Consider the following 72,089-nt stretch of genomic DNA (forward strand, 5'->3'; position numbering starts at 1 on the left):
TGAACAGTTGATGTTGAGATGTGTCTGTTACTTGAACTCCGTGAAGAATTTATTTGGGCTGCAATTTCTGAGGCTGGTAACTTTAATGAACTTATCCTCTGCAGCAGAGGTAACTCTGGGTCTTCCTTTCCTGTGGCGATCCTCATGAGAGCCAGTTTCATCGTAGCGCTTGATGGTTTCTGTAACTGTACTTGTCTTAAAGTAATGATGGACTGTCATTTCTCTTTGCTTATTTGAGCGGTTCTTGCCATAATATGGACTTGGTCTTTTACCAAATAAGGCTATCTTCTGTGTACCCCCCTTCCTTGTCACAACACAACTGATTGGTTGAAACGCATTAAGAAGGATAGAAATTCCACAAATAAACTTTTAAGAAGAAACACCTGTTATTTGAAATGCATTCCAGGTGACCACATCATGAAGCTGGTTGACAGAATGCCAAGAGTTTGCAAAGCTGTCATCAAAGCAAAAGGTTTGAAGAATCTCAAATATAAAATATATTTTAATTTGTTTAACACTTTTTTGGTTACTACATCATTTCATATGTGTTATTTCATAGTTGTGATATCTTCACTATCATTCTACATTGTAGAAAATATTAAAAATAAAGAAAAACCCTTAAATGAGTAGGTGTTCTAAATTTCAGAATTTCAAATACCTTAGAAAATGATTTTGAAAATGATTTTCAAATACCTTAGAAATGCTATTACTTCAATTTCTCAAACATATGACTATTTTACAGCTATTTAAAGACAAGACTCTCGTTAATCTAACGACACTGTCCGATTTCAAAAAGGCTTTACAACGAAAGCAAAACATTAGATTACATTATGTCAGCAGAGTACCCAGCCAGAAATAATCGGACACCCATTTTTCAAGCTAGCATATAATGTCACAAAAACCCAGAAGACAGCTAAATGCAGCACTAACCTTTGATGATCTTCATCAGATGACACACCTAGGACATTATGTTATACAATACATGCATGTTTTGTTCAATCAAGTTCATATTTATATCAAAAACCAGCTTTTTACATTAGCATGTGACGTTCAGAACTAGCATACCCCCCGCAAACTTCCGATGAATTTACTAACAATTTACTAAATTCCTCACGATAAACGTTCACAAAAGCATAACAATTATTTTAAGAATTATAGATACAGAACTCCTCTATGCACTCGATATGTCCGATTTTAAAATAGCTTTTCGGTGAAAGCACATTTTGCAATATTCTAAGTAGATTGCCCGGCATCACAGGGCTAGCTATTTAGACACCCACCAAGTTTAGCCTTCACCAAAGTCAGATTTTCTATTAGAAAAGTTTGATTACCTTTCCTGTTCTTCGTCAGAATGCACTCCCAGGACTTCTACTTCAATAACAAATGTAGGTTTGGTCCAAAATAATCCATAGTTATGTTCCAACAGCAACGTTTTGTTCGTGCGTTCAAGACACTATCCCAATGGTAAATAACGGTCACGCGCACGGCGCATTTCGTGACAAAAGATTTCTAAATATTTCATTACCGTACTTCGAAGCATGTCAACTGCTGTTTAAAATCAATTTTTATGCCATTTTTCTCGTAAAAAAACGATAATATTCTGACCGGGAATCTGCAATTAGGTAAACAGCCGAAAGAAAATACAGCACGGGGTCGAATCGGGCACGCGCCTAATCCTTTGTCCTCTTATCGGCCACTTGGCAAAGGCGATTATGTGTTTCAGCCAGAGGCTTCCTCGTCATCGTTCAACTTTTACCCGGGCTCTGAGAGCCTATGGAAGCCGTAGGAAGTGTCACGTTACAGCTAAGATCCCCACTCTTCAATAAACAGAGACAAGAAGAACGACTCCTTGTCAGACAGGCCACTTCCTGCATGAAACCTTCTCAGGTTTTTGCCTGCCATATGAGTTCTGTTATACTCACAGACGCCATTCAAACAGTTTTAGAAACTTTAGGGTGTTTTCTATCCAAAGCCAATAATTATATGCATATTCTAGTTACTGGGCAGGAGTAGTAACCAGATTAAATCGGGTACGTTTTTTATCCGGCCGTGTAAATACTGCCCCCTACCCCCAACAGGATATCTATTCCTACTTCTGCGTTTTAACCCAACTACATGCTCTAAGTCTGCGTGCTTTACATATAAAATTCAATGCAACCTCCAAAGCAAATGTGGACATTTGCCATAACTGCAGGCGACAGAGATGGAGTGTCTTGCCTTTTTAATTATGGAGTGTGGTGCTGTCTATGGTGATGTAATTTCCGGTCACAACTTGCAGACTTGTTTACGTGCTGCTGTGCGTTTTGTTGCTAACCTTACTTTGCTACCTGACAACTTTACCGTTTTTACTTTTTTAATTACAGTTTATATTTTTAGTTTTTCCCTCACTCAACTTTCTTTTCATTCAACTTTTTCACTCTGGACGCTTTATCTGGACATGGTTCGACAAGACCTCCAACAGCCGAAGCTAAGTAGTAACATTAACATGATGCCTTCTAACTGCAGTCGCTGTACTCATAATATACAGGAGAATGATCTCCTTACGACGAGGATAGCTGTGCTGCAAGCCCAGCTTCAGACGCAATCGTTAGGCAAGGGTAATTTAAGTGTAGGAAAGGATGAAACAGCGTCTGTGCCACCAGTAATTACAGATAGTAGTATAAATCCCCTCGCACGGTTCCCGGAGCCGGACAACTTTCTCATGGCTTCTGGAGGGAAATGTTGTAGGAATGCTCAACCGGTGTCGCTCATTCAACCGACAGAAACTTTCAACCAGTTCTCCCCATTAAGCAGCGAGTCGGAGTCTGAGGCCGAGCCTTCTCTGGACTCTACTCCTCCCGTTATGGGGTCTGAGACGCCGAAGGCTCCCACCATTAACTCTGACAAATTGAAAACGCTAGTCAATGGCGACTCCATTACCCACAGTATTAGACTTAAAACGAATCATCCAGCTATCATACACTGTTTACCAGTGGGCAGGGCTACCGACGTTAAGGCTAATCTGAAGATGGTGCTGGCAAAAGCTAAAACTGGCGAGTGTAGAGAGTATAGGGATATTGTTATCCACGTCGGCACCAACGATGTTAGGATGAAACAGTCAGAGGTCACCAAGCGCAACATAGCTTCAGCGTGTAAATCAGCTAGAAAGATGTGTCGGCATCGAGTAATTGTCTTTGGCCCCATCCCAGTTAGGGGGAGTAATGAGCTCTACAGCAGAGTCTCACAAATCAATCGCTGGTTGAAAACTGTTTTCTGCCCCTCCCAAAAGATAGAATTTGTAGATAATTGGCCCTCTTTCTGGGACTCACCCACAAACAGGACCAAGCCTGGCCTGTTGAGGAGTGATGGACTCCATCCTAGCTGGAGGGGTGCTCTCATCTTATCTACGAACATAGACAGGGCTCTAACTCCCTTAGCTCCACAATGAAATAGGGTGCAGGCCAGGCAGTAGGTTGTTAGCCAGCCTGCCAGCTTAGTAGAGTCTGCCACTAGCACAGTCAGTGTAGTCAGCTCAACTATTCGCATTGAGACCGTGTATGTGCCTCGACCTAGGTTGGGCAAAACTAAACATGGCGGTGTTCGCCTTAGCAATCTCACAAGAATAAAGACCTTCTCCATTCCTGCCATTATTGAAGAGATCGTGATACCTCACATCTCAAAATAGGGCTAATTAATGTTAGATCCCTCACTTCCAAGGCAGTTATAGTCAATGAACTAATCACTGATCATAATCTTGATGTGATTGGCCTGACTGAAACATGGCTCAAGCCTGATGAATGTACTGTGTTAAATGAGGCCTCACCTCCTGGTTACACTAGTGACCATATCCCCTGCGCATCCCGCAAAGGCGGAGGTGTTGCTAACATTTACGATAGCAAATTTCAATTTACAAAAAAAACTGACGTTTTCGTCATTTGAGCTTCTAGTCATGAAATCTATGCAGCCTACTCAATCACCTTTTATAGCTACTGTTTACAGACCTCCTGGGCCATATACAGCGTTCCTCACTGAGTTCCCTGAATTCCTATTGGACCTTGTAGTCATAGCAGATAATATTCTAATTTTTGGTGACTTTAATATTCACATGGAAAAGTCCACAGACCCACTCCAAAAGGATTTCGGAGCCATCATCGACTCAGTGGGTTTTGTCCAACATGTCTCCGGACCTACTCACTGCCACAGTCATACTCTGGACCTAGTTTTGTACTGTTGAATAAATGTTGTGGATCTTAATGTTTTTCCTCATAGACCACCATTTTATTACGTTTGCAATCGCAACAAATAATCTGCTCAGACCCCAACCAAGGAGCATCAAAAGTCGTGCTATAAATTCTCGGACAACCCAAAGATTCCTAGATGTCCTTCCAGACTCCCTCTGCCTACCCAAGGATGTCAGAGGACAAAAGTCAGTTAACCACCTAACTGAGGAACTCAATTTAACCTTGCACAATACCCTAGATGCAGTTGCACCCCTAAAAACTAAAAACATTTGTCATAAGAAACTAGCTCCCTGGTATACAGAAAATACCTGAGATCTGAAGCAAGCTTCCAGAAAATTGGAACGGAAATGGCGCCACACCAAACTGGAAGTCTTCCGACTAGCTTGGAAAGACAGTACCGTGCGGTATCGAAGAGCCCTCACTGCTGCTCGATCATCCTATTTTTCCAACCTAATTGAGGAAAATAAGAACAATCCGAAATGTATTTTGATGCTGTCGCAAAGCTAACTAAAAAGCAGCATTCCCCAAGAGAGGATGGCTTTCACTTCAGCAGTAATAAATTCATGAACTTCTTTGAGGAAAAGATCATGATCATTAGAAAGCAAATTATGGACTCTTTAAATCTGCCTATTCCTCCAAAGCTCAGTTGTCCTGAGTCTGCACAACTCTGCCAGGACCTAGGATCAAGGGAGACACTCAAGTGTTTTAGTACTATATCTCTTGACACAATGATGAAAATAATCATGGCCTCTAAACCTTCGAGCTGCATACTGGACCCTATTCCAACTAAACTACTGAAAGAGCTGCTTTCTGTGCTTGGCCCTCCTATGTTTAACATAATAAATGGCTCTCTATCCACCGGATGTGTACCAAACTCACTAAAAGTGGCAGTAATAAAGCCTCTCTTGAAAAAACCAAACCTTGACCCAGAAAATATGAAAAACTATCGGCCTATATCGAATCTCCCATTCCTCTCAAAATGTTTTGAAAAAGCTGTTGCGCAGCAACTCGCTGCCTTCCTGAAGACAAACAATGTATACGAAATGCTTCAGTCTGGTTTTAGACCCCATCATAGCACTGAGACTGCACTTGTGAAGGTGGTAAATGACCTTTTAATGGCGTCAGACCGAGGTCCTCGTGCTCCTAGACCTTAGTGCTGCTTTTGATACCATCGATCACCACATTCTTTTGGTGAGATTGGAAACCCAAATTGGTCTACACGGACAAGTTCTGGCCTGGTTTTGATCTTATCTGTCGGAAAGATATCAGTTTGTCTCTGTGAATGGTTTGTCCTCTGACAAATCAACTGTACATTTTGGTGTTCCTCAAGGTTCCGTTTTAGGACCACTATTGTTTTCACTATATATTTTACCCCTTGGGGATGTCATTCGAAAACATAATGTTACATTTCACTGCTATGCGGATGACACACAGCTGTACATTTCAATGAAACATGGTGAAGCCCCAGAATTGCCCTCGCTGGAAGCCTGTGTTTCAGACATAAGGAAGTGGATGGCTGCAAACTTTCTACTCTTAAACTCGGACAAAACAGAGTTGCTTGTTCTAGGTCCCAAGAAACAAAGACATCTTCTGTTGAATCTGACAATTAATCTTGATGGTTGTACAGTCATCTCAAATAAAACTGTGAAGGACCTCGGCGTTACTCTGGACCCTGATCTCTCTTTTGACAAACATATCAAGATTGTTTCAAGGACAGCTTTTTTCCATCTTAGTAACATTGCAAAAATCGGACATTTTCTGTACAAAATTGATGCAGAAAAATTAATCCATCCTTTTGTTACTTCTATGTTAGACTACTGCAATGCTCTACTTTCTGGCTACCCGGATAAAGCACTAAATAACTTCAGTTAGTGCTAAATACGGCTGCCAGTATCCTGACTAGAACCAAAAAAATGTATCATATTACTCCAGTGCTAGCCTCCCTACACTGGCTTCCTGTTAAGGCAAGGGCTGATTTCAAGGTTTTACTGCTAACCTACAAAGCAATACATGGGCTTGCTCCTACCTGTCTTTCCGATTTGGTCCTGCCGTACATACCTACACGTACGCTACGGTCACAAGACTCAGGCCTCCTAATTGTCCCTAGAATTTCTAAGCAAACAACTGGAGGCAGGGCTTTCTCCTATAGAGCTCAATTTTTATGGAATGGTCTGCCTACCTATGTGAGAGACGCAGACTCGGTCTCAACCTTTATGACTTTATTGAAGACTCATCTCTTCAGTAGGTCCTATGATTGAGTGTAGTCTGGCCCAGGAGTGTGAAGGTGAATGGAAAGGCACTGGAGCAACGAACTGCCCTTGCTGTCTCTGCCTAGCTGGTTCCCCTCTCTCCACTGGGATTCTCTGCTTCTAACCCTATACTCGGCCTTGTCTCAAGGCTATACTCGGCCTTGTCTCAGGATGGTAAGTTGGTATTTGAAGTTATCCCTCTAGGGCTGTGGGGGCTGTGCTTTGGCAAAGTGGGTGGGTTATATCCTGCCTGTTTGGCCCTGTCCGGGGGTATCATCAAATGGGGCCACAGTGTCTCCTGACCCCTCCTGTCTCAGCCTCCAGTATTTATGCTGCAGTAGTTTATGTGTCGGGGGGCTAGGGTCAGTCTGTTATATCTGGAGTTTTTCTCCTGTCTTATCCGGAGTCATGTGTGAATTTAAGTATTCTCTCTCTCTCTCTCTCTCTCTCTCTCTCTCTCTCTCTCAGGACCTGAGCCCTAGGACCATGCCTCAGGACTACCTGGCATGATGACTCCTGCTCCAGTTTCAACTGTTCTGCCTGCAGCTATGGAACCCTGACCTGTTCACTGTGATTATTATTATTTGACCATGCTGGTCATTTATGAACATTTGAACATCTTGGCCATGTTCTGTTATAATCTCCACCTGGCACAGCCAGAAGAGGACTGGCCACCCCTCATAGCCTGGTTCCTCTCTAGGTTTCTTCCTTGGTTTTGGCCTTTCTAGTGAGTTTTTCCTAGCCACCGTGCTTCTACACCTGCATTGCTTGCTGTTTGGGGTGTTAGGCTGGGTTTCTGTACAGCACTTTGATATATCAGCTGATGTAAGAAGGGCTTTATAAATACATTTGATTTGATGTCTGTAGATTATGGAGTGTGTTGCTGTTTTAATTATGGCGTGTTTCAGTCAAATTGTGCAAAAGTGAAACCAAAACCATAGCTCGAGGTTTAATAATCCCATCCTCAATCCCATCCCCAATGCCCTACTACAGTAGATGGTAGCAGGTACTGTGTTGCCCATAGTGAACTGTTGGAAATTGCTGTGGAAATAAAATGCCACGCCATGCGTTTTATATGGCTGGACAGCACATAATCCACTGGAGTTTGGGCTGAGAAAATTGTGGCAACAGTCCAAAAACATAGACAACAAAAACAACCCCTAGAAGTGGGAGGTATTATTACTGACACAGTACTGTGCTGTAGGCCCCTTGTTACATCTCACAACCCCTTGACAGAAACATTAATTGGCATTTCTAAGCCTCTGTTGCCATTGACATGAACTGTCATGAAGTGACATAAAGTGTCATCCGGGGTGCAGCACGTTGTTCACCAGTGACAGCGACATTACAGCTGACGTCAGTCAGGACTCCACTGTCTATCTGTGTGTAAGTCAGGGTGTGTGTCAGAGATGGTATATTTGGTAGCGACATGGAGAAAAGGAGCAATCCCCTTTGGAGCGATCCATCAATACAATTAGTCTCAAACACTGAGACCTCCCCCCTGTGTGTGGGTGTGTGTGTGTGTGCATGTGTGCATACATACACACATATGTGTGTGTAATTGTGTGTATGTGCATGCTTGTGTGTGCGTGTATGGACCCAGTAGTTGACTATGTAAAGCTGGTACTGTCTCTGTGTACCAGCTGTTCTATCTCATCATCTTAGTCTACTCCATTCTGTAATTAGAACAGTCATGAGAAATGCAGCTCCATAAAATAAGAATGTAATGACATTGTGTTGTATCTGTTGTAGGCAACAAGTGCATTAACCTTTAATGGATTCATTTGCAAAGCGGAATAATTAATTCATTCTCAAATTTCAGATCTCAGATTGGAGTCAGTGATGCAAAATGACCCACACATTATTAAATGTAATATCTCAGAGCCCAAAACGTCCAACTTCCTGCGCCGAGAGGAAGTCTGGGGTAGAGTTCATTACACACTTTCTGTGGCTAGGTGAATATTCACAGCTCAGCCAAAGCAGGGTGTGTGTGTTTATTTGCATGCTTTTTTGAGTGTGTGTCTGTGCATGCAAGTGTATGTGTATCAGATGCTACAGTTTGAGCTGGTCCAATCCGGGCCACACAAACAGTCTGAAGTACAAGTATCTAATTCCATGGGCCTCAATTCATCCAATTAAATATTAAAGCAAATCTGAGTGTAATAAGGCTGATGGAGATTAACTGACGGATCCCAGATCTCAGGAAGCCTGGAGCAGGACAGAAACAATAACACTAGTAATTAAAGAGAGATGGACGGAATGAGGGAGAGAGATGGCGTGAGGGAGAGAAAGACAGACAGATGGAGAGAGAGAGAGAGACAGAGACAGAGAGAGCAGATGGGGGTGGAGATGGAGGGGCAGAGTTGTGTTGTTATCATTTGGCCTGTGTTTGTGTTACCTTCAATTACAGTTTAAGTACACAGCCTCGACTCGACACCAACCTAATCACAAAGAAAAATCTAATATCAATCAATGAGCAAAGTTTCCCCATTAAAACCTGAACAAACAACAGAGAATAACCACAGGGATGTGCAGAGATACATAAGGAACGTAAAGAGAAGACTCAGTGTGTCAGAGGAGTCTATTATAAAAGGACAGTGCCTTCCCGTCAGTCCAGATACACCCCAAATTTCTTTGATGGGAATTTATCAGGAATTACAGTGTTCTTATTATTATGTCGGACAGTGACTGTGTCCAAGATGCAGTGCACCTTCCAGGACAGGGCTTTGTACCCAATGCTAACATCCAAATCAGCTCCCAACCTTGCCATCCCTCTATAGGCCATGCCAATATTAACTGAATTCCCCACCCACTCTGCCTCCCAGTAGCAGCGCCCTGACAGACCCTCTTTACACAATACCTGTTATCATTCGGTGAACCTAGGATGACATTGAGGAGTTTTCCACATCAGTCAACGGCTTCATTAATAAGTGCATCGAAGATGTCGTCCCCAGAGTGACCGTGTGCACATATCCCAACCAGAAGCCATGGATTACAGGCAACACCCACACTGAGCTAAAGGCTAAAGTGGCCGATTTCAAGGAGTGGGACTCTAATCCGGAAACTTGTAAAAAATCACAATAAGACCTCCAACGAGCCATCACACAGGCAAAGCGGCAATACAGGACTAAGTTCGACTCCTACTACGCTGGCTCTGATGCTCAATGGATGTGGCAGGGCTTGCAAACTATCACAGATAGTAGTATTCAGGGAAACCCAGCCGCAAGCTGCCCAGAGACGCAAGCCTACCACACGAGCTAAATGCCTTCTATCCTTGCTTCGAGGCAAGCAACACTGAACCATGCAGGAGAGCACCAGCTGTTCTGGAGGACTGTGTGATCTCGCTCTCTGTAGCCGATGTGAATCAGACCTTGAAACAGATTAACATTCACAAGGCCACTGGGCCAGATGGCCTCCCGAGTGGCATAGCGATCTAAGGCACTGCATCTCAGTGCTAGAGGTGTCACTACAGACACCTTGGTTCGAATCCAGGAACAATTGGCCCAGCATCGCCTCGGTTTGGCCGATGTAGGCTGTCATTGTAAATAAGAATTTGTTCTTAACTGACTTGCCTAGTTAAATGAAGGTTACATTTTTTTAAATGTTTAAATATGAGATTGCTTGGATACTTATGAGAAACAAGAAGGCCTTCATAGATTCGGAGATTGTCAAAGAAGGTTTTTTGGCCTCAGCCAAAATATTGTTTGCTGATTTCCCCAACAAGGAAGTTATTTTAAAGCAAATTAAGGGACTGCAACTCTCAGACTCGACCATAATAAGACGCATAGAAGACAACTAATTACTGACATATCCGTGGTGCTGTGTTTTAGTATTGTGCTTGACGGAAGCACTGATGTAAGTGACATTGCCCAATTATGTGTGTAGTCCGCTTCCCTCAAAACGAGTCGTACAGAGATGAACATTTATGTTTACTGCCCCTTCAGGGACAAACACGAGGAGAAGATATTCTGAAAGCCCGTGTTACATGTTTTGCTGATAACAATATTGACTGGACAAATCCGGCATCTATGTGCACTGACAGCACCCGAAACATGCGAGGGAAGGAGAAGGGACTCAACAATGAAGATTATGAAACAAAAACAGAGAAACAGACTGACCAATGCACACCTGGATTGCCTCACAAGGATAGCAACAACAGACAATACATTTAGAATGAATTCAGTCAAGGAGCAGAAGGGACATTTTCGCTCATCCAACTACTGAGGTAACCCTTAATATGGGCGTTATACATGTGATGTAGCCTATTTGATGTGTGTATGTATATATTTGTGATGTGCTGTACATCAAATCAATTGCATGTGCTGTATTGCTCTGAATTTGCTCTCAATTGATGATTGATAATATTGGAAGAAAAAGTACAACAAATTAAAGATCTGTGCGGCCCTCTGAATGATTGTCTCAACCCAAAGTAGCCCCCTTACAAAAAATAGTAAGTAACACTGGTTTAGAGAGAGGTCTTAAATATCACTTTCATTTGTATCCCCTGTTGTGACTGTAGCTTTAGAATCTCGGCAAAGTTGGTTCCTGTTTCAGTCACGTCTTTGGTCACGTTTGCGTGGGTCAACCAAAAACACCCTAATGACTGGTTGTCAAATAGAGCCTCCCACTAGCCAAGCGTTGGGTGCATGGTGCAGTTGGTGAGAAGTTTTGACTGCAGTTGCTCTTCACCAATTTCATCCTGCAGCCAAGGCCTCCATTTTGGGAGGCTCTACTGTCAACCAACCATTAAGTGTTTTTTTGTTTGACCCACACGAACGTGATCAAGACATGACTGAAACAGGAACCAACTTTGCTGCAATTTGTGTGTACAGTGGATATTTAAAAATGAATGTGATATTTAAGTCTCTCTCTCTATATATATATATGATTGTACAATGTACACAAATTTCAACTTGTGAGTGTGTAACATGTTGGTTGGAGACCGAGAGAAATAAAAACTTATATTAACAATGTCAACACTGCCCTATTGATCTGACCCTTGGTGTTGGAAAACCACATTAGTGTCCGACTTTCTGCTGTTCCAGTTGCACCTATGGATGTTACCTATACTGTATTATCTCCACACCGGCGGTCACGAGTCATAGCGGCAGCCAAATTCCACGTGACCATTTAGTCACGGTAATTAGTCTTCTCCCAGCTTTGATGCTGCTGATGGTCATTAGTAGCCTACCAGACTTGCTAATTGCCTGGTACACAGCACGCTACTGTCCCTCTAATCACGCTGATATCAATGCAAATGTGATCGAAAATCAAATCAAACACTTCATGAGAGCCCATGTGCAACATTTGTATAGGCTATGCAATTGCGTGAGAAAACAGAGTTTTGATGGACTCTGTTACTGTTAGGGTATAGGGGGCAGTATTTTCACGGCTGGATAAAAAAATGTACCCGATTTAATCTGGTTACTAATCCTACCCAGTAACTACAATATGCATATACTTATTATATATGGATAGAAAACACCCTAAAGTTTCAAAAACTGTTTGAATGGTGTCTGTGAGTATAACAGAACTCATTTGGCAGGCAAAACCCTGAGACAGATTCTGACAGGAAGTGGATACCTGATGTGTTGAATTGACTTTAAGCCTATACCATTGAAAAACAAAGGGGGTGAGGAATGTTTTGGCACTTCCAATTGCTTCAACAAGATGTCCCCAGCCTTTACAAAGTGTTTTGAGTCTTCTACAGTGAGATCTGACCGAATAAGAGCCTTGGAACTGTGATGGCCCATTAGACACCTTGCGCGTGAGTTGATGGTGGGTACTCTCATTCCGAAACGTTTTAAAAGAGAACCCAATGGTCCGCCTTGAATTTTATTCATGTTCTGGTTAAAAAAGGCCCTAATGATTTATGCGATACAACGTTTGACATGTTTGAACGAACGTAAATATATTTTTTCCGTTCGTGAAGTGAAGTGAAGTCCGGCTGGCTTAGATCATGTGCTAACAACACGGTTGTTTTTGGACATAAATGATGAGCTTTTTTGAACAAAACTACATTCGTTATGGACCTGGGATTCTTTGGAAGTGACATCTGATGAAGAGAATCAAAGGTAATGGATTATTTAGATAGTATTTTCGATTTTAGATCTCTCCAACATGGCGGTTAGTCTGTATCGCAATGCGTATTTTTCTGGGCGCAGTGCTCAGATTATTGCAAAGTGTGATTGCCCAGTAAGGTTAATTTTAAATCTGGCAAGTCCATTGCGTTCAAGAGATGTAAATCTATAATTCTTTGAATGACAATATAATATTTTACCAATGTTTTCTAATATTAATTAATTATTTTGTTGTCATGACTTGACTGCCGGTATTGGAGGGAAACGATTTCCTGAACATCAACGCCATAGTAAAACGCTGTTTTTAGATATAAATATGAACTTGATAGAACTAAAAATGCATGCATTGTCTAACATAATGTCCTAGGAGTGTCATCTGATGGAGATTGTAAAAGGTTAGTGCATAATTTTAGCTGATTTTATGGTTTTGGTGACGCCTGTCTTTGAATCGACAATACATTACACACAGCTATTGTCAATGTACTCTCCTAACATAACCTAACTTTATGCTTTCCCCGTAAAACCTTTTTGAAATCGGACAACGTGGTTAGATTAAGGAGATGTTTATCTTTCAAAGGCTGTAAGTTAGTTATATGTTTGAGAAATTTGAATTTTGACATTTATTTGGTTTCAAATTTGCCGCTCTTGAAATGCACCTGCTGTTGATAGGGTGCGCCACGGGTGGCACGCTAACGTCCCACATAGCCCCAAGAAGTTAAAAGAGGAAGATCCCATCAGCTTTGACGCAATTTGTGTATACAGTGGATATATACAAATGAATGTGATATTTAAGTCTCTCTCTCTCTCTCTATATATATATATATATATATATATATATATATATATATATATATATATATATTTATATGATTGTACAATGTACACAAATTTCAGCTTGTGAGTGTGTAATATGTTGGTTGGAGACCGAGAGAAAGAAAAACATACATTAACAATGCCCTATTGATGTGACCCTTGGGCCTACTATTTATTAACTTTTCTAATATTAAGCAGATTGCTTTGCAACAGGAGTAACCTATCTGGCTGAATTTTACCTTTATTTAACTAGGCAAGTCAGTTAAGAACAAATTCTTATTTTCAATAACAGCCTAGGAACAGTGGGTTAACTGCCTTGTTCAGGGACAGAATGACAGATTTGTACCTTGTCAGCTTAGGGATTTGAATTTGCAACCTTTCAGTTACTAGTCCAACACTAACCACTAGGCTACCCTGCCAATTCATAGGTGACACATATTTTTCCCCCCATGCCCTTGTTCTGAGACAGCTGTAAGAAAATGGTCCATTCTAAACTAATTTCACACATACAGTATATTATTTAGTGTATATATACTGGTCAAAAAATAAAGGGAACACTAAAATAACACATCCTAGATCCATGGAGGTCTGGATTTGGAGTCACACTCAAAATTAAAGTGGAAAACCACACTACAGGCTGATCCAACTTTGATGTAATGTCCTTAAAACAAGTCAAAATGAGGCTCAGTAGTGTGTGTGGCCTCCACGTGCCTGTATGACCTCCCTACAACGCCTGGGCATGCTCCTGATGAGGTGGCGGATGGTCTCCTGAGGGATCTCCTCCCAGACCTGGACTAAAGCATCCACCAACTCCTGGACAGTCTGTGGTGCAATGTGGCGTTGGTGGATGGAGCGAGACATGATGTCCCAGATGTGCTCAATTGGATTCAGGTCTGGGGAACGGGCGCACCAGTCCATAGCATCAATGCCTTCCTCTTGCAGGAACTGCTGACACACTCCAGCCACATGAGGTCTAGCATTGTCTTGCATTAGGAGGAACCCAGGGCCAACCGCACCAGCATATGGTCTCACAAGGGGTCTGAGGATCTCATATCGGTACCTAATGGCAGTCAGGCTACCACTGGCGAGCACATGGAGGGCTGTGCGGCCCCCCAAAGAAATGCCACCCCACACCATGACTGACCCACCGCCAAACCGGTCATGCTGGAGGATGTTGCAGGCAGCAGAACGTTCTCCACGGCGTCTCCAGACTCTGTCACGTCTGTCACATGTGCTCAGTGTGAACCTGCTTTCATCTGTGAAGAGCACAGGGCGCCAGTGGCGAATTTGCCAATCTTGGTGTTCTCTGGCAAATGCCAAACGTCCTGCACGGTGTTGGGCTGTAAGCCCAACCCCCACCTGTGGACGTCGTGCCTTCATACCACCCTCATGGAGTCTGTTTCTGACCGTTTGAGCAGACACATGCACATATGTGGCCTGCTGGAGGTCATTTTGCAGGGCTCTGGCACTGCTCCTCCTGCTCCTCCTTGCACAAAGGCGGAAGTAGCGGTCCTGCTGCTGGATTGTTGCCCTCCTACGGCCTCCTCCACGTCTCCTGATGTACTGGCCTGTCTCCTGGTAGCGCCTCCATACTCTGGACACTACGCTGACAGACACAGCAAACCTTCTTGCCACAGCTCGCATTGATGTGCCATCCTGGATGAGCTGCACTACCTGAGCCACTTGTGTCGGTTGTAGACTCCGTCTCATGCTACCACTAGCGTGAAAGCACCGCCAGCATTCAAAAGTGACCAAAACATCAGCCAGGGTGCATAGGAACTGAGAAGTTGTCTGTGGTCACCACCTGCTGAACCACTCCTTTATTGGGGGTGTCTTGCTAATTGCCTATATTTTCCACCTGTCGTCTATTCCATTTGCACAACAGCATGTGAAATTTATTGTCAATCAGTGTTGCTTCCTAAGTGGACAGTTTGATTTCACAGAAGTGTGATTGACTTGGAGTTACATTGTGTTGTTTAAGCGTTCCCTTTATTTTTTTGAGCAGTGTAGTATGCCAGGGAGATATGTATGCTGTAGCTAAGAAATTAATACTAAGTGTAAAGTATGTTGTGTAGTAAGCTGTTAGTAGCCCATGTGCCTCACCCTAATAACCCTTAAATTCATCTGCTGTTCTGACACGGGGGTGCACATGTAGCGTATATAACCTGTTTTTGAGAAATGTAATCATAGAATATTGTAAGATCACTCATTGTCTGCCCCCTTTATTTATCCTATGGTTCTGACTCGGTGTACAGGGAGAACACTGTAAGAACGGCCCATCTTCTGAATTTTGTTGCTGTTCATTTCAAAAGTGCTGAACAAATAGTTATATTGACTACGTCCGTCCTGGCTCACTCATTAATGTCTAAATCAAATAAAAAAAATGTCATGACAGACTTTCTGATATTGAAATGGTTGTTTAGCTCGTGTAAAAAATATTTGTTTGTTTTAAACAACTTAATCCTTTCCTCAAGAGGAGTTAAGTAGTTGTCTTTTTTTCACCTTTATTTAACTAGGCAAGTCAGTTAATAAGAACAAATTCTTATTTACAATGACGGCCTACCCCGGCCAAATGATGCAGTGTCTTAGACCACTGAGCCACTCTGGAGCCCTAAAAAAAACAACTTCTTATTTAGAAAACAGTTATTCTACTGTCAAAATTGACTACAAAGTCTAAAAACATAAAGTCAGTCTCGTCCAAAACAGACTTTTGTGAGACGTGGTCGTGACCGCATCACAGCGTAAATTAAGTTTGGGTTTGTATGAATCCTGCCCACATGTCCGCAACTGGCAGTACACAAGTAATCAGCAATTCGTGACCAAATCGTAATGCATTTTCTAAATTTGGCTTGACTTAGGATATCCCTATGGGGATAGTTAGGGATTTGATTTTAATTTGGCTAGTTAGGGAACATTGGTAAATTACACAATATCTTAATATTCCAATAGCTCAAAATGTCAATGACTTAAACACCTCAATCAAACTATACATAGTATAAATTAATGTACAAATATTAAAAAGCATTTAACGAGAAAACTGAAAGGTGTGCAACATTAAAATTGTCTCATTTACCATGTGTAATTTATTGACGGTGTCACGTCCTGGCCAGTATAAGGTTAATTGGTATTGTAGTTTGGTCAGGACGTGGCAGAGGGTATTCGTTTTATGTGGTTCGGGGTGGTGTGTTTGTTGAAGGGGCATTTGATTTAAGTATTCCGGGGTTTTTGGGCACTGTTTGGTTTTCATGTATTCTATGGTTAGTCTAGTGTGTGTGTTTCTATGTTGAGTTAATTGGGGTTGGACTTCCAATTGAAGGCAGCTGTTTGGTGTTGCTTTTGATTGGAAGTCCTATAGTAGTTGGGTGTGTTTGGCTTGTGTTTTGTGGGAGATTGTTCTGTGTTGAGCCTTATGCTTTGCCAGACTGTTTGTTGTTGTTGTTGTTGTTGTTGTTGTTGTTGTTGTTGTTCGTTCGTTTGTTCTCGTGGTTTTGTTATTTTTATTCATTTTGAAAGTAAATAAACATCAAGATGAGCATACACAAACCTGCTGCGTTTTGGTCCTCCTTCACCGACGACAACCGTGACAGACGGGCCCTAAAAACCTAACCTTAACACCAAAACTAACCCTAGCCTGTAACCCTAAAACTAACCCTAGCACCTAACCCTAAACCTAATTCTAACCCTAACCCTAATTATAACCTTAACCCTAAACAACCTAGAAATAGCATTTTATCTTGTGGGGACACACAAAATGTCCCCAGTTGGTCTAATTTTTGTTTGTTTACTATTCTTGTGGGGACTTCTGGTCTAAGTATAGTTAAACACGTCCCCCCCCCCCACACACACACACACGCACGCACACACACGCACACACAAAATACAACCCCTGCATATCAGTGTATGTATGCAGTCATACTCGTCAGAAATGCAGCTCATCACATGTGCTGTGTCCGCCATCTAGTGGAGCACAGTGAGAGATGTCTGCTGAGTCAGTAAATAACACAAACAAATAATGGTACACATCTTCATATAGGAAGCATTGTGAACAAGCTGACTCTATGCTTCAACACTGTTACCATTTCTCAGTACATTTTGATATTATTGTTTGGTCACTTCACCAGACCTCCATTTTGGTTAAAAACTGTTGGGGTATAGGGGGCAGTATTTTCACGGCTGGATAAAAAAATGTACCCGATTTAATCTGGTTACTAATCCTACCCAGTAACTAGAATATGCATATACTTATTATATATGGATAGAAAACACCCTAAAGTTTCTAAAACTGTTTGAATGGTGTCTGTGAGTATAACAGAACTCATTTGGCAGGCAAAACCCTGAGACAGATTCTGACAGGAAGTGGATACCTGATGTGTTGAATTGACTTTAAGCCTATGCCATTGAAAAACAAAGGGGCTGAGGAATGTTTTGGCACTTCCTATGGCTTCCACTAGATGTCACCAGCCTTTACAAAGTGTTTTGAGTCTTATACTGTGAGATCTGACCGAATAAGAGACTTGGAACGGTGATGGCCGATTAGACCCCCTAATTTTAGCTGATTTTATGGTTTTGGTGACGCCTGTCTTTGAATCGACAATACATTACACACAGCTATTGTCAATGTACTCTCCTAACATAACCTAACTTTATGCTTTCCCCGTAAAACCTTTTTGAAATCGGACAACGTGGTTCGATTAAGGAGATGTTTATCTTTCAAAGGGTGTAAGTTAGTTGTATGTTTGAGAAATTTGAATTTTGACATTTATTTGGTTTCAAATTTGCCGCTCTTGAAATGCACCTGCTGTTGATAGGGTGCGCCACGGGTGGCACGCTAACGTCCCACATAGCCCCAATACGTTTTTTTAAGTGTGTTACCTGTTTAATCTATCTATTCTAAACAAAATTATTTCTGACTAAATCATTATTAAATATAAATTACAAAAGACATTAAGAAGTAAATCAAATAAAATGGTTTAATAATTTTGCTAGTCTAAAGCAATACTTACAAATATTTGTCTGTCATCAGATTGCTATATACTATGATGTGGTTGGCCAATATATTTTATTACCTATTCAGAAGTTGTAAGATCTGGCATTTGCTGCAATGTAGACGGGCAGGAACTAGACCTCGATTACTAATTGGGGAGTTCCTGCCTGACTAAATTGCAGATGCCTGCTAGATCTTACAATGCCTGGATCTGTTTTTAACATATCAGCTATAACCCCATAATATGATAAAGCAATCTGCTCGACTGCTGCCCAGTTGATGCTAGAACGCCTGCAATATAGTTGGGAGTTTTTAACTTGAAGATGGACCTTCTGGAGAGTGGACTCTGGCCAATCATCATTCAGAGACTAGAGTAATGAGCATCACTTGTTGAACCACAAGAGGGCAAGCTTGTTCCTCCTAGAAAATAGGACAGAAATTAAATTCACTCTTGAGAGAGCAAAAGAGATATGCGACAGAAAAACAGTATGCGTCAGAATTTTATAGACAGGATAAATATGATCTAGGCAGGGGAATTTAAGAATCAAGGTAAGGAAAGACACAATCCTACAAGGGATTTCAGAAATGCCACAGCCTAAGCATGTATACATTATTTTTTTATGTAGAATTAAAGGATGTAGTTAATTGTCAAACTGACAATACTGCCTGTGTAGACAGAGTTCTGTACAGAATGTAACAAAAAGGGCTTGGTTCATCACTGATTCAGATGCCTGTGGCTATGATGTGCTTCCTATCATACTCTCTCCCATTGGCATAAGAAGAGTGTGTGTAGAAACTGAGTGGAACATAGGTTGGGAGAAGCATGATTTTGAAACCCTCTGTCAGCTTGATAAAAAAATGTATGACCATGAAGTGTCATATATTGTCAGTTTGACTACAGGGATTGGGTTAATGTGTGTGTGTGCGTGTGTGCGCGAGTGTGTGTGTGAGAGAGTGAGAGTGAGAGAGGTCGGCAGGTCACAAGGGGTCTTCTCCTCCTCTTCCCTCCTCTCCAGCCAGCCAGTCAGTCTGTCTCTAAGTGGGTAGCTTTTGAAGAGCTGAGGAGAGGTGGGGGAGATATGGGGGTTACACGGCTGCTACTATAGAGAAATCAGTTCAATCTTCAATCCATTTGCTTAACCACTCACACTCTGTCGGGAGTCAGGACCTTTCATCAGTATGAAGGGCCTTTCTCTCCCTCCCTCACCATATCTCCCTGCCTGTCTCTCCCTCCCTGTCACTCAATCCCTCTCCTTACACGTCCCTCCCTCCCTCCCTCCCTCCCTCCCTCCCTCCCTCCCTCCCTCCCTCCCTGTGCCACTGTGTAGAGCATGACAACTGCTAATCAGGATGCTACAGCGTAATCAAGATCTAGGTAGAGTAGAAGTTGCCAAGACCAGGCACAGATCTAGGTAGAGTAGAAGTTGCCTTGACCAGGGACAGATCTAGGTAAAGTAGAAGTTGCATTGACCAGGCACAGATCTAGGTAGAGTAGAAGTTGCCTTGACCAGGCACAGATCTAGATAAAGTAGAAGTTGCCTAGACCAGGCACAGATCTAGGTAGAGTAGAAGATGCCTAGACCAGGGACAGATCTAGGTAACAACTTACCATCCACAAATCTTAACCTGTTATGGAAACCAGTAATGATAGAGACTGGCACAACATGATGCATGGGAGGAAGACAGCTGCCCTGCCACCCGCCTGTCGTCTCAGTAAACAGTACGCACACTCGCACACACACACACGCACACACACGAACACACATGCACAAACGCACACATTAGCATTCCAATCAGCAGTGGTCCAGATTGCTTAATCCTCAGAAACAAATTGGGAATAGCTTTTGAAAAAAGAGTTGAATACCCTCCCTTGGAGCTCACAGACAAAATAACCTTTTCATACACACACAATAAATTACTTTATACTAGGCATGTCATGGTATTACTAGGACTGTCATACACCTACGTAGTACGTACGCCATGTAAACAAGCACATGAACAGGCTATTTGTGAGATATTGTAAGGCAACATATCAACAGACTACATACAGCACCAAGCCCTGCCACAGCTACTGACTATACCCCCTCCAAGACAGATTGGTAGCCCTATTTAAAAATGTAATATCCCTGTCTAAGCTGGGGGGGGTTCTACTAAGCCATATGGAATTGTTTTAAAAGGCTATTTTCTAACATACTGTGCCTGTCTGACATGACCAGGCCTATTCCCTGCAGTCCTTGGACTGTACATAAGAGTGGCATGCTCTTGAGACAATGTCTAAAGCATTCTTTCTGCCTGCCAGACACTGCTATCAACCTGACTGTTGTTGTACAGATTCACATCTACAGGGTCTGCAGAATCATCTCCACAATGGAGGTGGATGGCAGCCAGAAAGACCTGCTTTCCTCCCTCCCTCCTGGAGAAATAGGGATAGAGAGAAAAAGAGAGGGGTAGTTATTCATCATGCCTCTTTTTCACAGCTCTGTCAATCTCCCCTGTGAGCCTCTCCGAACCAAGCCTCGGGCTGACACACACACACGCAGGCACGGGCCCGCACACCCACTGACAGATGAAGTTCGATCCACAGATAACTCCGTCATTTACTGTGTGTGCTTGGGTGGAGTCCGATTTTTTGGAGCAAGGTGCACCTTTTGGCAACATAATACCCTCGCCGGTCCATGTTTCTTAGACTCTTGAATAGCAACATTTACAAGGGGGAGATAGCAGAGATTTTCTTGTGGTTCGCTTCCCATTTGTCGTAAAAGCAAACAATAATCACGTTGAAAACATTATCACTGCTGTTAGCTAATTTCAAAGATACCAACAACATATTTGAATAATAGCTGCATGTACATTACCTCATTTTGTACCTGCCAGTTGGCTTTAGGCTACTCCGCTAGGAGCTTCCTAGCTAGCTGGCTAAAAACAGCAAGCAAGCTGGTCTTTTAGCTTCCCACATCTCCCCCATGTGAAATAATCAGATGTATAATTAAATATTATGCCCTGGCAAATATTCATATACAGTACTTGTGTAACTAAAATGATCCCTGTTTGATATGCTGCTTGAATCTATTCGCTCTCATATCAGCTAAAAATAGAATGTCAAAATGCTTGCTCAGGAAGAAAAAGCACATGGCTAGCAGCTGTTTTTACCATTTCAAAATAGACTAGATCACATAGTTATTACTTCTAAACAAAATACATGTTTGGGGGGACTCTAATAAGGCTCCAATGTTGTTTGGTTTATTGTTTGAACAGTTGTTGAGATTATATTTGGTTATCAATGCAAAATAGGCTGAGTATTTGATGCATAGCGTTATGATCAAGAGCAGCATTTATACTTTGATCTCTTTTGATTTAACAGATTTATAGCGACATTGGTGCTTATTTTTTAGAGCAGTATAAATTGATAGATGTAGTTAATTATCTTGTGAAACGACTTTGTGCCAAAATAGAAAGAGAAACTCACACCCAGATCTGTTTCACCTGTCTTGTGTTTGTCTCCACCCCCCTCCAGGTGTCACCCATTTCCCCCTTTGCATTTATACCTGTGTTTTCTGATTGTTTGTTGCCAGTTCGTCTTGTCTTGTCAAGCGTACCAGCGGTTTTTCCCGTAGTATCTGTTTTCTAATTCTCCCGGTTTTTGACCATGTTACCTGCCCTGAGCCTGCCTGCTGTTCTATACCTTTTGACACTGCCCTGGATTACTGACCCCTGCCTGCCCTGAGCCTGCCTACCATTCTGTACTTTACGGACTCTGACCTGGATGACTGACCTCTAGCTGTCGTTTGTCTGCCCCCTGTTTTGTAAATAAACCTTTGTTATTTCGAACTGTCTGCATCTGGGTCTTATCCTGAGGTCTGATAGGAACAAAATAAATGTTTCGGGTTCCATTTCAACCAAGCAAATTTGGTGGTAAAATATAGCTTCATTGTCTCTACACAACACTGCCCCCCACCATAGAGCAAGGAATAATCTGCTCTGTTACAACATTTTTTTGTGGAACAAAACTGTGTAAAATGGGAGGCACTGTAGGTTGGCCTAATTCTAGGAGCCGCCCATTTTGATAAAAACAAAATTCACGTACTGCGTTGCACTCTGAATCGCTGCATTGCGTAAGGTCGGGATTCTCCTTAAGAGTCAATAGGACATGCTATTGAGGCTAAACCCTTTATCGGCGTCCGTCTATGATTATAATTCTGACACCGTAAGACATACAAACAATCTTTCCTCTCTACAATGAAACACATAATTAAATTTCAGCAGGCCTAAAGTCTGTCCATGTTTCACATATTAAACATTGCTTCATTGATTACAGGTAAGAGAGGTGAGAGACAGACAAGAAAAGTCAATGACTCGAGCCCACCACATCACAGAACACTCTCTTTATAATAATTAGGAATACATGAGGTTGTATGCAACCTTGGCCCCAAGTCTCCCCAGTCTCTATGTACTCTCTTTCTCTCAGCTCCATTAGCTTTGATGGAGTGACACTGGCAGTGTCTCCCCGCTTCATCCATCACATCAACATCAATGCTATTCAGTTTCAGATTCCGTGCTAGTAAATAATGTACCATACGCAATGTACTTTCCATTTGTGAAGAAATCAGGGGATTCAGAAAAGGTCCTGATGCATGAGAGTGATAGATTGGCAGATGAGGTGATTATGGCAGACAGACATCATCATGGTAACCATTAAGTTAGGTAACATTGCTGTTGTCCTTCTGTATTTTTAACTTCGTTAATTTGACTCTTTCGAAAATACACAGAGCCAGTCAAAAGTTTGGACACACCTACTCATTCCAGGCTTTTTCTTTATTTTTACTGTTTTCCACATTGTAGAATAATGGTGAAGACATCAAAACTATGAAATAACACATATGGAATCATGTAGTAACCAAAAAAGTGTTAAACAAATCAACCCTTTGCCTTGATGACAGCTTTGCGCACTCTTGGCATTCTCTTAACCAGCTTCATGAAGTTGTCACCTGGAATGCATTTCAATTAACAGGTGTACCTTGTTAAAAGTTCATTTGTGGAATTTATTTTCTTCTTAATGTGTTTGAGCCAATCAATTGTGTTGTGACAAGGTAGGGGTGGTATATAGAAGATAACCCTATTTGGTAAAAGACCAAGTCCAAATTATGGCAAGAACAGTTCAAATAAGCAAAGGGAAACGACAGACCATTCCTTTTAAAATGAAGGTAAGTCAACGCAGAACATTTCAAGAACTTTGAACGTTTCTTCAAGTGCAGTTGCAAAAACCATCAAGAGCTTTGATGAAACTGGTTCTCATGAGGACCGCCACAGGAAAGGAAGAACCAGAGTTACCTCTGCTGTAGAGGATAAGTTCATTAGAGTTACCAGCAGCCCAAATAAATGCTTCACAGAGTTCAAGTAACGGACACATCTCAACATCAACTGTTCAGAGGAGACTAAGTGACTCAGGCCTTCATAGTTGAATTGCTGCAAAGAAACCACTACAAAAGGTACACCAATAATAAGAAGAGACTTGCTTGGGCCAAGAAACACAAGCAATGGACATTAGACTTGTGGAAATCAGTCCTGTGGTCTGATGAGTCAAAAATGTTGATTTTTGGTTCCAACCTATGTGTTTTTGTGAGACGCAGAGTAGCTGAACAAATGATATCCACATGTGTGGTTCCACCTGTGAAGCTTGGAGGAGGAGGTGTGATGGTGTGGGGTGCTTTGCTGGTGACACTGTCTGTGATTTATTTAGAATTCAAGGCACACTTAACCAGCATGGCTACCACAGCATTCTGCAGCAATACGCCATGCCATCTTGTTTGCGCTTAGTGGGACTATTATTTGTTTTTCAACAGGACAATGACCTAACACACCTACAGGCTGTGTAAGGGCTATTTGACTAAGAAGGAGACTGATGGAGTGTTGCATCAGATGACCTGGCCTCCACAATCACCCGACCTAGATGGTTTGGGATGATTTGGACCGCAGAGTGAAGGAAAAGCATCCAACAAGTGCTCAGCATATGTGGGAATTCCTTCAAAACTGTTGGGAAATCTTTGTGAGATGCAAAGTAGGATGAACTGATGATCTCCACATGTGTGGTTCCCACCATGAAGCATGGAGAATGAGGTGTGACGGTGTGGAGGTGCTTTGCTGGTGTCACTGTTTGTGTCTCAGCCGCCAGTATTTATGCTGCAGTAGTTTATGTGTTGGGGGGCTAGGGTCAGTCTGTTATATATGGAGTATTTCTCCAGTATCCTGTGTGAATTTAAGTATGCTCTCTCTAATTCTCTCTTTCTTTCTCTCTTTCTTTCTTTCTCGGGGGACCTGAGCCCTATGACCATGCCTCAGGACTACCTGGCATGATGACTCCTTGCTGTCCCCAGTCCACCTGGCTGTGCTGCTGCTCCAGTTTCAACTGTTCTGCCTGCAGCTATGGAACCCTGGCCTGTTCACCGGACGTGCTACCTGTCCCAGACCTGCTGTTTTCAACTCTCTAGAGACAGCAGGAGTGGTAGAGATACTCTCAATGATCAGCTATGAAAAGCCAACTGACATTTACTCCTGAGGTGCTGACCTGTTGCACCCTCAACAACTACTGTGATTATTATTATTTGACCATGTTGGTTATTTATGAACATTTGAACATCTTGGCCATGTGCTGTTATAATCTCCACCCGGCACAGCCAGAAGAGGACTGGCCACACCTCCTAGCCTGGTTCCGCTCTAGGTTACTTCCTAGGTTTTGGCCTTTCTAGGGAGTTTTTCCTAGCCACTGTGCTTCTACACCTGCATTCCTTGCTGTTTGGGGTTTTAGGCTGGGTTTCTGTACAGCACTTCGATTTAGAATTCAAGGCACACTTAACCAGCATGAGATACATTTGGGATGAGTTGGACTTCAGAGTGATGGAAAAGCAGCTATCAAGTGCTCTGCATATGTGGGAACTCCTTCAAGACTGTTGGAAAAGCATTCCAGGTGAAGCTGGTTGAGAGAAGCCAAGAGCGTGCAAAGCTGTCAATAAGGCAAAGGGTGGCTACTTTGCAAAATCTAAAATATACAATATAATTTGATTTAATACTTTTTTTGGTTACTACATGATTCCATATGTGTTATTTCATAGTTTTGATAACTTCACTATTTTCTATAATGTAGAAAATAGTAAAAATAAAGAAAAACTCTTGAATTTGTAGCTGTTCAAACCTCTGACTAGTACTGTATATTATAAGGAAAACAACTCTACATTTCCCAAAGAAATTACAGTCCATTTGCCTCTAAGAATTTAGTCCAGTGACAATGTTACGGAAGAAAGTTTCGACAGTGTTTAAAAGTGCTGACCACTTTGTGCCGTGTGACTGGATGACGGACGTGCTCTGAAAGATTGCCAAGCATTGTGATCTTGAACTCAACCCTAACATGATTGATGGAAAACACGCCTTGTTGTTACCCCATCTAAACTTTAACCCGCCTGAACTCGGTAATGCCCATGCCCAGTGGGCAGAATTTGGCATGGGATATCATTATGACACCTTTTTTTGATACAAATGGTATTCTGGTTGAACAGATCAAGTAACCAGATTACAACCACAATGTAGCCCATTACATATGACATGTTTACAATGTTATTTAACCTTACACTCAACACAGGGCAGATGACATATACAATAGATTTACACAACAATGCTACTTAGAGCCTAAAGAAAACTAAAGCATGCAGTCAATTTTGACATTCTAACATCGCCTGCCGTGGAGAAATTTCACCCTCCAATTGACTTAATACCCGTGACTCAATACACTGCTGTAATATGAAGAGCTTGACCTGCGTTCTTTGGGCTCTCATTACTGTGAATGGCTTAGTTCATCACCCATAAAGGCCCTCTTAACTCCGGGGGAACGGCAAATTGGCGGGAATGCCGGTAAGTGCTTTCAGACCAGAAGCGTTTGATTAGTGATGGTAATTAGTAGCCTCTCATTTTGGGGCAGCCGTAGCGACAATAATGGGACAGTGAGTATGTGTGTGTGTGTGTGTGTGTGTGTGTGTGTGTGTGTGTGTTTGTGCACAGTTACAGTATGATGCATATTAACTGCTGGTGAGTCCCGCTGTGCAGAATCCTGCCCAGAGATATAACAGGGATCTGGAGACAGCGAAGCAGCATTGCACATATTAACGTAATATGCACAACAAATGAAGCTACTACAGCATACGTCCTAAAGCTGGCAGCTTCAACACACATCACATGAGACTTGGCACCATGCTGGAAAAGACAGGAAGGAAACCACAAACACTGCAGCTATAAACAGTTATGCATCAGGGTGTGTGGAAAGAAACTGATTTGTAACAGAGGAGGTACTACAGGTACCTAAACTTGTTTTTCGCCTGTTTGTGCCCACAGAATGTCATCGAGCAAAATAAAACAAGCAGAAACGTCTCAAGGCTCTATATCTCCGAAGAGGAGAGAACAATGTCCCACGTGACGGATGCCGAGCTGAGAGAGAGGGCAAATGAGAAGCTCTGTTTGTGGATCCGTCTTCTGAGACGACGGTAGTGGTGACAAATCTCAATGTCTGCTGGATCTTGTGTGTCAAAGGTCAATTAGGGTGTGCTTATATTTGTCCTATTTCACACAAGTGTATAATCTGTGTGCTGTGAAATAAAAATGTGCATATCCCACTCCTCTTGAGACACCCTCGGAGAGTTGGATCACGGCCAGGGATCAGCCATTATTGACGGCGACCCTGGAGCAAATAGGGTTAAGAGCCTCAAGGGCGGATTGATAGATTTTTCACCTAGTTGGCCTGGGAATTCAAACTAGAAACCTTTCAGTTAATGCCCCAATGCTCTAACTGCTAGGCTACCTGCCGCCCCTAACTGTGTGTGCCTGTGTGCGTGCCTGCGTTCGTGTGTTGAAATGTACTTCTCCCGACAGAAATCTCTTATTTTCCCCACACAGGCTCATTTAGATTTCATGCGTGTCCTCTGTCAGTTGGCATAGTAATCAGGTTAATGTGTTTGTCCTGAGGCAAAGCTGGCAGAGAGGGAAACGTCAATAGATCATTGTCACATATACCACAAGATGAACCTGAGCATGGAGAGACGTCTTTTACTGTAATTGACTTTTTTGGTCACAAAAAGGACGTAAGTGTAACTCTCGATACAGATGGTGTCTGTATTTGTGTGTGTGCGTGTGTGTGCGTGCTTGTACTTTCAGCTTAAATTTCCATCTACCCAAGGACCCAGCAGGTATAAAAATACAAGACCGAAACAGAAAAGAACTAAACAAAACCCAAAAAGCTCACTCACTCAATATCTCATTGACTGCCCTTTTTGTTGAACATTGATCGCTCACCCAGACCCTCCAGACAACCATAATTTATGTGACGTAGACAAATTAGCCTTCAGCTTTCAGAGGGGCTCCCCTGACTGCGTGCCCCAGTAAAGGTTACAGCAGGCAGGCGGGCAGGAAGGCAGGCAGACCAACGCTCTAGGATGGCATTGTGCTGCCACAGAGGCTCCTCTACACCAAATGCTTTCAACATTTCACTCAGAGTCCTGGGAGGTAGAAGAAAAGGAAATTAAAGAAAGACAAATAGTCATGCCCCCCTCTCTCTGTAGACCTTTGGTTTTACCAATAAACATTTGCAGAGAAAATGTAGAATGTCAACATTTCCATACTCCGATCCCCAGCCACATCTCTGTACAACCCCTGAAGAGGGAACATGAACAACAACATCAAATACCTTTGTTGTAATGTCTCAGCTTGGTGGGAGAGACTCCAGGCGATCTCTCTCTAGTCAAAAGTTTTACTTTCTCTTGCTGTCCCCACCTGTAAGATGACCACAACAGAAATAAGCCTTAGCCTTTTTTTCTCTTCATGATTGCTTGATGAGAGGAAAGCCCTTAAGGGGAAATTGATATATTTCTGAAATAGAATGCTGAAATAGAACCATGAAATATGATGAATAAATAGAACCAATTACTGACTAAACAGAAGAAAAGAGTCCTGCCCTCCCCCAAGTCCAGGAGTGGATCCCCACTCCCCCTGAGTTCACCACCTCAGAAGACATCTACTCTTTCAGAGTCACAGACATTCTCCTCAGTGTTGCAATATTGATCTCTTTTGCCTGACTTTGACATGAGGTGATCCTTTGTAGGTTAATTGGTAGAGTATGTTGCTTGTTATGCCAGGGTAGTGGGTTCAATTCCTGGGACCACCAATGCATAAAATATATATGCGTGACAGTTTCTTTTAAGCATCTGCTAAATGGCATGTATTATTATACACTGCTCAAAAAAATAAAGGGAACACTTAAACAACACAATGTAACTCCAAGTCAATCACACTTCTGTGAAATCAAACTGTCCACTTAGGAAGCAACACTGATTGACAATAAATTTCACATGCTGTTGTGCAAATGGAATAGACAACAGGTGGAAATTATAGGCAATTAGCAAGACACCCCCAATAAAGGAGTGGTTCGGCAGGTGGTGACCACAGACCACTTCTCAGTTCCTATGCTTCCTGGCTGATGTTTTGGTCACTTTTGAATGCTGGCGGTGCTTTCACGCTAGTGGTAGCATGAGACGGAGTCTACAACCCACACAAGTGGCTCAGGTAGTGCAGCTCATCCAGGATGGCACATCAATGCGAGCTGTGGCAAGGAGGTTTGCTGTGTCTGTCAGCGTAGTGTCCAGAGCATGGAGGCGCTACCAGGAGACAGGCCAGTACATCAGGAGACGTGGAGGAGGCCGTAGGAGGGCAGCAATCCAGCAGCAGGACCGCTACCTCCACCTTTGTGCAAGGAGGAGCAGGAGGACCAGTGCCAGAGCCCTGCAAAATGACCTCCAGCAGGCCACAAATGTGCATGTGTCTGCTCAAATGGTCAGAAACAGACTCCATGAGGGTGGTATGAGGGCCCGACGTCCACAGGTGGGGGTTGTGCTTACAGCCCAACACCGTGCAGGACGCCAGAGAACTGTGCTCTTCACAGATGAAGCAGGTTCACACTGAGCACATGTGACAGACGTGACAGAGTCTGGAGACGCCGTGGAGAACGTTCTGCTGCCTGCAACATCCTCCAGCATGACCGGTTTGGCGGTGGGTCAGTCATGGTGTGGGGTGGCATTTCTTTGGGGGGCCGCACAGCCCTCCATGTGCTCGCCAGAGGTAGCCTGACTGCCATTAGGTACCGAGATGAGATCCTCAGAACCCTTGTGAGACCATATGCTGGTGCGGTTGGCCCTGGGTTCCTCCTAATGCAAGACAATGCTAGACCTTATGTGGCTGGAGTGTCTCAGCAGTTCCTGCAAGAGGAAGGCATTGATGCTATGGACTGGCCCGCCCGTTCCCCAGACCTGAATCCAATTGAGCACATCTGGGACATCATGTCTCGCTCCATCCACCAACGCCACATTGCACCACAGACTGTCCAGGAGTTGGATGCAGGTCTGGGAGGAGATCCCTCAGGAGACCATCTGCCACCTCATCAGGAGCATGCCCAGGCGTTGTAGGAAGGTCATACAGGCACGTGGAGGCCACACACACTACTGAGCCTCATTTTGACTTGTTTTAAGGACATTACATCAAAGTTGGATAAGCCTATAGTGTGGTTTTCCACTTTAATTTTGAGTGTGACTCCAAATCCAGACCTCCATGGGTTGATAAATTGGATTTCCATTGATTACTTTTGTGTGATTTTGTTGTCAGCACATTCAACTATGTAAAGATAAAAGTATATAATAAGATTATTTCATTCATTCAGATCTAGGATGTGTTATTTTAGTGTTCCCTTTATTTTTTTGAGCAGTATATATTATAAACTGGGTGGTTCGAGCCCTGAATGCTGATTGGCATGACAAAACCTATATTTTTACTGCTCTATTTACTTTGATAACCAGTTTATAATAACAATAAGGCACTTAGGGAGTTTGTGCTATATGGCCAATATACGGGCTGTATCCAGGCACTCTGTTTTGCGTCGTGGAAAAATACAAATCTTTAGCCGTGGTATATTGGACAGATTACACACCCCCATGGGCCTTATTGATTAATTCTACAGTACCAGTCAAAAGTTTGGACACACCTACTCATTCTAGGGTTTTGCTATTTTCTACAGTGTAGAATAGTAGTGAAAACATCAAAACTATGAAATAACACATATGGAATCATGTAGTAAACAAATAAGTGTTAAACAAATCAAAATATATTTAGATTTTAGATTCTTCAAAATAGCCACCATTCTCCTTGATGACAGCTATGCACGCTCTTGGCATTCTCTCAACCAGCTTCACCTGGAATGCTTTTCCAGCAGTCTTGAAGGAGTTCCCACATATGCAGAGCACTTGTTGGTTGCTTTTCCGTCACTCTGCAGTCCAACTCATCCTAAACCATCTCAATTGGGTTGAGGTTGGGTGATTGTGGAGGCAAGGTCATTTGATGCAGCACTTACACAGACTGGAGGTGTGTTGGGTCATTGTCCTGTTGAAAAACAAATGATAGTCCCACTAAGCGCAAACGTGATGGGATGGCGTCTCGCACAGACATGGCGGTTGGAACCAAAAATCTCAAATTTGGACTCATCAGACCACAGGACGGATTTCCACCAGTCTAATTTCCTTTGCTTGTGTTTCTTGGCCCAAGCAAGTCTCTTCTTATTATTGGTGTCTTTTAGCGGTGGTTCCTTTGCAGCAATTTGACCATGAATGCCTGATTCACTGCAGTCTCCTCTGAAAAGTTGATGTTGAGATGTGTCTGTTACATGAACTCTGTGAAGCATTTATTTGGGCTGCAAATTCTGAAGCTGGTAACTCTAATGAACTTATCCTCGGCAGCAGACGTGACTCTGGTTCTTCCTTTCTTGTGTCTGTTTGAGAGCCAGTTTCATCATAGCGCTTTTTGTGACTGCAATTTTCCAGATTGACTGACCATCATGTCTTAAAGCAGGGGTGGGCAATTCCAGTCCTCGAGGGCCTGATTGGTGTCACAGTTTTGCCCCAGCCCCAGCTAACACACCTGACTCCAATAATCACCTAATCATGATCTTCAATTTAGAATGCAATTTGATTAATCAGCTGTGTTTGCTAGGGATGGAGAAAAAGTGTGACACCAATCAGGCCCTCGAGGACTGGAGTTGCCCTCCCCTGTCTTAAAGTAATGATGGACTGTTATTTCTCTTTGCTTATTTGAGCTGTTCTTGCCATAATGTGGACTTGGTATTTTACCAAATAGGACTATCTTCTATGTACCACCCCTATCTTGTCACAACGCAACTGATTGGCTCAAACGCATTATGAAGGAAAGAAATTCCACAAATGTACTTTTAGCAAGGCACACCTGTTACTTGAAATGCATTCCAGGTGACTTCCTCATGAAGCTGGTTGAGAGAATGCCAAGAGTGTGCAAAGCTGTCATAAAGGCAAAGGGTGGCTACTTTTGAAAAATCTCAAGTATTAAATATATTATGATTTATTTTACACTTTTTTGTTTACTACACGATTCCATATGTGTTGTTTCATAGTTTTGATGTCTTCAGAGTTATTGCACATGTATAAAATTGTAAAAATAAAGAAAAACCCTGGAATGAGTACTGTAGGTGTCCAAACTTTTGACTGGTACGTTATAATACTTTGCCTTGCAACATCCCTAATGAGCCCTATTTCTATTGTGGGAAGCCAAGGCTTTGGTCTAAAGGCCCGAGGGCCCCCACTGGGCATTGGTGTAATGTCCCGCGGGCCCCCACTGGGCATTCCCAGTCCAGTCATATCTACTTTACTGAAGTTGAAACACAATTGCCATGGCCAGTCCACTACAATGTGTTTTACTGTCGGACAGACCCATGGGGTAGTTATATATTAACCATCACCGTCTCCCTGACCTTAGCAGTTAAAGAAGCATTAAATGTGATTAGTTTGATTTTATTCTGCTTAGTTGGCTGAATGTTTGTGCTTGTGCTTATCACAATGTCAGTATTGCCAGAATTACCTAAATTATGAATAATGAATACATGCCTTCATGAAAGGGAGCTTTTGTCTGAGGTGGTTATCATATTTTTACAAAATGTCAATACAACTTCTGATTTATTCTGAATAGGAACAATGTTGATATTTTCTCACTCTCACACTCTCACTATAATTCTAACTATCCCTCTCACTCTCTCATAAAGGCAGGTGGGCGGGCAGACGGAGAGATGCCGAAAGACAGACTGATGCAGGCAGACAGACAGATAGACAGACTGACACAAAGACAGACAGACAGGCAGGCAGGCAGGCAGGCAGGCAGGCAGGCAGGCAGGCAGGCAGGCAGGCAGGCAGGCAGGCAGGCAGGCAGGCAGGCAGGCAGGCAGGCAGGCAGGCAGGCAGAAACATGCAGGCAAACAGACACAAAGGCAGACAGAAGGACAGACAGACAGTTTCGAGTTTCAAGTCTAAAAACATCTAAAAACATTGAGACAAATATCCTCTTCTGAATTAATGAATTAAGTCTTACCTTCTTAAACTGCAAGACCACTGTGTCCAGTGGAGTACAAAAATGCTTTTGGGTCAATTGACTTCAAATTTCATATGTCCGGTCATGACCCCAGGTCCCCCGGTCACAAATATCAAATCAAATTGTATTTGTCACATACACATGGCTATCAGATGTTAACGCTAGTGTAGCGAAATGCTTATGCTTCTAGTTCCGACAGTGCAGTAATATCTAACAAATAATCTAACAATTCCCCAACAACTACCTAATACACACAAATTTAAAGGGGTGAATGAGAATTTGTACATGTAAGTATACGAATGAGCGATGGCCGAGCTGCATAGGCAAGGTGCAACAGATGTGATATGACTAATGTAAGATATGTAAACATTATTAAAGTGGCATTATTAAGAGTGCATTGTATAAAGTGACTAGTGATACATTTATTAAAGGGGCCAGTGATTGTGTCTCAATGTAGGCAGCAGCCTCTCTGAGTTAGTGATTGCTGTTTAACAGTCTAATGTCCTGAGATAGAAGGTCCCAGCTTTGATGCACCTGTACTGACCTCGCCTTCTGGATGGTAACGGTGTGAACAGGTAGTGGCTCGGGTGGTTGACGTCCTTGATTATCTTTTTGGCCTTCCTGTGACATCGGGTGCTGTAGGTGTCATGGAGGGCAGGTAGTATGCCCCTGGTGATGCGTTGTGCAGACTGCACCACCCTCTGGAGAGCCTTGCGGTTGAGGGCAGTGCAGTATATGCCGAGGAACTTTCCACCTTCTCCACTACTGTCCCTTCGATGTGGATAGGGGGGTGCTCCCTCTGCTGTTTCCTGAAGTCCACGATCATCTCCTTTGTTTTGTTGACGTTGAGTGAGAGGTTGTTTTTCTGACACCTCACTCCGAGTGCCCTCACCTCCTCCCTGTAGGCTGTCTCGTCGTTGATGGCAATCAAGCCCACTACTGTTGTGTCATCTGCAAACTTGATGATTGAGTTGAAAGTGCGCAAGGCCACACAGTCGTGGGTGAACAGGGAGTACAGGAGGGGTGCTGAGCATGCAACCTTGTGGGGCCCCAGTGTTGAGGGTCAGCGAAGTGGAGATGTTGTTTCCTACATTTACCACCTGGGGGCAGCCCGTCAGAAAGTCCAGGACCCAATTGCACAGGGTGGGGTTGAGACCCAGGGCCTCCAGCTTGATGATGAGCTTGGAGGGCACTATGGTGTTGAATGCTGAACTGTAGTCAATGAACACCATTCTTACATAGATATTCCTCTTGTTCAGATGGGATAGGGCAGTGTGCAGTGAGATGGCGATTGTATCGTCGGTGGACCTGTTGGGGCGGTATGCAAACTGAAGTTGGTCAAGGGTGGCAGGTAAGGTGGAGGTGATATGATCCTTGACTAGTCTCTCAAAGCACTTCATGATGACAGAAGTGAGTGCTACGGGGCGGTAGTCATTTAGTTCAGTTATCATTGCCTTCTTGGGTACAGTAACAATAGTAGCCAACTTGAAGCATGTGGGGACAACAGACTGTGATTGGGAGTGATTGAATATGTCCATAAACACACCAGCCAGCTGGTCTGCACATGCTTTGAGAACACGGCTAGAGATGCTGTCTGGGCCAGCAGCCTTGCGAGGGTTAACTTCTTTGGGATAGGGGGCGGTATTTTGACGTCCGGATGAGAAGCGTGCCCAATGTAAACTGCCTGCTACTCAGGCCCAGAAGCTTGGATATGTATATAATTGGTAGATTTGGATAGAAAACACTCTAAAGTTTCTAAAACTGTTAAAATAATATTTGTGAGTATAACAGAACTGAAATGGCAGGCAAAACCCCAAGGACAAACCATCAACAACAAAAAAAGAATTCAGCATAACACTGATTTCATTGGCTGGCACTTTTATAATAGGGCGAAATCGTCCCCGATTGCAGTTCCTAGGGCTTCCACTAGATGTCAACAGTCTTTAGAAAGAGTTTCAGGCTGGTTTTTGTAAAAATGACGGAGAAGTTGTACTTTTTCTAAGTGGCTCCCATTTTGGCTGTAGGGTTTCCAAGCGCATGGCCGAGAGAGCGCGTTCTTTTTGTTTATCTCCGGTAAAGACAATAATGATTCTCCGTCTTCAATTTTATCGTTATTTGCGTATTAGGGTACCTAAGGCTTGATTATAAATGTTGATTGACTTGTTTGGATTTGTTTATTGGTAACGTTTGGGATTCATTTTGTATGCATTTTGAAGGAGGGATATATATTTGTATGGATATACAGAAGGACTTTATCGAACAAAAGGACCATTTGTAATGTAACTGGGACCTTTTGGAGTGACAACAGAAGAAGATCTTCAAAGGTAAGGCATATATTATTTCGCTATTTCTGACTTTCGTGTCGCAACTCCCTGGTTGAAAATGATTTGTTTTGCATTTGTGTGCTAGGCGCTGTCATCAGAAAATCGCATGGTTTGCTTTCGCCATAAAGCCTTTTTGAAATCTGACACGGCGGCTGGTTTAACAAAAAGTTAAGCTTTATTTTTATGTATTGCACTTGTGATTTCATGACAGTTCAATATTTATAGTAATTTCATTTGAATTTTGCGCTCTGCAATTTCACCGGATGTTGGCCAGATGGGACGCTAGCGTCCCAATGATCTGCAAGAAGTTAACACGTTTAAATGTTTTACTCATGTCAGCCACGGAGGAGAGGGATGCAATCCTTGTTAGTGGGCCATGACGGTGGCACTGTAATTATCATCAAAGCAGGCAAAGAAGGTGTTTAGTTTGTCTGGAAGTGTGACGTCGGTGTCCGTGGCGTGGCTGGATTTCGTTTTGTAGTCCATGATTTCTTGTAGACCCTGCCATATACGTCTCTTGTCTGAGCCGTTGAATTGCAACTCCACCTTGTCCCTGTACCGGCATTTTGCTTGTTTGATTGCCTTGCGGAGGGAATAACTACACTGTTTATATTCAGCTATATCTCCAGACCTCTTTCCATGGTTAAATGCTGTGGATCGCGTGAATGCCGCGGAGAACTAGTCACAGTGGGTACAATTAGTCACAGTGGGTACAACATCTCCAATGCACTTCTTTATAAACACACTCACCGAGTCAGCGTATAGGTCGATGTTGTTCTCTGAGGCTGACCGGAACATATTCCAGTCCGCGGGATCAAAACAATCTTGAAGCGTGGCTTCCGATTGGTCGGACTGCTCGTCACTGGTACATCCTGTTTGAGTTTCTGACTATATGACGGAAGGAGCAAGATGGCGTCATGGTCGGATTTGCCAAAGGCAGGGTGGGGAGGGCTTTGTATGCATCGCGGAAGTTAGAGTAGCACTGGTCAAGGATATTGTGCATGTGCGTAGTGCAATCAATATGCTGGTAGAATTTAGGTAGACTTATTCTCAAATTTGCTTTGTTAAAATCACAAGCTACCATAACTGCAGCCTCAGGATGTATGGTTTCCAGTTTGCATACAGTCCAGTGAAGGTCCTTGATGGCCATCTTGGTGTCTGCTTGAGGGGGAATGTACACAGCTGTGACGATAACTGACAAAAATTCTCTTGGAGGAATTCTAGATCGGGTGAGCAGAAGGACTTGAGTTCCTGTATGTTGTTATGATTACACCATGAGTCGTTTATCATAAAGCATACATCCCTGCCCTTCCTTTTCCCAGAGAGATGTTTATCTCTGTCGGCGTGATGCATAGAGAAGCCCAGTGGCTGAACCAATTCCGACAACATATCCCGAGAGAGCCATGTTTCCGTGAAACAGAGAATGTTACAATCTCAATGCATACAAAGTGAATCCCAAAAGTTACTAATAAACGTTTCCAAACAAGTCAAACAACGTCTATAATCAAACCTTAGGTACCCTAATACGTAAATAAACAATAAAATTTAAGACGGAGAATCGTTATTGTCTTTACCGGAGAAAAATACCAAAGAATGTGTTCACTTCCACGCGCTTGGAAACACTACAGCCAAAATGGGAGCCACTTAGAAAAACTACAATTTATGGCTCATTTTTCCAAAAACCAGCATGAAACTCTTTCTAAAGACTGTTGACATCTAATGGAAGCCCTAGGAACTGCAATCTGGGAGGATTTTGCGTTATTATAAAAGTGACAGCCATTGAAAACAGTGGTAGGCTGAAAATCATTTTTTTGGGAGGGTTTGTCCTCGGGGTTTTGCCTGCCATATCAGTTCTGTTATACTCACAGACATAATTTTAACAGTTTTAGAAACGTTAGCGTGTTTTCTATCGAAATCTACCAATTGCATGCATATCCTAGCTTCTGGGCCTGAGTAACAGGCAGTTTACTTTGGGCACGCTTTTCATCCGGACGGGAAAATACTGCCCCCTACCCAAGAGAGGTTCAAAATGTTGAATCTTCCCAAATTCTACATATTTTTGACCCGCGAACCGACATGACCCGGCATATGAAATTTGAAGACAATCGACACAAAAGTATATTTGAGCTCCATTGGACATAATGGTCTTGCAGGTTGAGAAGCTAAGAGCCTTGTTAGAAGTCATTCTGAAGAGGATATTGGTCACATTTTTTTTATTGACTTGAAACTGCATCTCTCTTTCTTTTAATTTTTTTTTTTAATTGCACCTTTATTTAACCAGGTAGGCAAGTTGAGAACAAGTTCTCATTTACAACTGCGACCTGGCCAAGATAAAGCAAAGCAGTGTGACACAGACAACAACAGAGTTACACATGGAGTAAACAAACAAGCCAATAACACAATAAATAAGTCAATGATACAGTAGAAAAAAGTAAGTCTATATACAGTGTGTGCAAAAGGTATGAGGAGGTAGGCAATAAATAGGCCATAGGAGCAAATAATTACAATTTAGCAGATTAACACTGGAGTGATAAATGAGCATATGAAGATGTGCATGTAGAGATACTGGTGTGCAAAAAGAGCAGAAAAGTAAATAAAATAAAAACAGTAAGGGGATAAGGTAGGTAGATAGGGTGGGCAATGTACAGATGGGCTATGTACAGCTGCAGCGATCGGTTAGCTGCTCATCTGCCTGTCTGTCAGTCTGTCTGCTTTCCTGTGTTTGTCTGTCGGCCTGCCTGCCTGTCTATCTGTCTGTGTCCATCTGCCCATCTGCCACCAATTTACCCATTGCAGCTGTATCACCAACTTTTTGCCTTGAATGCAATGTATCAACCTATGTAAGTCGGAAGTTTTTCACAACTCCTGACATTTAATCTTAGTAAAAATTCCCTGTCTTTGGTCAGTTTGGATCACCACTTTATTTTAAGAATGTGAAATGTCAGAATAATAGTAGGTAGAGAGAATTATATAGTTCAGCTTTTATTTATTTCATCACATTCCCAGTGGGTCAGAAGTTTACATACTCTCATTTAGTATTTGGTAGCATTGCATTTCAATTGTTTAACTTGGGTCAAACATTTCGGGTAGTCTTCCACAAGCTTCCCACAATAAGTTGGGTGAATTTTGGCCCATTCCTCCTGACAGAGCTGGTGTAACTGAGTCAGGTTTGTAGGTCTCCTTGCTCGCACACACTTTTTCAGTTCTGCCCACAAATTTTCTATAGGATTGAGGTCAGAGCTTTGTGATGGCCACTCCAATACCTTGACTTTGTTGTCCTTAAGCCATTTTGCAACAACTTTGGAAGAATGCTTGGGGTCATTGTCCATTTCGAAGACCCATTTGCGACCAAGCTTTAACTTCCTGACTGATGTTTTGAGATGTTGCTTCAATATATCCATCTATTTTGTGAAGTGCACCAGTCCCTCCTGCAGCAAAGCACCCCCACAACATGATGCTGCCCCCGTGCTTCACGGTTGGGATGATGTTCTTCGGCTTGCAAGCCTCCCCCTTTTTCCTCCAAACATAACGATGGTCATTATTTTTTACATTTTATTTCACCTTTATTTATTAACCATGTAGGCTAGTTGAGAACAAGTTCTCATTTGGAACTGCGACCTGGCCAAGATAAAGCGAAGCAGTTTGACACTTACAACAAGACAGAGTTACAAATGGAATAAACAAAAAATTATGGCCAAACAGTTATATTTTTGTTTCATCAGTCCAGAGGACATTTCTCCAAAAAAGTACGATCTTTGTCCCCATGTGCAGTTGCAAACCATTGTCTGGCTTTTTTATGGCGTTTATGGAGCAGTGGCTTCTTCCTTGCTGAGCGGCCACTGTCCAAAGAAATGCTTACTTGCATGTTCCTTCTCGACAATGCAACAACAATAAGAAACAATAGAAGATAAGAATACGAACGTAAAGTAAATGGCTCAGAAGAATAGAATAAACATTTTAGCATAAGTATAATACAGGAAGGCACAAATGATAGTGCAGTAGTTACACACGTATCAGGGGGGGGGGGGGGGGGGTGGGGGGGCAAGTGTTTAAATTGTGTAAATAATAGTCAGTAACAGCTGTTCTTATGTGTGTGTAGCATTAATGTATACAGTATGTGTGGATGTGTGCTAAGGTGCAGAGAGCCTGTGCAGGTGGTCGGTCCAGTTCATGTGTTCAGCAGTCTGATGGCTTGTAGATAGAAACTGTCTCTGAGACAGTTGGTATCAGACCTCATAATCGGTGGTAAGTGAGTAAACAGCTCATGGCTGGGATGTGTGGGGTCCTTAATAAAACTGCAGAACTTTGTCAGGCACCGTTTCAAGCATGGATGGGTGGGAACATGGCCCTAGTGATGTACTGGGTCTTCTTCACCACCCGCTGGACGGCCTTGTGGTCGTGGAAGGAGCAATTTCTTTACCAGGCCATGATACAACTGGTCATGACGCTATCAATGATTCAGCGGTAGTATTTGGAGGGGACATTTGCCAAATTTCTTCAGCCACCTTATGAAGTAGTGGCGCTGTTGTGCCCTTTTGACAAGAGTGGTGGTGTTGTTGGTCCATGACAAATCCTCTGTGATGTGGACACCGAGGAATGTAAAACTGCTGACTCTCTCTACTGCAGTCCCGTTGATGTGGATCATTGACGTGTTCCCTCTTCTGCTTCCTGAAGTCAACAATCAACTTCTTTGTTTTGCCGACGTTGAGGGAGATGTTGTTGTCCTTGCACGACAATGCCAGTTCACCTACCTCTCCCGCCATCGTTGGTCATCAGGCTTACAACGGAGGTGTCGTCAGCAAACTTTATGATGGAGTTGGTGTCATGCAAAATCATGTAGCCATGTGTGAACAGGGAGTATACCAGAGGGCTGAGGACACACCCCTGGGGGCGGGGGCCCTGAGGGGGCCCTGTGCTTCATGATCTAGAAGTGCTTGTTTGTCGTAGGAAATTATTGCACAAACATTCTGAGTAAACAAAGTCATATTTAACACAAAAATAAGAAAGCAAAGTCGAGCAGGAATCGGGAAGACGTGCGCCCTCCGCAGCGCCTCCATCTTACCCCGAGAGAGAGGGAGAGGGTGAAGGAGGGAGGGGGAAAGAGAAGAGGGAGTGGAGAGAGATAGGGAGGCGGGAGATAGCAGGGAGCAAGAAAGTGAGTTAGGGAGGGAGGGAGAGGCTGGTGGGGGTGAAAGAAGGGAGAGAGAAGAGGAGGGTGGATAAAGAGGAGATAGAGAGAAAGTGACAGAGGCAGACAAAGAGGAGAGAGAAGTAGGGAGGGAAGGATAGATAGAGAGAGAGAGAGAGGGAGAGAGAGTGAAGTGAGATGCGGAGAGGGGAAATAATCTTGTCATCTTTTCCCATTGATTATAATGTATTGACATACGCATCAATTGGTTGACCCTCATCTTTTCCCATTGAATGCAATGTAATGACAGAAGCGTCATTTGGTTGATGTTTCTCTTTTCCAATTGACTGTAATGTATTGACATAAGCCTCAACGTGGTGACACTCATCTTTTCCCATTCAATGCAATGAATTGACATAAGCATCAACCATGTGACACGATATATTGACATAAGCTTCAATAGGTTGACACTCATCTCTTTCCCATTAACTGCAAATGTATTGACATAAGCATCAACCCTGTGATGATCATATTTTCCCATTGAATGTAACATATTGACATAAGCATCAATTGGTTGATGGTCATCTTTTACCATTGGCACCGCATTGCCTGCTGGGAACACGGCCAGTTGACATACTGTAAGCTTCAATTGCTTGACTCAAAGCTTTTTGCAAAAACTTGACAGGATAACGTTTTGAGGCTGATAATGGGCGAACAACAGATAGATCATCGTGATCGTAACGGTCAACTGGAATTACATTAAATTAACCTTCCTTATTCAAATCCCTTCCTCCCATTTCTCTGTGTGTATTTATTCAGGTCTAACCCGGATGCACCTATACAGCCTCCAAGCATCTCCAGCCCTTCCAGAGTCAACATGGGTGATTGTTGAGGGGTTTAAATAAGCCTCCAAGCTATTTGTTTCCTAGGATTACGTAATCTAATGAGTAGCACTGAGTCAATTAGCGCCTGAGCTGGGTTTCTTTGTCTTTCTCTATTGGTGGGCCGCAACCTAAATGCACACCTTGACAGGCCATGTCAAACGGCAGGGGAAAAGAGAGGGAATAAATACAAATGGGTGACTTCTCTCTCTCTCTCTCTCTCTCTGCACACGCCACTGTTGTATTATTCTGTCGGGTCTGAAAAATGGATGACTGTGTCTGTATTATGGTGATTGATGGTAATATGGGGCACGGAGTGAGAGAAAGAGAGAGTGAGAGAGAGAGAGGGGGAAGGAGAGAGAAAAGGAAAGGTAATACAGGCTGTGGCGGGAGATGCCACATAGATCCTCTCACTCATCTAGGCAGATGATGCATTGGTCACACAAATTCATCAACATAAAACGTGCATATCTGGAATGCATTACATAAGGCATGTTTACTGGAAAGTCTTGTGACTTTGGCACATAGATTTTAACTTGGGATTCAACCCTAAAATATCAAAGTAACTATTCTAGCCAGACACCCTACTCCCTAATGTCTTGACGTTCTCTTTAAGCCCAACCTCAGTAAATTCCCTATCACAACCTTTGCGGTGTTCCTCACAAAGGAAGCCCATGAGAGACAATAGACTAAACAGACCTCTGACACCACAATCACCTCCCTAAAACAGCTTGCTGCAATCCCCTGGATGGACAGGACAGAGCCTCTCAGCAAATGAGTGTGTCTTCCCATCCATTTATGCACATTTAGCTGGCAACAGGAAAGGTCATAGCTTCAAATCAATAATTGATATGTCCCACCATGGACCTGGTAGCAGTAACAGCTCCGAAAGCAGCTCCTATTGCGCGCATATATTGTTGTATACTGCTGGTCTAGCCGAGGTGGTTTGATGTATTATATTCCTGCGGTGAGTAACCTTTTTTTGCTGGTGTTCGTGTGTGTGTTTCTGTGTGTGAGGGAGCACGTAGGGATCAGACAGGGGATCAGGCCAGGAATATTGGTGGAATATTTCTCGTTAAAACAGTGAACTGGAACGACCCCAGAGCTACAGGCCTAGACTACGGGAGCAGAGAGACTCGACTATGATTGGTGCCAAGCTGAGAGCAGCTCTCAGAGCAATCTAGTGGAGCTGCATTGTTCCACAGTCTCCTTGTTTCAGGGGTTTGTTCTCTATTCCTCCCTCTTGCTTTCTTTTTCTCCCTTTCTCTATTTCTCTTGCCCTCTCTCCCTCATTCTCTCCGTCCTTCTCTCCCTCATTCTCTCCCTCTTTCTCTCCCTCACTCACTCTCTCACCCCCTCTTTAGCTCATTGATAGCCTGAGGCCCTGGCCTCTGTGTTGTACCGTAGCGGCAATGGGGTAGCCACTGGCCTCAGTGTGTGTGTTTGGCCCCAGTACCAGTCCCTGGTATGCTGAGGCAGACTGCTGGTGGTGCGGTGTGACCGATTTCACTGATGAACAGCCTGTTAGAGGAGCAGAGAGAGAGAGGGGAGGGTGAGGGTTCTGGAGAGAGACAGAGAGACAGAGACAGAGAGAGAGAGGGGCGAGGGGAATAGATTAGGGAGGGTTGGGGAGAGATGGGAAAGGAAGGGCCTTGTCAGGGAAAGGCAGGGCAGGGCAGGGCAGGGCAGGGCAGGGCAGGGCAGGGCAGGGCTGAAAACAGCAGCTTATAGAAGTTCAAAGGGCAGACAGCTGCCTGTTCTTTAATGATATCTAAGTACAGTGAAGACAAGGTCACAGTAACGTATCCCTTATACAAGCCATGCTGTTCACACTGGACCTTGGAATCACACATTACAAATTCAAATGTATCTTACATATGATAAGATAACATTGATCTAAGTTGAATACAAACCTGGAATGAAAAATGCAAATACTTTACAAAACCAAACAAAATAAAACTCAAATAAACCCAATATCTTAGAACCAGGTTGTTGTGAGAAGAGCTCATTTATTTTAAGTTATAGAATGGTGATAGGTGTTTAGCAAAGTAATAAGGCCCGAGAGGCTAAAATATATGGTAAATATTAGTGATACTGTATATCCACCAATACATCACTGCCTCTTGTGACTCTCAAACAAAAGCTGATGGTCTGCACTTTACCTTCATAGTCACTGTTTGATTTTAAATCCAAACTTCTGGGGTATAGAGCCAAGAGAATGAAACATTCTTCACTGTCCCAATAATTACGGAGAGCACTGTAATTCATATTATAGGCCTAATAGTACTGTAGAGCTCTTTTTCCTTGCACACAATCTACTGTAACTGGATCGCCCCGTCCTGCCCCTAGGGGTCCACCGCCAAGCAGCGCACCAACCCAACACACCCAACTCAGCTTTAGGATCTCAGTGAAATATTCATTATTAGTTTTGGGTGTGTTAGACCAAGGCCAGAGTGACATCCATTAGTGCAGCAGACCCCCAGGGCCAGGACTGAGCAGCCCAGCAGCTAGGGATTGACTAAATAGGTTTCTCCCCTGACATGGGCATGTTTTCATTACAGACTCCTTTTTGTCGGACAGTAATCCATATAAGGCATACAGACCTTATGAAAGTTGCACAGTATACCCTTAATCTTGTAATAAATCAAATCTAGTGATACATACTGTAACTTGACATTTCTGCCATCCAGTGTGACATTGTGGGAGGATAACCAACCTTCCAATGAATGGCAATGCATTCCTTAGCCGCTATGAACACTAGGTTACACAGTTTCTTCTGATAACCTTTCCAAGCAAATAAAAACAGGGAGAAGGGAAAATCTGTAGACATGCAGAGATAAATGAGCACACTCTTGTCAGAATTCAGCCAGCCTTCACAAGAGCATAACATATGCAAATATGTCCTTTTTTGTGTTTTACACCTCCAGCAGAGGTATTACAATTCTTAGTGCATGATATTCAGTTTCACTGGCAATAGTAGGTTCTATGGATGGTCTTAAATTGCAGTCATTTATGACTGATATTATATGAACATGACTGGGCATTCTAATATATCTGTATCCATTCATCATCATCATCAAAAGTGTCTCCCAGGTCTTCCTCACATTTTTGTATTACATGTTTTGTGTCATCGGGTAAAGCCTTTATCAACCCTTGATACAGTTTGGAAATCAACTTTAGAGGTTTGTCAGACTGACTTAAAATAGTTTCAATCTTTGAAGCATCTGGCTTGTCCAGTGTTTGCTGCACAGAGGGAATAAAGTGTTGCATCTGCAAAAGTTCACCTCAGCGCCATGACAGATTGGTCTTCCCTGGTTGCCTGACCCTGATGAGACCCCTGTCACCATCTGATCCTGCTCAGATGAGGCATGACAAAGAATTACCTTGGTGTACATTTATACATTATATTATCCATGAATAGAATCAATGGTTCAATAATTAAAATGACCATCATTCCCAGATCCCAGACTGTATCCTACCCATCAACTCAATATGGAACTTTGTATCCATTCACTGATCCTTATAATATAATGCAAAATTCACCGAAGCTCTGTAGACTGGTCTTCCCTGGCTGTCTGACTGTGCTGGGACTCCTGTCACCGTCTGATCCTGCTGGGACTCCTGTCACCGTCTGATCCTGCTGGGACTCCTGTCACCGTCTGATCCTGCTGGGACTCCTGTCACCGTCTGATCCTGCTGGGACTCCTGTCACCGTCGGATCCTGCTGGGACTCCTGTCACCGTCAGATCCTGCTGGGACTCCTGTCATCGTCTGATCCTGCTGGGACTCCTGTCACCGTCTGATCCTGCTGGGACACCCGTCACCGTCTGATCCTGCTGGGACACCCGTCACCGTCTGATCCTGCTGGGACACCCGTCACCGTCTGATCCTGCTGGGACACCCGTCACCGTCTGATCCTGCTGGGACACCTGTCACCGTCTAATCCTGCTGGGACACCCGTCACGGTCTGATCCTGCTGGGACACCCGTCACCACCTGGTCCTGCTGGGACACCTGTCACCGCCTGCTGGGACACCTGTCACCATCTTATCCTGTGTACTGACTGTGCACCATGACAGTGAAGCCTGTAGTGCTGTTTATACCGTGCCAGTGTGAAAAGTATGGAAATAGCTAGGGACACTGACAAATGAATAACGTTACATTGCTATACTGACTCTAATAAAAACTCAAATTGCGCTGTAAAATATTGAATACTAGTATTCAATTGTTTGATTGCTGGTTTCATTACTGATTCAGGTGTGTGGGATTGAGGCCAAAATAATAGCTATCGTTAGCCAAATTGTGGCAAGCTGTAATGATACATCAACTGGCGGAAAAGAGCCATGTTAATTTACTTCTGTTGACCCCTTGACTTTTTCCACATTTTTTTACGTTACATCCTTATTCTAAAATGTATCTTTTTTTTTCATCATCAGTCTACACACAATGCCCCATACTGACAAAGCAAAGACACATTTTTTTGAATTTTTGCAAATCTATTAAAAATAAACAACGGAAATATTATATTTACATAAGTATTCAGAACCTTTACTCAGTCCTTTTTGTGACATCTTTGGCAGCAATTACAGCCTCGAGTCTTCTTGGGTAAGACGCTACAAGCTTGGCACACCTGTATTTGGGGAGTTTCTCCCATTCTTTTTTGCATATCCTCTCAAGCTCTGTCAGCTTGGATGGGGGGCATTGCTGCACAGCTATGTTCAAGTCTCTCCAGAGATGGTCGATCGGGTTCGTCCGGGCTCTGGCAGGGTCACTCAAGGACATTCAGAGACTTGTCCTGATGCCACTCCTGCATTGTCTTGGCTGTGTGCTTAAGGTCATTGTCCTGTTGGAAGGTGAACCTTCACCCCAGTCTGAAATCCTGAGCACTCTGAAGCAGGTTTTCATCAAGGATCTTTCTGTACTTTGCTCTGTTCATCTTTCCTTCCATCCTGACTAGTCTCCAAGTCCCTGGTGCTTAAAAACATTCCCACAGCATGATGCTGACACCACCATGGTCCAGTTTCCTCCAGATTTGACGCTTGGCATTTAGGCCAAAAGATTTCAATGATTTCTCTCTCTTTGAACGTAAACACGCTTTCCCGGTCGGAATATTATCGCTTTTTTACGAGAAAAATGGCATAAAAATAGATTTTAAACAGCGGTTGACATACTTCGAAGTACGGTAATGGAATATTTAGAATTTTTTTGTCACGAAACGCGTCGGGTGCATAACCCTTATTTACCCTTTCGGATAGTGTCTTGAACGCACGAACAAAACGCCGCTATTTGGATATAACTATGGATTATTTGGGACCAAACCAACATTTGTTATTGAAGTAGAAGTCCTGGGAGTGCATTCTGACGAAGAACAGCAAAGGTAATAACATTTTTCTTATAGTAAATCTGACTTTGGTGAGTGCTAAACTTGGTGGGTGTGTAAATAGCTAGCCCTGTGATGCCGGGCTATCTACTTAGAATATTGCAAAATGTGCTTTCACCGAAAAACTATTTTAAAAATGGACATAGCGAGTGCATAGAGGAGTTCTGTATCTATAATTCTTAAAATAATTGTTATGTTTTTTGTGAACGTTTATCGTGAGTAATTTAGTAAATTCACCGGAAGTTTGCGGGGGTTATGCTTTTTCTGAACGTCACATGCTAATGTAAAAAGCTGTTTTTTGATATAAATATGAACTTGATTGAACAGACATGCATGTATTGTATAACACAATGTCCTAGGTGTGTCATCTGATGAAGATCATAAAAGGTTAGTGCTGCATTTAGCTGTGGTTTGGGTTTATGTGACATGATATGCTAGCTTGAAAAATGGGTGTCTGATTATTTCTGGCTGGGCACTCTGCTGACATAATCTAATGTTTTGCTTTCGTTGTAAAGCCTTTTTGAAATCGGACAGTGTGGTTAGATTAACGAGATTCTTGTCTTTAAATAGCTGTAAAATAGTCATATGTTTGAGAAATTGAAGTAATAGTATTTCTAACGATTCAAAAATCGCGCCACTGGATTTCAGTGGCTGTTACGTAGGTGGGACGAGTTCGTCCCACATGCGCCAGAGAGGTTAACACTTTTTGGTTACTACATGATTCCATATGTGTTATTTCATAGTTTGATGTCTTCACTATTATTCTACAATGTAGAACGTAGTAAAAATAAAGAAAAACCTTTGAATGAGTAGGTGTGTCCAAACTTTTGACTGGTACTGTATATATTTTTTATTTATATTATATTGTGCCTGACTTACTTAGTTCGGTGCTAGTTTTGTAAATGACTCTCACAGCAGGAAATTGTATTCTGTCCTCAATTTGTGTGCGTATGTGTGTGTTTGTTTATCTCTACCGGATGTCGTACGGAGTAGACCAAGGCGCAGCGGGTTGAGTGCTCATTTTAACTTTTATTGAGACACGTAACAAAACAAGAAAACGTACGAACGCACAGTATTGCAGGCTACACACAGCTATGCAAAAACAACTTCCCACAAACGACAGGTGAAAAAGGACTACCTAAGTATGACTCCCAATCAGCAACAACAATTTACAGCTGTTCCTGATTGAGAGCCATACCAGGCCAACACAAAGAAATATACAACATAGAAATACAAAACATAGAACAAAACCCCGACAACACAAAACAAACACACCCCTGCCACGCCCTGACCAAACTACAATGACAAATAACCCCTTATACTGGTCAGGACGTGACATTATCGTCAATAGTATTCAGCACAATACCCAGGTAGAGTTCACAGGTTAAAGTCCGAAGTAACATTTTATTCCGAAAGTGGAACTCTGAATTCAAAGAAACAATTTAGCTACATTGATTCCAGAGTCCACTTCACAGCATTTTGTGTCCGGTCTTTAATGATATCCGAGTACATTGAAGAACAAGGTCACAGTAACATGTGTCCCTTATACAAGCCATGCTGTTCACACCAGACCTTGGAATCACAGACTACTAACTCAAACGTGTCCTACGTATGATAATGTAACATTGTTGTAAGTTGAATACAAACCTGGAATAAAAAATTCAAACACTTTATAATACTAAACCAATTGGAAATCAAATCAGCCAAATATCTTAGAACCAGGTCGTTTTAAGAAAGAGCTAATTCATGTTCAGGTTTAGACTGGTGATAGGTGTTTAGCAAAGTAATAAGGCCTGAAAGGCTGTGATATATGGTAAATATTGATGATACTGTATATCCACCAACACATCACTGCCTCATGTGACTGTATGTTTCATCAACATAGGAGAGGTTAGGTAGCATTGTCCTTGAGGGCTATGATCTGTATTACCCTATGAATATGCTGCTATGCTCCAAAAGCTCATATAGGATTCACAAAGAGGAAGCAATACAAGCAAATCTAAATCTGATTTGGAAAACAACGAGTCAAAATGAGAGATAAAAATTATAATGAGGAAAACATTATGTGAATGATGGAGTCTGTATTGCCGTATTGGGAAGAGATATTTGAAAATGTCAATGTGTGTGTGTGTGCATGTGTGTTTATCGTCAATGGCATTCGGCCCAATACCCAGGTAGAGTTCACAGGATATACCTCTGAAGTAAAATGGAATTCAGAAAGTGGAACTCTGAGTTCAAAGAAACAATTGATTCCAGAGTCCATTTCACAGAATTTACGTGTGACATTTTTGTTTATGTCACATACATTGTGTCGAATAATATGCAAGCCTTTGACTTGATACACTGCAAACTTTCAAAGCAAGTTAGTTTACTTTGCAATGTCATCACTGTCAGAGAGCACTTTCACCCTTACAAAAAAATATTGCAGTCAGAGTGCAGTAAAACTTGCCGTTGGAGTGCAGTATAACTGCGGTATGCAGCAAATACTGCGTCCAAATAACAATGTTTTTTACTGAAGTAATTTTGCAGTATAACTGCAGTTAAAGTGCAGTATAATTGCAGTTCAACTGCAGTACCACAGTCGCACATTTACTCCAGTTTCAAAACTGCCATCTTTTTTTGTAAGGGCAACTATTGATTGTGATTTAATTAGCCTGGAGAAAACGCGAATGGAAGTGAACTAGACATGTTTTTATGTTCAAAACATGATACCTGAGTAGACACATTTTTTTATAATGTGGTAATGCTGACTCTAATCTTTTGATAACAAAAATCGCCGTCACATAGTGCCAGTTACTATCAATTCATCGAAACCAATATCTATAAATACTTATCAGCTCTAAACGATATGCTAACTCAAGTCCACAGATGTTTGCCAGCAACATAAGATAACATTTAAAAACGTTACTAAAACCACTGATTTTGAACACCTTCTTTATTATTGAGCTACTCCAGTCCTGTCAGCACGCTTGCATCGGCATGTTTTTCGAATGGGTTACCAGAAAATGTCTTAGTCATGCCAAGGCACTGTAGCCTACTAACTGACTGGCTGTCTGAGGATCAGTTTTTGTGAGAAAAGCAGAGCTAGTCAACCCTTTGTCAGGCCCTGTTATTACACATACAAACAAACGCACGCACACACAAAATTGCCCTGTGGTTTCCTGCCAAAACTGATCATTTTTGTAATTTAGTGGGTAAACAGAGAGGGGATAAATTATGCCACAGAGCACTGAAGCTGTGTGTGTTTGTTCGTATGGGAAAAGGAACACAATAGATAGCTAAGTGCCGGATAAAGGTGGAGGGTCTGTTTGTGTGTATGTCGGCAGGTAGCCTAGTGGTTAGAGCTTTGGGCCAGTAACCAAAAGTTTGCTGGATTGAATCCCCGAGCTGACAAGGTAAAAAAAAAATTGGTCATTCTGCCCCTGAACAAGGCAGTTCCCTGGTAGGTAGTCATTGTAAATAAGAATTTGTTCTTAACTGATTTGCCTAGTTAAATAAAGGTAAAAATAGATATATATGTATGTCTGGTTAGAGTGTGGTGGTTTCCTGAGCCCATTATTCATCCAGCAGCCAGGGTAGTTGCAAGGTTGAAAGGTTTCCAACTTGGTTAAACTAGCTCTGAACTTCACCACTCCACCAACAGACAATGGTCAAATGCCTGCCGACTGGAGGCCACATCCTTGTGTCCTGCCTCTCTATAAAGCCGTTAGTGTGTGTCAACTGCCTTTAGAAAGCTTAGAAGATTAAGTGCTGTGAGTAAGTAATGGTGGCAGGTGACCTCCAGAGTCTACCTCTACAAAGGCTCTCATCATTAGTGTCCTGCCAAGGAAACACATCCTCTCACTTCAGAATGAATACACTTTCCATGATTTTTTCCACATTTTGTTGTGTTCCAAGGAAGGATTAACATTGATTTAAACGTTTTTTTTGTCAACGATCTGCACAAAATACTCTGTCAAAGTGGAAAAAAATTGACATTTTGAAAAATAAAACACTAATGCAGTATATCTCGATTACATAAGAAATCAACCCTCTGAGTCAATACATGTTTGATTCAAGTCTTTCTGGGTAAATCTCTAAGAGCTTTGCACACCTGGATTGTTAAAATTCAAGCTCTGTCAACTTAGTTGTTGACCATGCTCTATGGCGATTTTCAAGTCTCAAGCCATAGATCTTCAAGCCGAATTAAGTAAAAATTGTAACTAGGCCACTCAGGAACATTTAATGTCATCTTGGTAAGCAACTCCACTTTATATTTGGCCTTGTGCTTTAGGTTATTGTCCTGCTGAAAGGTGAATTTTTCTCCCATGTAACGGCTGTCTGTGGAAGTAGACCAAGGTGCAGCGGAGTTAGTGTTCATCTTTGAATTTTAATAAACGTAAGAGAACACTTTACAAAAATAAACAAAAATGACAGCCAAACAGTCCTGTCAGGAAAAACTAAACAGAAACAATCCCCCACAAAACCAAAAGGAAAAACAGGCTCCTTATGTGTGACTCCCAATCAGTAACAATGAACTACAGCTGTGCCTGATTGGGAGCCACACACGGCCCAAAACAAAGAAATACAAAAACATAGAAAAATGAACATAGAACGCCCACCCAATGTAACACCCTGCCCTAACCAAAATAATGAACAAAAACCCCTCTCTATGGCCAGGGCGTTACAGTACCCCCCCAAATGTGCGGACTCTGACCGCAAAACCTGACTCTGAAGGGGAGGGTCCGGGTGGGCCTTCTTACGGCGGCGGCTCAGGTGCGGGATGTGGCCTCCGCTCCACACTCGGCATCGCCCACATAGGTGGCGCCCCTGACCGCGCCGGAGGACTGGTGGGCGACCTGACAGGCGGGCGATTCTGGCTGCGCCCGGCTGGCGGGCAACCCTGGCTGCGCCCGGCGGCTGGCGGGCGACCCTGGCTGCGCCCGGCGGCTGGCGGGCATCCCTGGCTGCGCCCGGCTGGTGGGCGACCCTAGCGGCGCCCGGCTGGTCGGGCGACCCTGGCGGCTCCGGGCTGGCGGGCGGCTCTGGCGGCTCTGGCCCAGGACTCACCAGGCTGGGGAGACATGAAGGACGCCTGGCCCTGGGCACAGGCACAGGACTCACCAGGCTGGCGGGTGAGTCCTGTGCCTTTCCTCATCTTCAGTAAGCCTGGTCTCAAGCGGGCATCACAGAGTTAGGAAAGTTCAGCCATTTTAGGATAGGAAACATAACAGCATAAAACATGATTGGATTTCTGTTGAAACCAATAATGGAAAACAATACATTTTAACACTAGTTCCAGCACCATCAAAACTCAAAAGAACACGATTGTCAACATCTCAACTCAAGTCCATGCACGCACAAACTCCAACCATCGGGCCATGGCATGTACTGTGATGGTAATAAAGACAAGGTTCTTGGTTGTTCTTTCTTTATGTTGATTAACCACTTTATGCTTTAAAATTGATGCCAGTGTAATGAAAATGAAAAATGGATCAGTGATGGCTAGAAGGTCGTGATGTCGACCGCTGAACACCGCCCGAACAAGGAGAGGGACCGACTTCGGTGGAAGTCGTGACAGCCAGGGCTCCAGTGGGCAGTATCGTGGATGCAGAGAGACTTTGAAGTGAGAAAATGTAGTCAAAATACCCTGAGGCATCTGTTTTCATGGGACTATAGCTACCTCTTTTTGCCATGCTAACTACTTTTCTTTGCTACATTAGCAGGAGGATGGCGTATCTTCCCCTCACTATAGCAAGTGCATCAAAAAAAGTGTTTCTGGAGAACAATAATAATGATGATGATGATGACGTGTGTGTGCGTGTTTAGCATTTCACTTGTTTACTTGTGGTTTATCATCAATTAAAATGCTTGTTTGACAAACAAAAAAACAAATGAAAAATAAAAGCTCTTTCCTTTTTCCATTTGAACTGCAGAACATACTAATTTAGCTAATTTTATTGTTAGCACATTCAGCTTGTTTATATGCACCGCCCCTGAAGGCAACAAGACTCAGATTTCCGTTTTATCCAGATTGCATTATTTTCTCTGTCATTTAGGAGCTTAGGTACCTGGCAACAAACAACACATAGCTGTACCTCGGGCTACAATTGGTGAAAAATTCTGTTGGAAAAGGAACATGGTATTGTTCAATTAATTACGTTTTTCAGGCGTTGTCGCTACAAATGAAATCATGGCCCAGGGCTCGATCGCTCCCCTCCAAAACACACCTACCCGAGACTGTTTTTAGGCCTATTCACAGGCTGGCAGGTTTTCCTCACAGTGTGAGCATTTCATTTTCCTCTGCCCTCAGCGGTTGTGCTAATACATACATACTTTGTGGCATTGAGAGAATGATAGGCTATTGTCTTTATTGATGGGAGATGACTGCTACAGTCAATAGCTGCTGTGCTTCAGAGCAGGAGTGTGAGGATTCGGTAACACTTTCTTTGACACCTAGCGGCATAACACGTTATGATACGGTCATAATAATGTCATAATATGTCATAACAGCTGACATGACAGTGTTATGACAATGTTATGACAGGTCATGACACATATCATGACACCACACGAGGCAAATCCTTCTTATACAACATTTAAAAAAAATTGCCATTTTATTACCATTTTAATGTAAATACACATAATACATGTTGATGTCAAACATGCCTAGCCCAATGCTCTGTCGCTGAAGACTTGGAGGAATGCAGGACAAAACTCCCTCTTTGGGACTTGTGACCGATTGTCATGTACAGTACCAGTCAAAAGTTTGGACACACCTTACCTACTCATTCAATGTTTTTTCTTTATGTTTCCTTATTTATACATTGTAGAATAATAGTAAAGACATCAAAACTATGAAATAACACATATGGACTCATGTAGTAACCAAAAAAGTGTTAAACAAATTTTAGATTCTTCAAAATAGCCACCCTTTGCCTTGCTGACTGCTTTGCACAGTCTTGGTATTCTCTCAACCAGCTTTACCTAGAATGCTTTTCCAACAGTCTTGAAGGAGTTCCCACACTTGTTGGCTGCTTTTCCTTCACTCTGTGGTCCAATTCATCCCAAACCATGTCAATTGGGTTGAGGTCGGGTGATTGTGGAGCCCAGGTCATTTGATGCAGCACTCCATCGCTCTCCTTCTTGGTAAAATTGCCCTTACACAGTCTGGAGGTGTGTAAGGACCATTGAGTGAAGGAAAGCAGTCAACAACTGCTCAGCATATGTGGGAACTCCTTCAAGACTGTTGGAAAAGCATTACTCATGTGGCTGGTTGAGATAATGCCAAGAATTTGCAAAGCTGTCATCAGGGCAAAGGGTGGCTACTTTGAAGAATCTAAAATATAAAGTATATTTTGATTTGTTTAACACTTTTTTGGTTACTACATGATTCCATATGTGTTATTTCATAGTTTTGATGTCTTCCCTATTATTCTACAATGTAGAAAATAGAGAAAAAAAGAAAAACACTGGAATGAGTAGGCGTGTCCAAAATTTTGACTGGTACTGAATGTGAAAGGCCTATCTGGCATATATTATTACCCTTACAACAACAAAAAATGTGCTGTGATATATTCTATAAATGTCCATATTTTGAAGTTTATTTGTCCGCAACATTATTTTTGTAGTCCTCCATGGTTTTGCTTTAATATACATCTACAGTCGTGGCCAAAAGTTTTGAGAATGACACAAATATACATTTTCACAGTCTGCTGCCTCAGTTTGTATGATGGCATTTGCATATACTCCAGAATGTTATGAAGAGTGATCAGATGAATTGCAATTAATTGCAAAGTCCTTCTTTGCCATGCAAATGAACTGAATACCCAAAAATCATTTCCACTGCATGTCAGCCCTGCCACAAAAGGACCAGCTGACATCATGTCAGTGATTCTCTCGTAAACACAGGTTTGAGTGTTGACAAGGACAAGGCTGGAGATCACTCTGTCATGCTGACTGAGTTCGAATAACAGACTGGAAGCTTCAAAAGGAGGGTGGTGCTTGGAATCATTGTTCTTCCTGTCAACCATGGTTACCTGCAAGGAAACACGTACCGTCATCATTGCTTCACATGCAAGGACATTGCTGCCAGTAAGATTGCACCTAAATCAACCATTTATTGGATCATCAAGAACTTGAAGGAGAGCGGTTCAATTGTTGTGAAGAAGGCTTCAGGGCGCCCAAGAAAGTCCAGCAAGCGCCAGGACCGTTGATTCAGCTGCGGGATCGGGGCACCACCAGTACAGAGCTTGCTCAGGAATGGCAGCAGGCAGGTGTGAGTGCATCTGCACGCACAGTGAGGGGAAGACTTTTGGAGGATGGCCTGGTGTCAAGAAGGGCAGCAAAGAAGCCACTTCTCTCCAGGAAAAACAGCAGGGACAGACTGATGTTCTGCAAAAGGTACAGGGATTGGACTGCTGAGGACTGGGGTAAAGTCATTTTCTCTGATTAATCCCCTTTCCGATTGTTTGGGGCATCTGGAAAAAAGCTTGTCCAGAGAAGACAAGGTGAGCGCTACCATCAGTCCTGTGTCATGCCAACAGTAAAGCATCCTGAGACCATTCATGTGTGGGGTTGCTTCTCAGCCAAGGGAGTGGGCTCACTCACAATTTTGCCTAAGAACACAGCCATGAATAAAGAATGGTACCAACACATCCTCCGAGAGCTACTTCTCCCAACCATCCAGGAACAGTTTGGTGACGAATAATGCCTTTTCCAGCATGATGGAGCACCTTGCCATAAGGCAAAAGTGATAACTAAGTGGCTCGTGGAACAAAACATCGATATTTTGGGTCCATGGCAAGGAAACTCCCCAGACCTTAATCCCATTGAGAACTTGTGGTCAATCCTCAAGAGACGAGTGGACAAACAAAAACCCACAAATTCTGACAAACTCCATGCATTGATTATGCAAGAATGGGCTGCCATCAGTCAGGATGTGGCCCAGAAGTTAATTGACAGCATGCCAGGGCGGATTGCAGAGGTCTTGAAAAAGAAGGGTCAACACTGAAAATATTGACTCTTTGCATCAACTGTCAATAAAAGCCTTTGACACTTATGAAATTCTTGTAATTATACTTCAGTATTCCATAGTAACATCTGACAAAATATCTAAAGACACTGAAGCAGCAAACCTTGTGGAAATTAATATTTGTGTCATTCTCAAAACTTTTGGCCACGACTCTATACTTAGTGCTACCACTAGTGGAAGACATACAAACTGTTAGATGCAGGCAGCGCCGCCTCATACATTGGAAGAAGAGAAGTAGAAACAGAATCCAAGTGGAAACATTAAAATTGTCTGTCTCCTTATTCATCTCGGATTAAATGCATTTTTATTATAAAGGTTTTGGCTATTAAATGGTTTTATTTTTTACAAACGATGGCTCGTATCATGTGTATTTACATGAGTGCATATGAACCACGCTAATGATATGTGTTTTAGGTTACTTTTTATGAAATGTGTATGCAACGTTCGCATGGTTTTTCCACATTTTGTTACATACCGGCATTATCTAAAATTGATTAAATGAAATGTTTTCCTTATTAATCTACACACAATACTCCATAATGACAAAGCAAAAACAGGTTTTTAGAAATGTTTGCCTATGTATTTAAAAAAAAAAACAGAATTAACTTATTTACATAAGAATTTAGATACTTTACTGAGTACTTTGTTGAATCAATTTGACAGCGATTACAGCTTCGAGTCTTCTTGGGTATGACACTACAAGCTTGGCACAACCGTATTTGGGGAGTTTCTTCTGTTCTTCTCTGCAGATCCTCTAAAGCTCTGTCAGGTTGGATTGGGAGCGTCGATGCACAGCTACAGTTGAAGTCGGAAGTTTACATACAGTTGGAGTCATTCAATTTTGTTTTTCAACCACTCCACAAATTTCTTGTTAACAAACTATAGTTTTGGCAAGTCGGTTAGGACATCTACTTTGTGCATGACACAAGTAATTTTTCCAACAATTGTTTACAGACAGATTGTTTCACTTATAAATCAATGTATCACAATTCCAGTGGGTTAGAAGTTTACATACACTAAGTTGACTGCGCCTTTAACTTCTTACATCTACACGTTCCGCTAGCGGAACGTCTGCTCCAATATCCAATGATGGGCGGGGCGCGAAATTCAAACTCCTCTAAATCCGAAAACTTACACTTTTCAAACATATGACTATGTTACAGCTATTTAAAGACAAGACTCTCCTTTATCTAACCAAACTGTCCGATTTCAAAAAGGCTTTACAGCGAAAGCAAAACATTAGATTATGTCAGCAGAGTACCCAGCCAGGAATAATCACACAGCCATTTTTCAAGCTAGCATATCATGTCACATAAACCCAAACCATATCTAAATGCAGCACTAACCTTTGATGATCTTCATCAGATGACACACCTAGGACATTGTGTTATACAATACATGCATGTCTGTTCAATCAAGTTCATATTTATATCAAAAACCAGCTTTTTACATTAGCATGTGACGTTCAGAACTAGCATTCCCACCGAACACTTCCGGTGATTTTACTAAATTACTCACGATAAACGTTCACAAAAAGCATAACAATTATTTTAAGAATTATAGATACAGAACTCCTCTATGCACTCGATATGTCCGATTTTAAAATAGCTTTTCGGATGAAGCACATTTTGCAATAATGTAAGTACATAGCCCGGCGTTACAGGGCTAGCTATTTAGACACCCACCCAGTGTAGCCTTCACCAAAATCACATTTCCTATAAGAAAAATGTTCTTACCTTGCTTGTTCTTCATCAGAATACACTGCCAGGACTTCTACTTCAATAACAAATGTAGGTTTGGTCCCAAATAATCCATCGTTATATCCAAACAGCGACGTTTTGTTCGTGCGTTCTAGACACTATCCCAACGCTAAATCTCGGCCACGAGCATGACGCAAAATATGACAAAAAATTTCGAAATATTCCATTACCGTACTTCGAAGCATGTCAACCGCTGTTTAAAACCAATATTTATGCAATTTATCTCGTAGAGAAGCGATAATATTCCGACCGGGAATCTGCCTGTCTGTAAACTGAGGAAAAAACCAAAAGCCGGGGGCGGGGCGTGTCACGCGCCTAAGGCTTAGTCCATTGACTGACCACTCAGCATTTGCTCTCGTGTGCTTCAGCCAGGGCTTTGAATGACATCATTCCTGTTTTTCCCGGGCTGTGAGACTCCATTGTTGACGTGAGAAGTGTCACGTAAGAGCAGAGATCCTTTGTAAACGACAGAGATAATAAAGAAGGGCAAGAAATGTTCAGACAGGGTACTTCCTGAACAGAAGCATCTCAGGTTTTTGCCTGCCATAGGAGTTCTGTTATACTCACAGACACCATTCAAACAGTTTCAGAAACTTTGGAGTGTTTTCTCTCCAAAGCTAATAATTATATGCATATTCCAGTTTCTGGGCAGGACTAATAATCAGATTAAATCGGGTACGTTTTTTATCCAGCCGTGAAATTACTGCCCCCTAGATGTAACAGGTTAAACAGCTTGGAAAATTCCCCAAAATTATGTCATGGCTTCAGAAGCTTCTGATAGGCTAATTGACGTCATTTGAGTCAATTGGAGGTGTAACTGTGGATGTATTTCAAGGCCTACCTTCAAACTCAGTCCCTCTTTGCTTGACATCATGGGAAAATCTAAATAAATCAGCCAAGACCTCATAAAAGAAATTGTAGACCTCCAAAAGTCTGGTTCATCCTTGGGAGCAATTTCCAAATGCCTGAAGGTACCATGTTAATTTGTACAATCAATAGTACGCAAGTATAAACACCATGGGACCACGCAGCTGTCATAACTCTCAGGAAGGAGATGTGTTCTGTCTCTTAGAGATGAACATACTTTGGTGTGAAGAGTGCAAATCAATCCCAGAACAACAGCAAAGCACCTTGTGAAGATGCTGTAGTAAACGGGTACAAAAGTATCTATATCCACAGTAAAACGAGTCCTATACTGACATAACCTGAAAGGCCGCTCAGCAAGGAAGAAGCCACTGCACCAAAACCGCAATAAAAAAGCCAGACTACGGTTTGCAACTGCACATGGGGACAAAGATCGTACTTTTTGGAGAAATGTCCTCTGGTCTGATGAAACAAAAACATAACTGTTTGGCCATAATGACCATCGTTGTGTTTGGAGGAAAAAGGGGGAGGCTTGCAAGCCGAAGAACACCATCCCAGTCGTGAAGCAAGGGGGTGGAAGCATCATTTTGTGGGGGTGCTTTGCTGCAGGAGAGACTGGTGCACTTCACAAAATAAATGGCATCATGAGGGAGGAAAATTAGGTGGATATATTGAAGCAACATCTCAAGACATCAGTCAGGAAGTTAAAGCTTGGACGCAAATGGGTCTTCCAAATGGACAATGTTCCCCAAGCATTCTTCCAAAGTTGGGGCAAACTGGCTTAAGGACAACAAATTAAAGGTATTGGAGTGGCCATCACAAAGCCCTGACCTCAATCCCATAGAAAATGTGTGGCCAGAACTGAAAAAGCATGTGCGAGCAAGGAGGCCTACAAGCCTGACTCAGTTACCCAAGTTCTGTCATGAGGAATGGGCCAAAATTCATCCAACTTATTGTGGGAAGCTTGTGGAAGGCTACCTGAAACATTTGACCCAAGTTAAACAATTTAAAGGCAATGCGGCCAAATACTAATTGAGTGTATGTAAACTTCTGACCCACTGGGAATGTGATAAAAGAAATAAAAGCTAAAATAAATAACTCTACTATTATTCTGACATTTTACATTCTTAAAATAAATTGGTGATCCTAACTGACCTAAGACAAGGATTTTTTACTAGGATTAAATGTCAGGAATTGAGTAAATTCCGACTTCAACTGTATTATCAGGTCTCTTCAGTGATGTTCGATCGGGTTCAAGTCTGAGCTCTGACAGGCCACTCATTTAATCCACTTTAGAATAAGTCTGTAACGGAACAAAATGTGGAAAAAGTCATGGGGTCTGAATACTTTCCAAATGCACTGTATCTACCTCACTTACCACGTACCCCTACACATTGATCTGGTACCGGTACTCCCTGTATGTAGCTCCATTCTTGTCTATTTTATTTCTCTTGTGTTACTGTTTTTCTTTTTAATATTATTTTTTTAACTCTGCATCTTTGGGAATGGCTCGTAAGAAAGCATTTCACAGTAAAGACTACACCGGTTGTATTCGGCGCATGTAACAAATACAATTTTATTTGATTTTGATTTGACATTTTCACTTTTGATAATGAAAATAAATGATGGTTCTTTTAAAATCTTTAACAGGAATTTAAATGTATCCCCTGAACTCACTGAATTGAAGTGCAATCAACACCTTACCAAATCACTTACCAAAATCCACTGATCTTTAGGATATTTTCTAATTTCTCTCCCTCATGAGGAGGGAGGATAATGAAAGTTCACAGAAGTAACAAGTAATGGTAGAGCTACCAATTAGTTATAGTGATTATACTGATCTAAATTGTGTTTATGAATTATTGTGACTTATAATTGATAACGGAATTACAAAAAAATCTGTAACAGAAGTACTGCAACTGAATTGGCTACAATGGGATATCATAATAGTCACAAACCATAGTTGGGTCACCTGCTATTGTCCTCCCTTCCACTACTGGCATACTGTTATATTCAGCTAATAACTGTTTTCTTTGTCTTTCTGTTGTCTGGTGATCAAACCAAGTGTATTAAAACATTCCCAGTGTACAAGCCCTCTCTTTCTCCCTCTATGACTCTGTCGCTCAACCAGCTCTTGCTGACACCTACCCATGTGCCCCCTCTTTCCATTTACTGTAACCAGCATCCTCACCCACTGAGCACCAAACAATACCGGACATCCATAGACGTTGAAAAGTATAACATTTGGTCAGTCCACCCTGGTTTTGATGTGAATGTCCACAGGCGGACCAAACTGGACCAACTCTGAACGTATCGTAGACGTACACTGACTGTACAAAACATTAAGAACACCTACTCTTTCCATGACATAGACTGACCAGGTGAATCCAGGTGAAAGCTAAGATCCCTTATTGATGTCACTCACTAAATCCACTTCAATCATGGGAGATCAAGGGGATGTGATGTTTGAGCTTTGAGACAATTGAGACATGTATTGTGCATGTGTGCCATTGAGAGCGTGAAAGGGCAAGATGAAAGATTTGTGTCTTTGAAAGGGGTATGGTAGTAGGTGCCAGGCACACTGGTTTGTGTCAAGAACTGCAACGCTGCTGGGTCTTTCATGCTCAACAGTTTCCTGTGTGTATCAAGAATGGTCCACCACCCAAAGGACATCCAGACAACTTGACACCACTGTGAGAAACATTTGAGTCAACATAGGCCAGCACCCCTGAGGAACGCTTATATTAATTTACAAAAAATGTTATACTTGTGGAGCAAGTTGTGTAGATCAGTAGGACAAAAAAATCAATTGAATCCCTTTTTAGATTAATATTTAAAGCAGCAAAATGGGACGTCTGTGCAAGGAATGTGTAGACTTTTACTAGACATTGTATATCAGTACAGTATGTTCGTGAGTAATTAAAATAGCTGGTCCTAATTTAGCCTGGTATCAGGCAGGTAGCGGTGATTGGGTGACGGTGCAGGGGAGGATATGTCTGTTCTGCCTGGCTGACTATTCTGAAAGCTTCCCTCTCTCCCCCCCACGTCATCTTCCTTCTTCAACTAGAATCATGTCACAATGCCCCTCTACTCCCTCCTTCTCCCATCCCTCTCTCCTCTCCTCAGTGGAGTCATGTCACGGTCTGGCCACCTTGACCCCTCTCAGCACCACAGCACAGCCACATCGGACCCGCTGGCTCTGTTACTGTGTGTTTAAACGGAGCAAATGGAGGTCCAGTCCCCTGCTGACTGCTGTTGTGGTAGTACAGCAGAGCATTGTATTTGTGTGGGGAGAGAGAAAGAAAATTAATATGATAGGAGGCCTAGGGGAGTTGTCGGTGCTGTGTTTGAAACAGTTCTCTCTCCATTGTGTGTTTTTTGGATTGCTGGGTAAGATGTACAGTATGCAAGGTCTCTCACTGAGCATGAATGTATTCAACTTTATTCCATGTCCTTTTTTGTCGTGAAAAACATCCTGTAAATATACAGTAGGAATCATAAGTATTCCCCTTGCTCAGATTTTTTCACGTTTTGTTACATTACAAAATGTGATTGAAATAGATTGTGTGATTTTTTTGGAATTGGTCTACTACACAAAATACTCCATAATATCAAAGTGTCACGATTTTCGTAGTGATGAGACCAAAATGCCGCAGGTATGTGTATACTCATCTTCTTTATTTAAAGGAAAGAAGGCAAACCCAAAATAAATACGTATACAAAAAGAAACACACCGACAATAAACAGTCCTGTAAGGCTTGACGCTATACATGGAACAATCTCCCACAAATGACAAACACAAACACACCCTAATATATGGGACTCTCAATCAAAGGCAAATAGACACACCTGCCTTCAGTCCCAACCCCAATTAGCCAAACATAGAAACAAGCACACTAGACTAAACATAGAATACATGAAAATCAAACAGTGCCCAAACACCCCGGAATACTTAAATCAAATGACCCTTCAACAAACACACCACCCCGAACCACATAAAACAGATACCCTCTGCCACGTCCTGACCAAACTACAATAACAATTAACCCTTATACTGGCCAGGACGTGACACAAAGTCAAAAGAAAATTCTACAAATAGTCATTGCATAAGAAGTATTCACCCCCTTTGTTTAGCGAATCCTAAATTAGTTAATGAGTCAAATGTGGCTAAACAAATCACATAAGTTACATGGACTCTGTGTGAAAGAATACGGGTTGACATGATTTTTTAATGACTAACCCTTCCTTTGTACCAAATACCTTCAGAGTATTCACACCCTTTGACTTTTTCCACAATTTGTTGCTTTACGGCCTGAATGTTAAATGGATTCAATTGAGATATTTTGACACTAGCCTACACACAACACCCCATAAAGTCAAAGTGGAATTATGTTTTTGACATTTTTACTAATTTAATAAAAAATGAAAAGCTGAGATGTCTTGAGTCAATAAATATTCAACCACTTTCCGATAGCAAGCCAAAATAAGTTCAGGAGTGAAAATGTGCTTAACAAGTCACATAAGTTGCATGGTCAACCACAAAGACCAGGAAGCAAAGAGGCAGTCTGAAGGTAGGCCTTGAAATACATCCACAGGTACACATCAAAAGCTTCTAAAGCCATGACATAATTTTCTGGAATTTTCCAAGCTGTTCAAAGGCACAGTCAACTTAGCGTATGTAAACTTCTGACCCACTGGAACTGTGATACAGTGAATTTTAAGTGAAATAATCTGTCTGTAAATCATTTTTGGAAAAATGACTTGTGTCATGAACAAAGTAGATGTCCTTACCGACTTGCCAAAAATATAGTTTGTTAACAAGAAATGTGTGGAGTGGTTGAAAGACGAGTTTTAATGACTCCAACCTAAGTGTATGTAAACTTCCAACTTCAACTGTGTGTGTGTGTGTGTGTGCGTGCGTGCGTGCGTGCGTATATATATATATATATATATATATATATATATATATATATATATATATAGGATAATGGTTGCCAGTTGTGTGAAATTATGGGTTGCCAGGACCGGTGGTTTGTAAACCGGCAACGCTAAGCGTCGTAGCGGGGGAGCGGGAGTAGACGTGACACAAACTCATTATAGGCTAGTACATTTTACCTTAGTTTATTTACATAGTGAACCCGGAAGAAAAACAACAGTACTGCCATCCAAAGTATACATAATGGGGACAGCTTAAAACAATGCTGCCCCATCAACAGCTCAAATCAAAATGGTTCCCCACCTTGAACTGAAAGAGAGGCTCCTTTTGTAGGGGAAGCCCCTCCCATCAGAACATACCCAGCACTAATTAATTAAGCAATTACCTTCATCAAAGTCTACATTTTCCACTCAGCTAAAAATAATTATTTATATACGTTGCAACACGTTTCTCATGAAACAATATACCAATACAACACATTTATAAAATCCCATCCCTACTGACATGGAGTCTTCCAACATGCCCATTCACATGAACGAGCCATTCGGGACAGGCACTACAAAGCCAGCCCAATTACCGTAGCTCTGGTCCTTATCCCAGCATACCCGGAAGCTACAGAGACAGAGAGAGAGGAACAGAACCAAACAAACACACTCATCCATAACATTGATAAGTACAATAAACGTTGCTTAAATTAAACATGAACGCTTGTCTGTATATTCTTTATACCATAAACTGTTACTAATGGGAGGTAAGAACAAAGTGTGTAATGTATATACTAAGATAGAGAAGTTAACTTGTGTGTCGACCCACATTGCTTACATCTAGATGTGCCGCTAGCGGAACGCCTCGCCAATATCCAATGATAGAGCGTGGCGCGAATTACAAACACCTCAAAAATCCAAAAACGTCAATTTTTCAAACATATGACTATTTTACACCATTTTAAAGACAAGACTCTCCTTTAACTAACCACATTGTCCGATTTCAAAAAGGCTTTACAACGAAAGCAAAACATTAGATTATGTCAGGAGAGTACCCAGCCAGAAATAATCACCCATTTTTCAAGCTAGCATATAATGTCACAAAAACCAAAACCACAGCTAAATGCAGCACTAACCTTTGATCTTCATCAGATGACACTCATAGGACATTATGTTATACAATACATGCATGTTTTGTTCAATCAAGTTCATATTTATATCAAAAACCAGCTTTTTACATTAGCATGTGACGTTCAGAACTAGCATACCCACCGAAAACTTACGGTGAATTTACTAAATTACTCACGATAAACGTTCACAAAAAACAAAACAAGTATTTTAAGAATTATAGATACAGAACTCCTTTATGCAATCGAGGTGTCCGATTTTAAAATAGCTTTTCGGTGAAAGCACATTTTGCAATATTCTGAGTAGATAGCCCGGCCATCATGGCTAGCTATTTTGACACCCACCAAGTTTGGCACTCACCAAACTCAGATTTACTATAAGAAAAATTGGATTACCTTTGCTGTTCTTCGTCAGAATGCACTCCCAGGACTTCTACTTCAACACCCAATGTTGTTTTGGTTCCAAATAATCCATAGTGTGACGACCCTCCCACTCTGTCTGCTGTATTTTCTCTCTTTGCTCTTGTTCCTTATTAGGATGCCAGTGGGCGGAGTTGGAAGGGTCACCAGCTAGATGGGAAACACCTGGGCTCGGGTGTGTCCCAGAATAAAGACACCTCTTCCACAGTCATTGGGGAGACTCTCTCCATGCAGACACCTTGTTTTTGGTTGTGCTAGTTATGGTATCGAATAAATATATATTTTTGATACTCCTTGTCTCCACGTTGTCTCCCTTTTGTTGCGAACTCTGAGCCGGTTCGTAACAATAGTTATATCCAAATAGCTCCGTTTTGTTTGTGCGTTCAAATCACTATCCGAAGGGTGATGCGCCGGCACGTATCGTGACAATTTTTTTTCAAATATTCCATTACCGTACTTCGAAGCATGTCAAACGCTGTTTAAAATCTATTTGTATGCGTTTTTTTCTCGTAAAATAGCGATAATATTCCGACCTGGAGTCCTTGTTTTCGTTCAAACACTGAAAATAGAAAATGGAGTCTTCACATGCACACGCGCGCCCGTGTCATTGTTCTCAGAACGACCACTTTCCAAAAGCCCTACTGTTTTTCGCCCAGGGACTGCAGAGTCATCATTCCCCATTCTGGCGCCTTCTGAGAGCCTATGGGAGCCTTAGAAAATGTCACGTTACAGCAGAGATCCTCTATTTTCGATAAAGAGGCTATAGAAGGACAAGAAATGGTCAGAGAGGGCACTTCCTGTATGGAATCTTCTCAGGTTTTGGCCTGCCATATGAGTTCTGTTATACTCACAGACACCATTCAAACAGTTTTATAAACTTCAGGGTGTTTTCTATCCAAATCAAATAATTATATGCATATTCTAGATTCTGGGCAGGAGTAATAACCAGATTAAATCGGGTACGTTTTTTATCCGGCCGTGAAAATACTGCCCCCTATCCTAAACAGGTTAAGGTAGCTGATAACGGAGCAGGGAGGCGCGATGAATGTGTGTCTGTTGGTGTACCAAATGCTACCTGCAGCCAGTTTACGGACTTCTCCGTCACATTACCTTCCTCCTCTCCAGAAGCGACCAGGTTCGGGAGCCGGGTAGTCCGCCGTAACGTTTTCTTTTCCTGCCTTGTGACGGACACAGAACCTGAAGGGCTGGAGCTCCAGATACCACCTGGTCACACGAGAATTCCGGTCCTTCATGGTCTCGATCCAGGTCAGGGCTCTGTGGTCCGTGTGCAAATCAAATTCTCTCCCAAGAAGGTAGTACCGGAGGCTATCTAGTGCCCACTTTATAGCCAGGCACTCCTTCTCGATTATTGAATACCTGTTTTCCCTGGGCAACAGCTTCCGACTCAGGCATAGCACGGGGAGCTCTACTCCTGGCTCCCCTTGGGCCAGTACAGCTCCAATTCCCATAGCCAAAGCATCTACCTGTATGAGAAACCTCTTCTGAAAATCAGGGCTCTGGAGAACAGGTTATGAGCACAGGCATTTTTTCAGCATCATGAAAGCTTCCTCACACTCCTCAGTCCACTTCACAGGGTTGCTGGCCACCTTTGAAGTGAGGTTGGTCAGAGGAATAGCGATGGTCGAAAACTGCGGAATGAATCTCCGGTACCACCCTGCCAGACCAAGGAAGGACTTCACCTGTGTCTTGGTTCTGGGTTGAGGGCTGTTCCTGATGGACTCCACTTTGTCCACCTGAGGCCGAACTTCACCCTTACCCAGGTACTTTGTCTCCCGTTTCACCCACTCACAATTCAAGAGGTTATGTGAGAGGCCTGCATCATGGATCTTCCCTAGAACTCTGCCAAGATCCTCTATGTGCTCCTCCCAGGAGTGGCTGTAGATCATCACGTCATCCAAGTAAGCAGCACAGACATAGTCAGTCCTGGAGGACCTTGTCCATCAGCCTCTGGAAAGTCGCAGGGGCCCCATGAAGGCCAAACAACATAACCTTGAACTGGAACAGGCCCATCGGTGTCCAGAAGGCAGTGTAGGCCTTGGATTGTTCGTCCAGGGGCACCTGCCAGTACCCTTTGCAGAGATCCAATGTGGTGATGTAATGAGCTCTACCTATTCTCTCCAGTAAGTCGTCAATGCAGGGCATGGGGTAGGCATCAAACTGGGAGATGGCATTCACCTTACGGAAGTCCATGCAGACACGTAAAGAACCATCCTTCTTTGGGACAATGACAATATGGCTGCTCCATTCACTTGGCGATGGCTCGACAACATCCATCTCTATCATGGAGTGGACTTTTTCCTTGAGGGCTACCACCAGCCTCCCAGGCACACAGTAAGGATGCTGGCGGACAGGGTTCTGGTCAGGCTTCAAAAGGATGATGTGTTCCAGGACTTTTGATCTTCCTGGCCTCTGACTGAAGAGGGCCGGATACTTGCCAACCAGCTGCTTCAGCTCATCCTGCTTGTCTTCTTCCAGGTGAGCCAGTATGACCTCTGCTTGTCCTTTCCATGCCTCTGTGACCCCCTCTTACTTGTCCTCTTCTACTCTGTGGGCCAGAAAGGACTTCCCCTTGGAGAGTTCCTCTCTCTCCTCCCAGGCCATGATCAAATCAAATGTATTTATATAGCCCTTCTTACATCAGCTGATATCTCAAAGTGCTGTACAGAAACCCAGCCTAAAACCCCAAACAGCAAGCAATGCAGGTGTAGAAGCACGGTGGCTAGGAAAAACTCCCTAGAAAGGCCAAAACCTAAGAAGAAACCTAGAGAGGAACCAGGCTATGAGGGGTGGCCAGTCCTCTTCTGGCTGTGCCGGGTCGTGATTATAACAGCACATGGCCAAGATGTTCAAATGTTCATAAATGACCAGTATGGTCAAATAATAATAATCATAGTAGTTGTCGAGGGTGCAACAAGTCAGTAAAACAAGAGTAAGTGTCAGTTGGCTTTTTCATAGCCTATCTTTGAGAGTATCTCTACCGCTGCTGCTGTCTCTAGAGAGTTGAAAACAGCAGGTCTGGGACAGGTAGCACGTCCAGTGAACAGGTCAGGGTTCACGCAGGTCTGGGACAGGTAGCATGTCCAGTGAACAGGTCAGGGTTCCATAGCCGCAGGTAGAACAGTTGGAACCGGAGCAGCAGCACGGCCAGGTGGACTGGGGACAGCAAGGAGTCATCAAGCCATGTAGTCCTGAGGCATGGTCCTAGGGCTCAGGTCCTCCGAGAGAGAGAAAGAAAGAAAGAAAGAAAGAAAGAGAGAAAGAGAGAATTAGAGAGAGCATATTTAAATTCACACAAGACACCGGAAAAGACAAGAGAAATACTCCAGACGTGACAGACTGACACTAGCCCCCCGACCCATAAACTACTGCAGCATAAATACTGGAGGCTGAGACAGGAGGGGTCAGGAGAAACTGTGGCCCCATCCGATGAAACCCCCGGACAGGGCCAAACAGTTAGGATATAACCCCAGCCACGTTGCCAAAGCACAGCCCCCACACCACTGGAGGGATATCTCCAACCACCAACTTACCATCCCGAGACAAGGCCGAGTATAGCCCACAAAGATCTCCGCCACGGCACAACCCAAAGGGGGTTGTGGTAGGTTTGCTTCACCTTACCCTTGTCTGGGTGCAGCACCTCATAAATCACCGGGCCCATCTTCCTCCCGATTAGGTACGGCCCTTGGCACTGCGCAAAGAGCTTGCTGGTAGACCAGGGAAGGAGGAGCAGGACTTCCTGCATGCGAGCATGCTGGTCTTACCCTCTCTTCTGGGCCTTCTGAAGGTTTTCCCTAGCTTCCTCGCAGTACAGCTCCAGCCTGTCTCGCATCTGTAGGACGTACTGGACAATCCCCTGTCCTGAGGTAGCTACGGGGGGACCTTCCCAGCACTTCTTCAGCAGGTCCAGTGGTCCTTGCACTGGCCACCCATAGAGGAGTTCGAATGGTGAGAAACCAGTCGATGCCTTAGGCACCTCCCTGTAAGCAAAAAGCAGAAACGGTAACCACTTATCCCAGTCTTTACCAGTATCGGCCACAAACTTCCTCAGCATGTTCTTGAGCATTTGATAGAACCTCTCTACGAGCCCATCCATTTGGGGATGGTAAGGAGTGGTCCTCAAGCCTTTAATGCCCAGTTGTTGGTGGAGTTGAACCATCAGTCGCGAAGTGAAGTTTGTCCCTTGGTCCGTCAGGATTTCATCTGGGATTCCTACGCAAGAGAAGAGCTGAACAAGAGCACTGATTATTTTTGGAGTAGTTATGGAACGGAGTGGGAAGGCTTCTGGGAACCGGGTGGCATAGTCACAGATCACCAATATATACTTGTAACCTGCGCTACTCTTCTCCAAGGGTCCAACAATGTCCATTGCAATTCTCTTGAATGGGGTAGAGATCACTGGCAGTGAACATAGAGGAGCCCGGTCAGACCTACAGACAGCACTGGTTTTCTGGCATGTGGTGCCTGTTTTGCAGTGTGTTTGTACATCAGTATACATGGAGGGCCAAAAGAAACAGAAGCCTAGCCTAAGAAAGGTCTTATGTTGCCCTAGATGGCCTGCCCATGGAACTGTATGTGCAAGGTTGAGAACAAGTGGTCTACATGTAGATGACACCACTAACTTCCTGCTTCTGACCCAAGGTAGAGTATGTGGTTGCCTACTGTGTAAATCCCCCACATGAATATTGGCTGTCCCCATCTAAGGCCTTGTCAAACAAACCTTTCAAAGTTGCATCAGACTTCTGCAGTGTAGCAAAACTTTGTGGAACATGCCATTGCACCTCTAACCCAGACACATCAGCAACAGGTACAGTGGTCCCCACAGACTTCTCAAGACTCAGCTGGCGGCATGACTTTCTGGGCCCTTTGGTTCCCAATTCGCACAGACTATCACACAAGTCAGGCAGAGGTTGTAAACCAGCTTTGGCCTGGGCACGAGTGACAACTGAGCATGACACATGAACATCAGACTGGCAAACTGACTGCTTATATAGCTGACCCCCCACACTTCCCAACAGATCAGAGAGTACAGGCACATCACTCCCCAAAATCATCTCAAAGGGTAGTGTTACGACCCCCCTTTTCCCAGCAGTCTATGGGGGGAGGGAAACGAGACCCGTAACATATCTCATGCAAATCACAAAAGTGAAAAGTTACAGTGAGAACTAAAAGAAATCCACAGACAACCTAAACCTACCATCAAACACTTTAGGTTTATTGTCAAACACACGGTAATGGGGTATGGGAAAAACCGGCTGAGCTGGTCCCAAGGAAAGAAATAATAAATATCCCAAAAACCCAAAGCTAGTCTTACTGGGTAAAGAACAGCTAGCTAACTAACCAATAAAATACAGTGGGTGGTCCGCCCAGTTCTATCTAGGGTATTTAGACAAAGTTTTCCTATGGGTAATGTATGCCCAAGGGCGACTTGGCTGGTTATCCCCTTTTCCCACCAACAAACCAACAATAATACACCACAGCAGTACATACTCACATGATAACAGACAATGTGAGATGTATCTGCACAAACAAACTAAACTGTGGGGTATGAAAGAATTTGTGGTCTTCATGAAATCCAAAGAGAGAGGGAGAGAGAGAGAGAGTCTGGGAAAACAACTGACTGGGTTTTTAAACCAAGGGAAAGGGGATGTGATTGGGTAAGGGAAACAGGAGGTGGTGTGTCTTCAGATTGATGCTACTGATGACTGCCACCTGTTACTACGACAGAGGAGAAATACAAATACCCCCGGGATACCTGTATCCCTAACAGTAGCTTCTCCATTACCACAACTTTGAGGAGGTATTTCTGACCCTGAATCTCAACTGTGAGCACAGCTGTGGGCTGCTGCGACTGGTCGCCGTGGACACATTGGATCAGTGTCTGGTGACCGTAATCAATGTCATTAACAGGTACAGTGGGGGAAAAAAAGTATTTAGTCAGCCACCAATTGTGCAAGTTCTCCCACTTAAAAAGATGAGAGAGGCCAGAGAATCACATTGTAGGATTTTTAATGAATTTATTTGCAAATTATGGTGGAAAATAAGTATTTGGTCAATAACAAAAGTTTATCTCAATACTTTGTTATATACCCTTTGTTGGCAATGACACAGGTCAAACGTTTTCTGTAAGTCTTCACAAGGTTTTCACACACTGTTGCTGGTATTTTGTCCCATCCCTCCATGCTGATCTCCTCTAGAGCAGTGATGTTTTGGGGCTGTCGCTGGGCAACACGGACTTTCAACTCCCTCCAAAGATTTTCTATGGGGTTGAGATCTGGAGACTGGCTAGGCCACTCTAGGACCTTGAAATGCTTCTTACGAAGCCACTCCTTCATTGCCCGGGTGGTGTGTTTGGGATCATTGTCATGCTGAAAGACCCAGCCACGTTTCATCTTCAATGCCCTTGCTGATGGAAGGAGGTTTTCACTCAAAATATCACCATACATGGCCCCATTCATTCTTTCCTTTACACGGATCAGTCGTCCTGGTCCCTTTGCAGAAAAACAGCCCCAAAGCATGATGTTTCCACCCCCATGCTTCACAGTAGGTATGGTGTTCTTTGGATGCAACTCAGCATTCTTTGTCCTCCAAACACGACGAGTTGAGTTTTCACCAAAAAGTTATATTTTGGTTTCATCTGACCATATGACATTCTCCCAATCCTCTTCTGGATCATCCAAATGCTCTCTAGCAAACTTCAGACGGGCCTGGACATGTACTGGCTTAAGCAGGGGGACACGTCTGGCACTGCAGGATTTGAGTCCCTGGCGGCGTAGTGTGTTATTGATGGTAGGCTTTGTTACTTTGGTCCCAGCTCTCTGCAGGTCATTCACTAGGTCCCCCCGTGTGGTTCTGGGATTTTTGCTCACCGTTCTTGTGATCATTTTGACCCCACGGGGTGAGATCTTGCGTGGAGCCCCAGATCGAGGGAGATTATCAGTGGTCTTGTATGTCTTCCATTTCCTAATAATTGCTCCCACAGTTGATTTCTTCAAACCAAGCTGCTTACCTATTGCAGATTCAGTCTTCCCAGCCTGGTGCAGGTCTACAATTTTGTTTCTGGTGTCCTTTGACAGCTCTTTGGTCTTGGCCATAGTGGAGTTTGGAGTGTGACTGTTTGAGGTTGTGGACAGGTGTCTTTTATACTGATAACAAGTTCAAACAGGTGCCATTAATACAGGTAACGAGTGGAGGACAGAGGAGCCTCTTAAAGAAGAAGTTACAGGTCTGTGAGTGCCAGAAATCTTGCTTGTTTGTAGGTGACCAAATACTTATTTTCCACCATAATTTGCAAATAAATTCATTAAAAATCCTACAATGTGATTTTTTTTCTAATTTTGTCTGTCATAGTTGACGTGTACCTATGATGAAAATTACAGGCCTCTCTCATCTTTTTAAGTGGGAGAACTTGCACAATTGGTGGCTGACTAAATACTTTTTTGC

The sequence above is a fragment of the Salmo trutta genome, chromosome 10 (assembly GCF_901001165.1).
Source record: "Salmo trutta chromosome 10, fSalTru1.1, whole genome shotgun sequence".
NCBI classification, from domain to species: domain Eukaryota; kingdom Metazoa; phylum Chordata; class Actinopteri; order Salmoniformes; family Salmonidae; genus Salmo; species Salmo trutta.